Genomic DNA, 67,020 nt, shown 5'->3' with positions numbered 1-67,020 from the left:
TTTTGGTATTGACTGGAAAAAAGAAATTGTGCCTTTGCATTTTATGTTGTGATGAGCCAAGCACTTGGACCAGACTTTTTGGGTAGCCCTACATCATGAGGAACCTTATACCTTGGGTATTTCCTCTATTTTGCAGCAAGCAAGACATCCTGACACAGTCTCCTGAAAGGCATCCATCAGGTATCCCCTTTGGACACTGCCACAGAGCCTTTCAAGATGTCCTTGGACTACCAACCCCACCATGAAATCCGAGGGATGAAGCATGGAGGTCCCATCTCTGGGACATCTCAATGATTCCCCAACCCGGGATGCTAGCCTGATGTCTTGATGTGGGGCGGTTTGGATTTCCTCCTGCAAAAAGGTGTCTTTGTAGTCTAGATGAGACACATCTTTTGATGTGCTTGAGATCTTGAGGCAATGTCTGGTGTGTAGTGTCACTGCAAACATAATGTGTTTCTCCAGGGTGAAAAATGCAGAACATGGTTGGACCTGAGGAAGTTTGGGAACATTCCATAGCTACTTAAGGAACGTAGTTCCCAGTCTGTTTTTGTAAAAATGAAATTTAGATACACACCACATACGTGTGACATTCTCTCACATACAGACACCCTTCCCAATTGATCCCAGATGGTCTCTCAGAGTCTTGATGATCTGAGGTCTGGATGATCTATGCCACCACCAATACAAGGCTGAAGGAAGGGTACGTACCATACCCATACAGGTGAGGGACTCTGAACTTGCTGATTCTCAATAACAAATGGATCACAGCTTCACAAGAGGATTGAAAGTTTTTTGGAGACCCCCAAGTCGGATGTTATCATGCTCGGTTCTGGGTGTGAGTTTAGTGAGACACGCTACCAGGCAGGTGCTTGGTACAGTTGATTTCAGAAAGCTTGGTACTTTTTGTCTGCCAAGCTCGAGCAGATTGGTGTGGATCGCTTCCAAGCTTTGTGAAATCAACTGAGAATAAAAAAAGTCCAGGTGTACATACACCGCCGTGGCCTCCCGCAAGCTTCCGGTCAAATAGTGCTCTTAATCTGGGTGGCGCTGGGGTTTTGAATGGGTTTGGTGTCTCACTGTGTCAAATCATTTGTCATGGTGTGTGACACTGCAAAAATAATGTATTTTTCCAAGGTGAAAAATGATTGACCAAGGTGAAAAATGATTGACATTAATGCACAAAATGATTAATAATGCAGAATTAATGCAGAATTAATGCATTTTTAATCATTTTGTGAAATAAATGTAATCATTTTTCACCTGGGAAAAATACATTATATTTGCAGTGTGACACTTCCTTAGGAATGTTCCTAAGGACAACGCAGCAACAATTACTGTACTGGTATCGGTACAGTACAGTATAGTACCTATTTTCTACAGTACAGTATCTAGTAGTACAGTACCTAGGAAGTCATTACTGTACTCCAGGGCCCAAAATCCAGTATTGTTTTCTTAGGTACTGTACTCGGTACAGTATCTCCCTCACATGTACTGTACTGGTACCAAAATGGTGGGTACCTACAATACCGGTACTATACTGCTATAGTACCGGTATTGCCAACCTTATCCCTTTATATTTTCCATCCGTTTTCCTCATTACACCACCCTCTACGCCAGGAGGCAACCAATCAATGAAGATATCGCCAGATCGGTAAGTCATCCATCCCTCTAGTCTTGATTCTGCTCATTTGATCTAATTTCCCACTTCGTATTACACCTTGCTTCCCTAATCAATGGATGTAATTTTGGCAGGAGTGGTCTAGGCCTGGGTCTATGGAAACATGTCGCCATATTGGTGGCCACCGGGCTATGTCTCATCAGATATTCCAGGTACCTTCTCAGTACCTGGACAGTACTATGCAGTACCTTCCCTAGGTACGGTATAGTACAGTATATCTTTGAAGTCCCACAATACCGATACAGTACAGTATCTAGGTGTGGAAAACGGTACCCTACTCAGACCAATTTTTGGTAGTACCTAGGTTTTGAATACTGTACTGTGTACAGTATTGTATTCCCAGTACTGTACTGAGTAGTGTTTTGACGGGTATCGTAAAGTAAGGTACTGTACTAGTATTCTCAATACTATACCAGTACAGTACCTGTTGCTGCGTTGCTAAGGAGTCTTAAGGAACCTTTTTTTTGGGAACGTTCCCAAACTTCTGCGAGTCTGACCATGCCCTCGAAAAATGATTGCATTTAATTTACAAATGATTAAAAGTGCATTAAATCTGCATTAAATCTGCATTATATATTAATCATTTTGTGCATCAAGTTCAATCACTTTTCACCTTGGAGAAACATATTATATTTGCAGTGTGTAAAGCTCAAAAACACAAAAATGGTTTTGGTCAGATGAATTCATGGGTACATTCCAGGGTCCTAGAAGAATCAGTGTGAAATCAACTTACAGTCAAATGAAAAAAGGTTGAAAGCAATATCCACAATGTATGGGTTGGTGGTCTGTGCCAGCAGCATATGTAGGCAGTCACTTATTTCCAAAATATGTGTGTCCATAGACACAGAATTCTGGCATTGTCTGAGACAGGAGTGTCAAATGTTCCACCATTATTGTCATTGTTCACCCAACCCAATTGAATACTCACCGTCCACTCATCAATGATCCACCCCTCCAACTACCCAATTATCCTCCAAAACTGTTCTTGATTCCTCAGTATGGGTGTCCCCCCCTACTTGGAGGCCCTCAATATCTAGCTGTCTGTATATCTCTTCACAGGAACAATCTTCATACAATCAACCCAAACCTGTGATTATCATTTCTATCCAGTACAGTTTGTTGTTGATAGTACCCTTGGCATTGAAAAAATAGTGTTCTTGTCAATCCTCAGAATTACAATTCTTGTGGTCACCCGCACGCATGTCTTGTTGCACCAGAATCTTGCCATCCTCTGGCAACATCATCTTTAGAATGTGATCAATTTCAAGCAAACTATATATAATTTTTGTCCATCAATATCCTAATTGCAAATTGAAATGTTTTTCCCATCCAGCAATGTCCCAATTGTTAGTCAGAATTCTTTTTCCATCTACCAACATCCTAATCATAACTTGAAATGTTTTCTCTGTCCATCAAGATCCCAATTTTTGGTTGATTTTCTTCCAACCACCAATATCTTAATCATAACTCAAGATGTTTTTTCCATCCCCCAATATCCTATTTGCAGCTCAAATTAGTTTTTCTGTCTACTGGTACCTTAATTGTAACTCCAATCAATTTTCCCATACACAGATACCTTGATTGCAACTCAAATTGGTTCTTCTGTCAACCAATACCTTAATTGCAACTCAATTTAGTTTCACTGCCAGCATCAAAGAGGTTACCAGATGGGAACATCGTCCTAGAGAACAGATTCCCTTATTTTTGCTGTCAAACTGCTTTCATTAATATTTCCCAAGTAGCCATTGTGATATATGTGGTTTAATTTTTTGCAATGCTTGTCACAATATGAACAATATTACAGAATGTATTACTAAGGCCCCGTTTGGGAGCGGTGACAAAGTGTAATGTACTGCAAAAGTGTACTGCATTTTTGGCCCCAATAATGCAGTAGAGATGAAAACCCGCACTTGTAGTGTGGTACAGTTATAATCTCTGTTTTTGGTCATAATCGTTTGGCAATTCAACACCACTCGCGCTGATTTTCTCCTGACTGTGGTATGTATGTATGTATACCCACAAAACCTCTGACATCGTTTGTTCTCGATCCACACTCAAACAGACTTAACAATCTTTCATCATTAATTCACTTGCTCGGTCATCGTAACTCATCAAAAGTTGTGAACCTCATCACCAATCAACTGGAACTTTTCTCTCGTCAAGGAATCATCTTGATCATCTTTTTCATATTGTTAGCGAATTTGAAAAGATACATATCCTTTGATATTCATGAGATTGATTGAAGGAGAAACAAGGTTATCAAAGCGAGTGACAGAATTTGAGAAGCGACGAGATTGATTGAGGGAACGGTGGATTGAAGGAAGAAGTGATAAAGGTACAGTGCGATGAGGTCGATTGACAAACTAATATTGAACTCGTGGTTGTCTTCATCTTGAAGTGTGAAGGTGTTGAAGATGGGTTGATAGTGAGTTTTGTAATCGAACGGATGGAAGGAGCCAATGAATTACAAAGGGAAGGGGAAGAGATCAAATTTGACGAAGTCCCCTTTCACCGTGCGGATTTATTTTTCATAAACAGCTTTTTGTCAATTATCGCAATACCACAGTATTGTCAGATTATTGTCTAAATACTGTGGTACAATACTGCAGCAAAATAAGGTACCAAACGTGGTAAGATCATACCACTGTGGTATTGATGCAATTACGAAAATACCGCGGTAAAATAACCGCTCCCAAACGGGGCCTAATACATGTGATTTGCTTATCCAGATGAGCAGATAACTGAGCGGACCTGTATGTACCTAAGAGCTAAGGATGTACCCAGGTGTTTGCACATGGACAGCACTATTTGGCGCCCGGTTTAAAGAACCCGACACCCGGTTTTCTTTGGGGCTTTACCCGCGGATTCCGCGCACACCCGGACCCGACTAAGCCATATTTTGCCGCAGCCGCAGTCTTTTCCGGGCGCAACGCTCTCCAACAGCCCGATTTTCACAAACCGGGCTGTGAAACCATAAAAACGGGCTGCTGAAGTCAACCCGATTTCCTGAAACCGAGCTGTGAGCTCTCGATCGACCCAATACAAATTGTTGCCTGACCTCGCCTGACGCTCACCTTCATCTCGAAGTTGACAAGTACCATCCCAATCTCGACAAGCCTCAAACCACCCAATACACCACATCTGAAAATGGTAAGTTCTTGTTGTCATTTTTCCTCATCTCTTCTCTATCAATGAAACAAGTGCTGACCGTTCAATACCCATCAATCTATGCCCAATCGTTCCACTCTTGGGCGATTGTTTTTCTTGCATCTGGCAACCAAATCCTCATACATCTTCTTGTGATGGATCCAAATTATCAGAGTCTCTCACTTTATGAAGCTATATCAACGTGTGTATAGGGTCAGAAAGATTGTGGAACGTTTAGTACGACTCAGACTATGCAATCAAATCAATGAAAATTAGCCCGAATGATTAGCCAAAGAATGAAGCCATTTGGTGGGGCTTTTTGACAAGTGCACTTCGAGATTCATTATCTTGGGACTCAAAGTGTAAACCTGTTTGCATAAAAATTGAGACATTGATATAAAGATGGCAAAAAGAGAAACAAAAGTTGAGGCAGCCCGGTTTCAACCCAGACCGGGCTGCAAAGACGTACAGCCCGGCCTACTATCCGAAAACCGGGCTTCGGGCTTTTGAAACCGGGCGCCAAATAGTGCTCTCCTTTGCACATATGTAGCATGTACTTCATGGCTCAGATGTACTGTGCATGATGATTTGATGACCCACTCTACTCCCAATCCTGTTCTGAGCCTAGGGATTGTTCCCAACAAGGAACACATCAGGGATTGGGCAACAAAGTTGATCAACCGGCTTGTCAAGTTAAAAATCCTGCCAAAGCTCTCCAAGCACGATAATGTCACAGATTTTGCCAACCCCTTGCAAGTTTGTTGTGATTTCCTCCCAACATAAAACCTGTTGTAAAGACCAAGCACATGAAAGGTGGCATTAGTACATCTTCTGCTGTGGTCTCTTCAGGAAAGTTCTGGTTTTTATGTGGAAATGACCTGCAAGGATTTCAGATTGTAGGGAGTTTGCACAACTCAAGCAATTCACTACCCAACAGTTCTCAGCTTCTTTTCAAAATAATACTAACATTGTGGTGTTTTTGGTCTTTTAAACTGCCAAGGGATCAATTGTTATTAACTATCTGTCCAGTTTGACTGAATCACAACTGTCCTTTTTTGGGCCTGCAGTTTGCCCAAACCTTATTTACTGCTGTCAATTCTGGGTGTGAAGCTTTCAAAGAAAAATGTCAATTTCCAAAACCAACCTCAGTGCATTACCACCAATTCTATGTATGATGAGAGAAAACATCAAGAATTTGACATTTTACCTTACAGACCCAAGCCTCTGGGTCTTATAAGAGCATCTCCAATGGTCCTGAATCACAAAAAGGCATACAGGCATGTCTGAAAACATACAGTAAGTTGTATGTTTTCATCAAAATGGTTTCCCTCCACTACACACATGATGCAGGGACTCCCAAGGTCGTGCTCCTGCCAAAACCACCAAAAGCACACAATATTGACCTTTTGAAGGTTGAATGATTTCTCATTGACTATCCACTTGATATGTAATTTCTTTTGGTTATTGTATTTATCATTAGACAAACATGGTATCATTGTGTCCAAAACCTGCCAAATACTATGTGTTGCATCTTGTGTGAGACCCTCTCATATATGAAGGTGCTGACATGTGATATCTGGTATTCCTCAAAACAAAATTCACACACATGGCCAGATGTGAGAAAGCTTCCTACTGTTGGATGGTCATTTTTTGACCTGACCCTGTAAACATACAATACACCTTATGTATGGTTATGTTTACAAGGTGCTGTTGGAGATGCTCTAACTTGACATATTCACATGGACATCTTGCATTTTTCCAATTTTTGTTGGCTGGATGAAACAAACCAAAATTGAAAAATGCAAGACTGATTTTAATGTCAATAACAACATTTTTGACTTCATATTCAACCAATACAGCATTGATGAAGTCCTCCTGACATTTTTGTTTCCTATCAGACTCAACATTGATACCACTTGTCCAGGGTTTAAACCAATTGGGCACACGGGAATCCAGTGTGCATGCCATGGGTGGCAGCCACAAGTTTTCTCTCCCACAGCTAGCCACTGACAGGCTGTGAAAGCCTCTTGATTGAGGCTGTTTTACCTGGTGTTGGTGGCACAGCTCTTAGGAGATCTATGAAGGCTTTAAGAATTTCTTCCAGTTGTTTGGGTTCTGTTGATGATACTTGTATGAGCTGTAAACCTTCAAGTTCCAGACACAAGAAACAAGAGGCAATTTTCCTGTGGAAAACCCTATTGTATTTAACACAATCTCTTGTTTCCTATGAAGTCTAATTAGGAGACTCAGTTTCAAGAAAGGTTTCAGACTGGTGTTGTTTTTCAATTCCCAAGACTTATTTAGTGTTTGGATGTTAAAACCCCAAGTTTGGATGTAAAACCAAAACCTAAATGGATACATTTTGTCACAATCCATGTAATACTTTACCTTTTGAATTGATGATATGATAGTTGTTTTGATGGGTAGTTTTGATGTGTGATATGAGAGAGATGATGATGATGATGATGATGAGAATGAAAGCTAATTATGTAGTGAAGAGCTAGTAATGGCATGAAGAGTGAATCAGTTGAAGTTGAACTGTAGTTAATAGAGCTGACATAATCCAATTTCCCAACTGAATTTTAAACTTTCAACTGATTTTCTTTAACTTGTTTGTTCCTTGCTTAACTGAACTTCACTTTCAAACTTATCACTTTCTTAAAACCAAACCAAACCATACCAAACCATCCAATCAACTTCAACATCAAATCAAATTCATCATGAGTTCATCCTGGAAACTTGGAAAAAGTAAGCACTTTCAATTTATCTATCCTGTCTACTCTTCTCACTTTTATCCTTGGAGATATCCATATCAAACCTTTTCAAAGTGTTTATGGATGGAAGATTGAGTATCAAATGATCTTCAATTCACCCGATCACTTATCAACTCACTCAACAGTCAAGAGAGAGAAAGAGATGATTCTTTGGGCTCGTAATCTCGCGCCTTTCTTCGATTTGAATTTCTTTCTTCTCATACAATTCATTTCGATTTCTATCTTGAACCCGAATGATCATCTGTCAATTTCTCAATACAATTTAAATTTTCTACTTTTCCACCTTTGATTTCTTATTATACAAACCTGACCTTCTTCCTATCTTGGCTGTTGTGATACTTTAGAAATCAAAGATGTAGCTACTTCTCATCGACAAGCCCCAAGTTCCGGATCAGGTTCAATCACCCCATCCTCACCAGCCGGTTCGATCCAAACCCATCGACAATCAACTCCAACGTCTCATACTCAAGTACAACAACAAGGTAATGGGACCTTGACGATTCGAATCATTGAAGCTAAAGGTCTTTCTGTACCAGCTGGAATCACCATTCCGGAAGAAATCCAAAGAGCTATCCATCAAAACCCTCATGTAGGAAGTCTTACAGTAGGAAGTTTGACTAATGGTTCAGTCAAACGAAGTAATAGAGATAGTGTACAACGTAAACAGAGTTGGTGGTTACCTTGTAAGTCTTCTTTTTTTGCTTTGACGTCATCCATCGAATCTTGATTGGGTTTTCCTTCACTCACCTTTTTTTTTCGTTCTCGATTTTGTTTAGATCTCGTCTTGGGTTTTGATAAGAATGAAGTTTTGGTAGAAGCGTTGGGTGGAACGATTGATTGTCCAGTTTGGATGTATAAAGCTGATTTCGATGTATCAAGAACTTCGGAGATCACTTTATCTTCCTACTTACGTACTGCACCTAACTTGAGTCAAAAGAGTGAAATGGGTGATGATATCTTTTTAGGAGGACTTTCTTTCTTACCCACCTTTGATCAGGTAAAGCACCTTGAATCTCTTTTCCTCTTTGACCCATCCCAACTGATTTTAATGTTTTCTTCGGCTTTAGTCTGTTTCTGATAGATGGTATAGTGCAACATCAGGATCAGGCGGATCAGCCAGTCAATTCCATTTACAAGTAGCTTTCAAACCTTCACAAAACATACCACTTACGATCGATTCATTTGAATTATTACAAGTGATTGGAAAAGGATCGTTTGGAAAAGTGATGCAAGTTCGAAAAAAAGATACCGGTCGGATCTATGCGATGAAAACCATTCGAAAGGCTCATATCGTCTCACGTTCTGAAGTGACTCATACTTTGGCTGAACGAACGGTTTTGGGTCAGGTTAATAATCCGTTTATCGTTCCGCTTAAGTTTAGCTTTCAGAATGCTGAAAAACTTTATTTGGTTTTGTCGTGAGTTTGTCTTCTTGTCTTTTATTATTCAGATGAAGTGGGATGACTGATTTGAAACTTTTTGGGCTATAGATGTATTAATGGGGGTGAACTCTTTCATCATTTACAAAAAGAAGGAAGGTTTAGTGAAGAACGTGCTCGGCTTTATGCGGCTGAACTTTTATGTGCATTAGAACATTTACATGCCTATGATGTGATTTACCGGTACGGTTTTTCTTCTTCTTTTGAGCCAAGTGTTGAATAGAATCTTAATTTGGATTTTTTTTTTCATTTTCTTTTTGGAAATCAGTGATTTGAAACCTGAGAATATCTTACTTGATTATACGGGTCATATCGCTTTATGTGATTTCGGTTTATGTAAATTAAACATGAGTGAATCTGAAAAAACCAACAGTTGAGTGCCATTCATTGATCTCTCATCGCCCTCAGCCAACAAAAACTGATGGAAGGATTTCCATATGAAAGCTTTTTGTGGTACGCCGGAGTATCTTTCACCTGAGTTGTTACTTGGGAATGGGTACTCTAAAACGGTGGATTGGTGGACTCTTGGGGTTTTGATCTATGAGATGTTATCGGGTTTACCACCGTGAGTGGATCGGGCTGTATGTTTATCTGATCGATTTACGTTTCTGATCCATTGATTTCTCTAGCTACTATGATGAAAACGTCAATGGTACGTCCAACACATTCTCCTCGTTTTGCTAACCCGTCTCTGTAACTTGGAAAATCTAACCCTCAACCGTTTGTGGGGTTCACAGAAATGTATCGAAAGATTTTATCAAACCCATTAAAGTTTGGAGACGAGATCAAATCAGAAGCAAGATCATTACTGAGCGGATTATTAACCCGAAACCCGGCTCAAAGGTTAGGTAACAATGGAGCCGAAGAAATTAAGAAGCATGGGTTCTTTGCTAAGATTGATTGGAAAAGATTGGTCTTGAAACAGTATACGCCTTCGTTTAAACCTAGTGTGGAAAGTGCGATTGATACTAGTAATTTTGATAGTGAATTCACTAGGTTTGTGGAAAGACATCTGCGGGGGTTTTTTGGGTTTTGGTTTGAGGTGGGGTTGAAGACTGATTGGTTCTTTTTGGGTTTTTTAGTGAGGCTCCTATGGATTCTGTGGTTGAAGATTCACATCTTAGTGAAACTGTTCAACAACAATTTATGTTAGTGTTTCATTTGATTTTCTTTTTTGAAGAACTTGAGGTTTTGATTCTTGGTTTTTTTCTGATCTTTTTTTATACATAGTGGGTTTACTTATAATCCGACTGGTGAATTTATGGGTGAAAGTGTAAGATGAAAGAAGAAGGGTTTTTTTCATTTGGAATTTTTGCAAAAAGGAAAAAAACCATTATCTTTTTGTTTTTTTTTGCATTTTGGAAGAAGTTGTTTATTTATAAGAAGAAATATTTAAATATGTTTATTAAATCATGGAGAAAAAGAGAAAAACAAACGTGTATCTTTCTTTTTTTTTGTTTTTCGCATATGAATTCTTTTTTTTTCGTTGATATATTTTTCTTTTTATAGCGTTTTAGTTAAGATTTTTTATAATAGAATTTCCTTTTTTTCAGGTTGATTTTTTATTTTATTTTCCTTTTTTGTTATGTTTTTTTTATTATGGATGGATGGATAGATGGATGGATATGTTTGAATTGTGAAATTAGTTTTCTTTATGGTATGCGGTTATATATGGGGTGTTTTTTTGGGAAATACATGGGATAGGTATTTATTACATTTTTATATTATTGAATCATTCAAAGGAATCGAAGTGGTTTGTAATCTAAAGTTGGATTACTTTTTGATCATGTAATATTTGTGTTTGAGTATGAGGAGAAAACATGACAGAGTTTTTCTGGGTTATTTTGGAACTGGAAGCCTGGTGGACAAGGTTGAAGAGTACTAAGGGCACGTTCACTTGAGCAATTTCTGGTGAGAAATCATATTCTGCAAAATTTAAAGTGTCTATTTGGTGGTGTATGTTTCATTTTTGCATTAAAAATTTTACAGAATGTGATTTCTGGTCAGAAGTTCCTTAAGTGAACGTGCCCTAAGAGATGATCAGTTATTCTGTGTTCATCTTGATCAAGACAGCTAAAAAAAACCTGAAAGAACTTTTACCAAGTCTTACTGGGATAGAGTTATGTATAGTTGAGCTATATCAAAGCTTCGGTGGCTTGAGAAGAGAACTTGGGGTGTTGACATTGACAAATAATATTTTGATAGAAGCATCATCATGATTATATGCACATGGCAGAATCAATGACATGTTATAATAGCACATTGAGTCTTGATATATACTTGATTGAACACATCACAATGATTTCACATCATCTCAGGTCTCATGACCCTGGTGATCAAATGAGAAAAGCTTTGATAAATTTCATTCAAAGAAGAAATGGGCTTCGTACTACTACAATGTATTACTTTAATATAAATGTACATAAGTAAACATTTTGGATAACAAAAGAAGATTATTTACAAAATGGATCAAACTCAAAGTCAATCAAGTCAAAAGAAAAAAAAAATGCCTCCTTAAACCATCTTTAACCAGAAAGACAGTTGTTAGATTAGTTTTAAAAAATCAACCCCATATTGTTTGACTAGTGGTAGTATGAACTGAAATGTGTCGAGCTTTCTTGGATTGTGATGAGGTGATAGATGGTTTTTGAGCTGGTGCCAATGGTTTATCAGACCACTGGATCGGATTAAATTCGATTTTGAATTCAGATGATTGGGATGGAGCCAAGGGAAGCTTTTTCTCAAGAGTCCAAGCTATAGTGAAGAAGAAAGAAAAGAAAGAAGATTGATGAATTGAGTTTTGAAAAGGTTTAGTTTCGTAAAAAGAAAAAAACTTACTAATTGTGATGATCAGGGAAGGAATCAAGATCAACTTGAAGAAAATGTAGGCACCTAGTACTGATGAGTCTCCAGGTAAGGTTTCACGGTGTGGAGCTTTAGTTGAGATGAGTGCTAGTATGAATGATAAGATAAAGTTTAACAATGAAGTTTCAAACAAAATCAAACCGGCATTTGTTAACCACTTGCTTCTAGCGGATTTAAAGATGAGCAAAACATGTTAAGGTGAGAAGAAGAAAGAATCAGTTTAGTTGATAGTGTAAGACTTGGTTCTATTTCTAGAAATATATTGGTTTCTTTTTAGGACGATGAGTGCTGACCTTTCACCTATGAGATGAGTACCACTTCCATCAAACTTGAACCGATAAAGACATGTCATTCCACAAACCCATGCATTGACCAACAAGGCAGAAAATAACCAAGTCACTCTAAAAAAGTCATCATAAACAGCTATTGAAGAGAAATTAACTCTTCTTCCAGCTGCCCTTTTAGCCATCCGTTCGTTTTGTTTGACAACTTTGATTTATCAATTCAAAAGTTTCATTTCAAGTGATTTTTGGTCAATCTTTCAAAAGCTTTTGGATGTTCGGAAGCCGAAAGATATGAGTTGAGTTTTTTACTTACCATTGATGATGGTAAGAGCAAATCCAGCTAAAAAGCTAATCAAACTAAGTCCACCACCAAGACTTGCAGTCACTTTACTTTTAGTTCGCTTGTAGATGAATTGTAAGAAAGTAAAATTAACTGATAATTGTGCACACCTATTAAAATAATAGTGAGGATTAGATTACATTCAGATGGATGCTTATATAAGGTTTATAAGTGAGGCAAAAATATCTTACGCAATGAAGAATGGTAGGGGTATTTCTGATAGACGCTTTGACATTGGACTCAATTCTAGAAAAAGTAAAATAGACAAAATCATAAAAACCGTAAGTCTTATGGTTTGACCCAATTATATATGGTCTTTCAAGATGAAGATCTCAAATTGGATACGAACCCGGTCCAATCCTCTTAGCAGTAGTAACTGCAGCACAATTATGAAGAGTCATCAAGATTAATGAAACGCCACCGAGAAAGGCGACTGAGTAAATTTTGAAAATCGTGACGATGCTTCTTTCACTTGAACAATCATGAGCTTTATCCCAACATACTCCCATAGCTATTGCACTATATATATTTAGGGATAGTTTGTCAGTAAGATTATCGATAGCTTGGATTTTTTGGACTCACGTTAGGGGGACTGCAAGCCCAAAGGCTACGTCCAAAGTTGACATTTGATTCTTTTTTGGTGAAGTTTTAAGATCAGGTGAATTTGAAGATAATGAAAGATGCCGAAATCCAGTGTTATTCTTCTTCACGAGTGTTTGAAGGAGATATGATTCGCTATTCGGTGTTATTGATGTAGAGAAGAGATCCGAGTTAACTTTTCAACGATTGAAGCACGTCTGATAGTGTGAGTGAACTGTGCTAAAAACCACAAATTGCTTCACTTAAGCTCTCTTTCACAAGAAACGGGAGCACAAAGAGAGAAGAAATCTGTTGATAGGGAAGTCATATAGGTAACGTGCTATGCATCAGGAAACCGACGGCTTTTGAAGTTGCTTTGTGACCGACGTAATACATGATACCCTCAACTTCATTTTTTGGCCTTCGTTCACACTTCATGACGGAACACTTGTTCAACACACTCTTGTTGAGCAGACACCCATTTTTTTGGAAGACTTCGAGGGCGCTTTCCTGGTTTATTAAGACCACATCACGTAGGATTGCACGCCGGACTCCAAATCAACCTGACTAGAACGGCATGGAAACCAGGTCGATTGAATGGTCTGGACTCGAACGTTAACCAAGTTTACTCAAAATTCAAGACAAAGGGAATCCATTGCATTCCAATCGCCTCACTCAAAGGCACTGCACGAACCTACGCGAACTCGTGATACACACATGTCAGTTTTAGGCGCCAAGAAAACGAGTCATCATCCGGAATGGCCTTCTTAGATATTTAAGCGCACTCCATTATGACATTAAATGCTAACTATTCTGATAAGAAAGATGTGAAAGCAGAATTATAAGAATTATATGTGGTATGCACTCATGTTCAATGGAAGTACAATTGAGGATATTGAAAAATCCCTTCAAGGAGCAGAGGTTAGACAGCTGCAATGTGCTTTGGAGGCGGTCCTTGCATTTGGAACCACATATCAAAAATCGATTTATCTCATATTTAGTGTGATTCTGAACCACAAAATCATGAACATCATCATTATGTCATCAACATCGCAGAAAACAGTGTACAAGAAGTGAAGCAAAGATATCTCTATTTGATAAGAAAAGCAAGAGTAAAAGTATCAAGAAGTTTGCGAGCTCGCGTGACATAGAATACTTGGTCCAGGATCTACCACCATCCTTGCGGGCGCGGTGAGTGACTGCGTTCGAAGGAAACCGAGCAGCCATTTTGAATAGTTGACCATCCGGACTACAAGAAGAAGAAAGTAAATAAGTTGCTGGTTGAGAAGTCTAGCGACGATAATCATTGACTCACGTATCCATGTCTGACGCAATTCTTAAGTAAAGCGTGGGCACCTCCCCGTCCGTTCATATCATTATAAAGCTCACTGGCCGAACTGTATATGTACGCACAACCATATGTCAGCGTCAAATCCAGGGGAAAGATCGCATATATGAACCGTAGCAAAGGATGGAGGTCCTTACACGGCAAATTGATAATCACCACTACACGTGACGGATGCCTAATATTTAGACGCTTTGCATCAGCAATCAATCAAAGACACGCTGCATTTAAAAACCGACCTTGCAATCCCCATGACGAGAGGTTTTCAAACGATTTGAGCTACTGATCCATTGGCTGGATCCGACCCAAGAATAATCAATAAGTCCATTGAATGCACTGTAAAGATAGATCAAGGATACATCAAAAAACCTGCATTCCTACATACCCATCTCTATAAAACCAAATGAATTACCCACTGTTGGCAGTCATCAACGGTAAGCTCATCATATGTACCAGAGCAGTAATTTCTGGAGTGCCAGTTGGAAGGTTTAGGATTCCAGAATGGTGGGTCGGATGGATGGTATGGTGGGTAGATTGGTTGGCTTGGAGGATACCAGTTAGTCGGTGGGCTTGGGAGGACCGGTAATACAACGGGGTGAGAGTGTTCTGGATGTTCTGTCTTCCACTGCCTTTCGAGCTTTTCTTGTTCTTTCTTACGCTGGCGATCGTGTTTCTCTTGTTCTTTCATACGCTGGCGATCATGTTTCTCTTGTTCTTTGATTCGCTTGGCTTCGTGCTCAAGTTCTTCGGCTTCGTGCTTGAGGTGTTCTGCTTGGTGTTTGAGTTCATTTGATTTCTCTTTCTTTGCTTCGTGCTTAAGTTGTTCGGCTTCGTGTTTGAGATGTTCTGCTTTGTGTTTGAGTTCATCTGATTTCTCTTTCTTTAATTCAATCACATGGCTTTGGTCGGACTTGGAACGTTTGGAAATGTGATCGGTCTCTTTGTCCGAGAGGCATGCTGCTTGCTGAAGATGCAACACTGCCAAAATGGCAATCAGGACACTCAACTTGGAAGATAGAAGCATGTTTAGATGGATAGTTTGGTTAAGAAGTTGGTCGAGATAACAGTATTCTTGGATTTAGATAGGACGTAAAACTGAAGAACAGAGAAAAGATGTTGAGCTCTAGCTTTGCGTAAAAATCAAGTCGTACTGAAGTAATGGGGGTTGAAGAATTGACCGTGATTCTGATGATTTCCTCTGTTTTTATACTCCGATTTGGGTTCAACTGCGAGGTTTGCAATCGGTTCAACATCAGACCACATTCACACGCCGGACGTGGCCGCGTCAGAAGCTTACCTGACCATGTTCGCCTTCAAATTGACACCAAGCTCGTGACTGCTTGTAAAGCCTGCCAATGTGACGGCCCATAGACCAAGATGCTTTAAATAGAAAACCTCGAGGTAAGAATTCTCGACAGTAGCAATACATCATCTCATATGGAATTTGTCTTTAAATTATTAGATGTTTGATCGATTTCTCGTACAAGGCTGAAAGAAACCAAAAAAGCTCGCTCGAAAGTGAGAGCTCACAGAAAATTCTACGTAGACACGCGTTCGCTCATCGCGTCCTAGGTTTTCAATGGGTTCTGATCTTGCAATCTGTCGGCGTTAGTGAATCTCGCCGTGTAAAAGGTTGGGCTATGTGCTGTCAAAGTTTTGTGCTTCGACTACAACCCAGAAATCACAATGTGTTGGAATAATTGGTCAAATCATTTGAAAAGTCGAAAAATTCGTGAACATTGTCATCATTAGGTTTCACAACATCCACTTCAGAGAAGAGGCTATCATATAAAGATGTCCATCGTAAACATAAAGGAGACATATGCATGCAAGTTCAACAAACAAGTTATCCAAAACTCTCTCAGACTCTACTCATTAAAACAAACAAAAACCCGAGAGGAAGTAAACAAAAACAATTGCATGCTCGCATGGCAACAAGGGATAATTTGCTCAGGATCTAAAAGGATTGAAGTCGCTGCCAGTTTTGCGAGGAGCTAGGTTCAAAGGCAACCGAGCAGGCATTTTCAATAACCGCCCAAGCGGACTGCAAGAAGCAAAATATACGTGAATTTCATATCCATCCAGCAAGTACAAATATGAACTTACCTGTCCTCTTGAAACGCAACGGTTAAGTAGCGCAAAGGCACCACCTTGTTGATTCGTATCATAATAGAGGACACCGGCGTCACTGTATATGGAGATACAGATGCATATCAGCAAGACGTCGCAAAGAACTGTATGGCCATAGAAAAGAGTGGGAGGCCTGACACAGAAATGGGACGATTATCACAGGAGACTGTCGCCTAGGATATCAAAGCTATGCGTAAGCAAACGAACCAAATCATGATGTGTTTCAAATACAAACCTTGCAGGTCCCAAAACGAGAGGTTTTCAGAGTATTTGGACTGCTGATCCATTGACCTCCAGGGAAAGACTGATCAATAAGTCCCTTGAAAGCACTAAAATCGTATCCAGATAATCACTACACATCAGCAAGACTGCTTCCCCGAAATCAATCTCTAAACAATATCAGAGAGTACTCACTTTTGACAGTCATTATAGTCAAGTCCATTGTATTGACCCGAGCAACGTAATTTGGATTGCCAACTGGGCGATGCAGTTCGGGGTGGCGGCGCAGGTGGAAAGATAGGTTGTGTGGATATAGGTGGATAGTATCCCCCTTGAGTAGGAGGAGCGTACGGGGGGTACTGGTACTGGGGGTTGGGGAGGCATGCCGCTTGTTGGAGGTACAAGACTGCCAAAATGGCAATCATGGAAAGGAGCTTGGAAAACATGAGTTGGCTAATCTGTAGCTTTGGTATTGAGAACAAGAAGTTGGAGGAGAACAGAGAAGGTTTGTAATGATATAGGCAAAGAGCAGTGAAGTTGTTTTGTTCGTATATGATCGTATAAGAGATGAACTTTTAGTGGAAGTTTGTGAGTGATGGTGCAAAGAAATGCTGATAAGCTCTTTATAGCTTTGATTGGTGCAGAGAACACGCATAAAAAAGAAAAATGGTGCACCGCATTGTGATTGGAATGCTGAAAAAAGAACAAATGATCTCACATCATTCATTCATCCTTCATACACGGTTTAAAAAGATTTGGTTAATGAGACTGTCTAGTGTTGGCGTCAATTATGATTTGAACATCACCTGTACTTTCTTCGATGTCTCAATCGGCATGAAATCCACTGTTTCTGATCAAATGGCATAACTAAATACCGGGATGATCCCGCTATAATTAGGATGCTGATGTTGTACTCACTGATCCAATGTTCATTCTCAACATCAACCCGTCACGAGGTCTACCTGAGAGCAAATTCAGAGTTATCTTCTACATTGCCATTTATCTCTGATCTCATTTGAATAACAGGTCAAAGCGAACCCAGAACACGTATACGGTATATGTATGTAGGGCACTGCCTCAACAGTCTCCTCCTTCAGATCACACAAGGCAATAACGTGTTGGAATACTTATGTCGATAACAATATAGCGACCACGCTGTATCATTCTCATTTATCTCTGATGCCATTTGAATAACAGGTCAAAGCGAACTCAGAACACGTATATGGGCACTGCCTCAAAGTCTTTTCCTTCAGATCACACAAGGCGATACCCATGTTAAGATACTTATGTCGATAATATGCTAACCACGCTATATTCCTTAGATTGTTAATCTTATGATGTGCTTTCTATTTATGTATCTCTCATCTATCAAGTGATCTTTTCTACTCAACAGATCCTCATGATCCTTTTTCTTGTCACATGCATATTACATGATGACTCTTGTATATAACTTGCCTAGAGCCACATCAGGAAAGGGTTCTTTGTTCCACCTTTCCGTTTCCTAACTTGTGTGCTCTAGTGTCAAGGGCGAGTCTGTAGACAAGAGATGAGATGCTTAAGAAGTACAGATGATGTTTTTGAAAAACATATAATTCAATAGATCATAACGAAATTCTTGCACACAAAAAGAAAACAAAAACATGAGAAAGAGAAGTTTATATCGAACATGTTTTTGGCTAAACATTCAATGAGCAAAGAGATGAGTTCCAGTCACATGAAATGAAATGTTAGCTCAACTCATCCACAGAGATCCTAAGGATGATGCTGAGAACAACAAGTGTGAGTGATGTGCTGAGTATTGTAATTTGTTTAGGGTACAGACATCATAGTGAAACATTGATATTTAAGATGATTTCCGAAATCCTTATTGTAAAGCTTATAAAAAGATTATTTCCAATGATAATGGAATTCTCCAATACCATGATGAAAAATGATCAAAACTAGGAATCAAAATGGTATGCTTCCCATTGGTCCAAATCACAAATGGTGACATAGTCATATCACACTCATCAATCCCTTGTTTTCAGAAAAAAGATTTTCTCTCAAGATCTAAATCGAAGATTATTTCAAAATAACGATTCCAATTTCTTTGCATGCTAAAACTTCAAACCTATTCAATCTTCTCCTTCTCTAATCCAATCTTCTCTAATCCAATCCAATCCAATCCAATCAAAGATCATAACTAAAAAATTGTACATTCGACTTCCAAATACAAAAAAAAACAATTCCTAAATCCCAAAGAAGACCACAAAAACTAAATCTTTACAAACCTCTCCACATAATGCTTCAACTATAAAAACCAAAAACCAAAAACCAAAAAAAAATCGAAAAACAAAACCAAAAAAAAAAGTCGAAAAAGAAAAAAAAAGGAAAAAAAGGGAAAAAATCAAAAGTTAATATTGTTTTGTTTTACTTGATGACTCAAAACCATCTTGCTCAACAAGTTCCATAAAAAACAAATCCTTTCCCATAAACCAACATACCTCCAATGCGAATTTTTTTTAGGAAAGAATTCATGTTCTTTTAATCCATTGATCTCTTTGGCTTTATCTAATGCTAAAAGTGAAAAATGACCCCTTGAAAAAAGAAAATAAAACCAAAAGATTGGATTCAGAAGAAATCTTACAAAAAGTTTATCAAAAATCTTGTTAATAAAAGAATGCTTACCCTACTACTGGTCTATTAATAAATTCGATTCTCCAAGTAGAAGTATTCGATCTTCCAGGAAATTGAGCAGTTTGAGTTTCATACAAACTAAAATCCCCCCCCCCAAAAAAAAGAAATCAACAAACTCCAATTTCATAACAAGAAAGAAAACAAAAAAAACTTACTCAGGAAATCCTGCATTCACAATATTAGCCTTTAAATACTTAACCAAACAATCCACAAACAAATCTCGATCTTTAACACTCGTAGCAGCTCCAGCCGCAAACATTTCCCAATCAGTCTTAGCCCACTAAAAATCCCCCCCAAAAAAATCCAAAAAAAAAATCAAATCGTCCCAGTCATCAGTCAACATAAATTTCAAAAGAAATGGAAAACAGGACAAAATTCAGACTCAACTGTGTGTCTAGAATCGAGTGGTACACCATATTCGTTTGCTACTAAAGGGTAAAAACTAGACTGCATTTCATAAATAGTTTGAGGTACGAGTCTCAAGTTCAACAACCGATCCTACCCCAAACCAGACCAAAACCAAAACCAAAACCATCAATCCATCAATCCCTCAAACCAAAAAAACATGACTCATTCAAAACCAAGAAAATCAAACTTACTGCAAACAAATTATAAAGAGTACCCCAAGAATTCTCATCCTGATACGCAAGTTTAGTATGACTCCTATCCCTAGCCACCGAAAAATCAATCCATTTCCCCACATAATCCTCTGCGATTTCCCTCAACCGATTTCCTTCTTGGCCATCCCCAATCTGAACCGATATTTCAGACATAGCACCGATTCCAATGATAGCTTTTAAAGCCAAATCAGTTTGATTAGCCAACTTGCCTGCAAAATCGTCTGTTGAAAGTTGACTGGCTGGAATTAATCCGTCACTGATTAAGAAGGAGGTCCATTGGCTTAAGATCTTGTGATGTTTTTGAAGCCATTCTGTGTCTTTTGTTAATTGATGATATGCCTAGTACGGTTTTATCATCAATGAAAGATGTCAGATTCGTACATTGGGGTGGTTCGGTTCGAGGGTGTCACTTACTAAGGTCATGATGAGGAAGTTTCCGGCTTCTTCAACTGGCATCGCTTCATCATTACCATCATTATGAGCAGTAGCATCTGATTCACAACCATTACATTGAGTTAATTAGATTCAAGCGATCACTTTGGAATAGGTCTACTAACTCGGGTACCTTCCAAGATCGTGAACAGTCCTGATGAGACCCAAGAAAGAGGTCAGAAAATAATCGATCTTGTGAATAATGGGTTTGAAGCGTACCATTTGTTTGGGTACAAACCACTCTCGCTATACTCAAAGAGAGGTTCGAGCAAGTATTTTAATAATACAGGATCGTAATAGGTCAAGATAGGAAATTGAGCTACAAGAGTCAAGATGAATGGAATTAGCTACTAATTTGCAACAAATAGCGAGATCTTGTGAGACGTACGAAAGATAACATCAACAGTCTAAATATCAAGCAAATCAAAACCAAAACCAAAAAGTAAGTTTTCAGTCAACACAACCATGACCAAAAAATCAAATCAATCTTCACTTACACTCATATCCCCATTACTAGAAATCTCCTTTGAAAAGATTTTCACATCCTTCTGATCGACTTCACCCGTGAGATTATTTCTTCCAAGTGTAATCTCAATAGCCCCAAGACCTTGACGAAAACTAAGCGACACGATCGCCGCATAATTCTCACCCGAAGTTTTGATCGCATCATTATAAACTTTGGTATCTAAACTAACTGAATCTTTAAAAGCCTTTTCGAAATCATGATACACAAATTCGAGTAATTCATCGGTTTGTTTAAATATACTTGTCCAGTAAGCTGATCTAGGTTTAGGATCGAGAATGTATGATACATAAGGATCTCGAACGTGTCCGATCGTAAAGACTAATGGAGAGTTTCCTGCTAGTAGCTTGGTTGCAAATCCAAAAGAAGGTGTTCGATCTTCAATCTTACGAAACTCTTTGTCTTGAGTTGAGTCTAGGTTTCCATTCTTTGAAAAATGTGTTCGAAGTGTAGGACCGAAACCAGAAGCGGTAGTGAGATCGGAAGTCTGATGAAAACAAAAAGTCAACTCGATTATAGTTTCAAATAAGAAAGAATGATCGAAAAAAGACTCACAGAAGCAGTCGAATAGATTGCTTCACCCCATTCAGCATACTCATATTCTTCACTAAACACTAAAGGATTCAATCTCGAAACATGAAAAGAACTCAAAGATTTAGATTGGTTTAAAGACCAAGTCACATTAGCCTGATGATCACCAGAAGCCCAATCCGCTTGAATATCAGTATAAACCTCAATCGAAGAATCCGAAGTTGTTGAAGAAGTAAGTTGAATCGAAAGATAAGTAAAAGGTAAACTTTGACGTAAAAGATCACCAGGAGGACCAGGAGGACTCAAGAAGTCTACCAAAAAGGTTAGATCTCCTGCTTGGAATTCAAACATCGAACGTGTAGATGTATAATTAAATGAGAGTTGGGTGGCCGTTTTGAATTGATCGGTTGGGTTGATTGATTCGTTTGGGTTTCCTAAGAATTGATAGGTGGTCCCATTGATTCGGATCAAACCTGTCCATCCTAACCTATAAGCATTTGGGTTTTGAGGGAATTGGATCGGCCAGAATTGAGCCCATCGACCGGTAAGATAACCTCCATTGCCACCTTCAGCACCAGTTGCTAACCAAGCTGAGAGATCTGGAATGGAAAAGTGTAGAGATTAGTTTGTTTTTAGTGAGAATGGATGGTGATGAGAGTGACTGACAAGGTGATCGAACGGCTAAAGGGATTGCAGGAGGTAAGAGTGGATTGAAAGTTGAAAGATGATTGTTATTGTGATTGTTAGTAGAAGTGGGTGCTGAGATTGGAATCTGATTAAAGAGAAAAGAAAAGCAAAAAGAATCAGATGATGATGATGATGATGGTCATTGATTTATGGTGAGCCATTCACTTAACTTGATTTGAATGATGATGAGTCAAGTTTAAACCTTCGATGGCAGAGACTGAGATGATGATGATTAAAAGAATTGAACACATTGAGATGGGTAAGAAGAGTTTCTTTAACTTTTGCTTGAATGTCATTTCTTTACTCAATGAAAACTATAACAAAATCAAAATCAAATACAAATCAGTCTGAGTCTATGAACCTTTGAAGAGGTTTAAAAGCTTTGGATGAATTTCTTGACCGAGTATTTACACAAAAGAAACTCTTGACTAACTTTTTCTTTTAAGTTGATTCGCTTGGACACTTGATTCGTAAATCTCGGCGTTTTTAAGTTCATATGTATGATTTGATTTGGTAGCAGTCGATCAAGCCAAGCTTGCTGCTTAAGGGTTCTTTAATTTTCAAGATCAACAAATCTCATGCGTAAGGAAACACCAAAAGGGATAGATTCAATCAAATACACCATCTAGTTCATCCCAAGGCGATCCATCTTTCATTCAACAAGACCCCCTCTAAAACATCTCACATGCAGTATTCGTGGGAAGCATCAGTGGGGAAAAAAATTTTAAAACAAAAACTCGATTCAATTCACATTCGATTCGGCAAATCATCTCAACGCAGTGAAGGCTCAGCATATTGCTTCGTCCTTGTGAAAAACCCTTGGCGTTACGGGTCACATAGAAATTGATCTCAGCATGATCGTATGTTAGGATTTCTGCAATGATGGTAAAACCAAAACAAGATTCGGATCGAAATGAGTACAACCTTTGATCACCCGGGTTTGAACTTCTTTTGTTCAGATGTGGGAATTATCTAGCTCTGCGGCATTAAAGAAAAAGAAGCAGACTCGCACCCTCGACAAGAGGATTTATAGAACTTAACACATCGTCTTCGTGATCGATCACGAATTCGAAACTCTTGATCAGGTACACTTCATATTTTTCTTTGACTCTTCATCTAGCTTCTATCTACTGATCACTAGCATATTCATCTAGAGATGGTCATAGATCTTAACAAAAGTTTCAGCCTTAACCAAAACCTTGATCAAGTTCACAGTAGGCTATAAGTGTGGGGGCTTTGTGTTTCTCCTAATTGTGAGTTTGATCTTGATCTTTAGCCTTGCACGGAAACGTTACCCAATCATACGGTTCAGAAATCATTAACACAGTATCTTCTTACACACTTGCAGCTCTTGGAACATTCAGTGTTTCACCTACAAAAACTTCTCGGAAGGCTTCACGCAAGATTTGAAGTTGCTTAAGATGTGCAATATGTGGTGGATTTGATCTTCAAATGATGTATGGATTGAGGTTTTAAGAATTGAAAAGGTTCTTGTGGCTACCAACAAAAATGCATGGAGTTTACCTGCTTAAAATCCTCCTATACAATCTTCTTGGTGGATGATTTGCAAAAATGCCTTTTCAGTCCTTCAGCAAGACTATATTTATGACATTGTTTTGTTTTGCATAAGGCAAGTTAAGTTAAGCATGATGTTCAAGTACATCTCGCTAATAATCCAATCCCTACAGCACGTCGTCAAATCCAAATCAATGTAAACAAGCAGTCCAGACTGCCATACCATAGCATGCAATAGCATGCAATAGGATCATTCAAGAAGGTGCAAGTCAGGTGTTGTTTTGAATAATTTGAATTTGGATTAGAAAGAACCCAAACTTTTGCGCACTCAAGTGCCCTGCTCTCAAAATGAACAGACTGAAATTCAACAAAACAAATCTATCCAGTTGAATGAGGTATGCAGCCCATTTCCAAAGCTTTTGTACCCTCCTGTGTATGTGCGGTGTTACAAAGAGAGCCATATCCAGAGTAAGGTGAGATCACAGCAGGTAACCTTATAGAGCATTCTAAGAAATAGACTCATATCATCACCTTAGAGGGATTGAGAGAGTTACAACACATACAATAGTTGGCATAACACTGACCAGCACTAGTTCTTGAACCTGAAAATCCAATCACAATCTCAAAACTGGTTGGTCAGATACACATTAAGAGGGGATCAAGGTGTGCAAGAGGACACTTGTGGGGAGAACTGATCTCCTACATTAGTGCTCAGTCAGAAGCCTTTGTCAAGATCCCTGCAACAAAACAGGGTTGGGTTGGCAAAATGCAACCACTGCAAATATCTTCTTTCTGGGTTGTCTGGTTATAACCTTTTTCAAAAAGGATGGCACCTCTGACCCAAGCACAAAACAATATTATTGATGTGATTGCCGTGTGCAGCAGCCACAGTTAGGGCTGGATGATATGGCATCCCAAATCCCCCCCTGTCAGTGTTGTGGCAATGGCATGTGATATTACCACAGCACCACCAGCAACCCCATATTGCACTTTTCTTATCTACTTTCTGTCATTCTAACATTTGATCATCCATCACAAGCCCTTTGAATAATGTAGACCCATTACTCTTCAATCCAAAAAAACCAGTCAATTCTGTTGTCTCCTAACCCATCCAATTCTAAAAATATCTTTCTAGTATTTTTTCTTTTCCTATATTTCATCTTTATTCATCACAATTCTTGCTGATTCACCTGTTTTAACATAAGAAGAAGTTTAATACGATCAACACCAAGCCATGATCAACACCAAGCAGTAAGGACAAGGATGATAGTATACATTACCAGCATTGATATATTATTTTGGTTGTTAATTTTATGTTCCCAGTAAGATGACAAAATCTGGTTTCACACAAATCATGATTGCTCCCATTGCAGCATTTACCTGAAAATTTTCAGGACTGGGTTGTAGAGGTGCAGGCTGAAGAAGCAAATTGTACTCCAAGATCCATTCTCCAATGCCAATGGCCCAATTGATACTGATGACACAATTTTATTGCTGCTAAGCTACCTGGACTGATGAGCTCACCACACTTGCTTAAACTATAATTTGACACAGTGAGGAGGCTTATGTATGGTAGCTGAATGCTGCATTGAATGTAACTGTTTCTGAGTATTTTTCTTGACTGCTGAAACCTACATATGAGAGAAGGAAGGTGTTTTTCAACAGCTTTGTTGGTTTCTGGACACGTAGCCTAAACTTCACTGTGTATAGAAATGGCATATAGTGAGCTTCAGTCACAGGAAGACTTCTCTTTTGATGTGCTTTCATTACTTCAAACATCAATATGATGTACATACTCCAAGGACCCACACAGACTTTATATGGTTGATTCACTGTACCTCAAGACACTGCCACATCTTGTCACTGACAAAGACTGATATTCTTTGTCAGATAATGATCTGATTGAATCCTGGTCTAACTATATAGATGTTAGTACCATGAATGCTTTAAGGCTTCATTACCCATACTCATATCTTTCAAATGGCCAATTTGTTCTAAACATACTGTGTGTGTCACACATCCAGACTAAACAGCAAGATAAGACTTGAGGTTCAGCTTCTTTAATGTTGACTGATAATAATTTTTGTTGCTCTCTTTGTCCATATAAAGTAAATTCCAAAACAAGCTTGTAGACAAAAATAACCAGAAAATCAAAATAAATAAAACTTGGAAATAAAACAACCAAACATCAATACAACTCTTCATGATCTTACATTCTTGATGTTTAGCTCAATAATTTTTAGCTCAATGATTGCAAGGCATACAAATACACAACCGATACAAATTTCAAAGAAACAAAGAAAAAGTAGTCTTGAGATGAACCAAGCTCTCAATGTGAATGATGGCTATGGTGCCATACCTCAACACTACATCCACCTGCCACAAAGACTTTACCAATCTAATCTCAAAAAAAATACTAATCAGAACACCAGCTCTAGGCTATATAAGTTTGAATAGGTTTACTTACCTGGTCATTAACCAAACAAGTTGATGCTAAATTTTTATATCCTCCACTCTTGTTAGCATCCACATCAGCCAAAAGACGTCCAGCAGATCTATTTATCATAATATACCCCTACCCCAGTCAGTATCAAATGCACAAAATCTGTTTGTAGTGAGACGCATCACACGACTTACACTGTGATTGGATGACCCCCGCAGCGGACTTCAATCTATGAACCATATAGGATGAGTAAGCAAACCTATAAATGCGTAAAATGAATAAAAAGTAACCTACAGCACAGTTTCCATAGGTTTGTTTAACAGACACGTCTTGGGTTCTTAACATTCCATCTTTGAATCCCAAGTTATAGAAAGCACTAAAACCAAAAATAAAATCAACATGAGATAGTCATTTGAAGGTAGAGTAAAAAGACATGAAGGTTTTACTCACCGGTTACAGTCTTTGTAACTTGGAATAAGTACTGGTCTTGATGGTCTTTTACATTCAGGAGCAGGAGGTTGATAGCTTTGGATCACTGTTGTTTCAAACTTGATTGATATTTCTAATTCCCAAGTCACAGATTTGATGATTTGTTCTCCTAACATACGAGAGATAAAACAGTCAATTGATATGTTCATAAAGTTATCTCCTGAAAATTAGGCCAACCTGATACATTTCTTGCCATCTCTGACAAAAGGCATAGAGTCATGAAAAGTCTGAAGAGAGTTTTGAAGATAGACATCTTGAATGTCAGAAGAAAGCAAGATAGTTATAATGATATATATGGATATCGGATGATATAAAAAGTGAAATGCTAGATAAATGTTTCTGATAAGATTTAATGATGAAAGAAAGCACAACAAGAAGACCAAAAAGTGAGCGTATTTATAGCCATCATCCTTTCAAAGTCTCTAGGTTTTTCGGCTCAGCCTCAAGGACCTCTTCATGTTGTGATCATTCGGAGTTTTTACCCCCACTCTTCCCCGCACTCAAAGGTAACCAAGTTCCACATGTAATCGAAGAAAGATGTGCGATCCTCTATCCTGCTCAAAGAATGTGATGTCTGGACACAAATTCTTTCATTCCTTATGAGGGACTTCAAGGAGGGTCCGCATAATTCAGGCTGTGCTGAGCAACGAGTATCGTCGATGCGCGGTCGAAGGATCGCCCAAGACTGTAGGCAACGCTCAATAACCTCCTCGAGCCTGAGCAAGGATGACTTCGAAAGAAAACTTTGCTAAGCCCCACAATCTGATCGGATTCGAAGGAAGGAGTGGGAGTGGGATCTTTGTATCCAACAACCAACAACAAACAACAACCTCAAGCTGTGCTGAATATGCAAAAGATCACTAATCAACTTATTTCATCACCACTTCACCCTCACTTCAATCACCTCGAGCTCCACATTTCCTCGATGAATAAATCGTATCTAACCGGACCAAATCCTAAGGCTATGATTCCTAATCCTACAATTTCATTCTCAATTGAATGTTGCACTCAACTTGTGCTCGCCCCATAAATCCCAAGCTGTGCTAAGCAATTGACTATCACTTGATAATTCTCTATCACAATATCCAACATCACCTTGAAGTTGTACCACTCGAGAAGCTCTCCGAGTTCCACCATTTCTCCAAAGGACAAAAACGATAAGTTTCCTAGTCGAGCTTCCTGGCAGCGAAGGGGGGGGCGACAAGCGGACTCAAGGTCTTGCCAGATGATGATCTCAGGACATGCTCTAAGGTAGTCATTAGATCCCACGAGACATGGGGGGCATGGTAGAGTCAAAGCAAATTTTCTTTCACTTTCAAAAGGATTTTCTTTCACTTTCACTTGATCAAATTATTCAAACAGGTCCTTCGAGTTTTGAAAATATCATTTCTTGTTAAATTTTTCAAAAAGAAAAAAACCTTACCTTCAAATTGTTTACTTTAAAACTTATCATATGATCAATTTCTATGGAAAAACTCAATGTAATATTCTTGAATAAAAAAAAAGAAAAAAATACCAAAGTTCATTCATCAAGCTAAACAAAAAAAATCTAGTACAAAAAAACGTTTATATCAATTACAAAACAAATCTCATTCATAAAGATTTTCATTCATCTTTTTTTAAAATCTGATAATTTTCAATTACTTATAAAGATCAAAAGAAAACAAAAAAACATACGACTCTTTAAATCAAACTAGATCTTTAAAACCTTTCAAAAACCTTTCAAATCTTTAATAAACCCTTCATGATCGATTTTCAAGTAATCACCGTAGGTTTCTCACGTCCAGTAAATTCCTTCAACTTAGACAACTCCAAAGCGACCTCAATCAAAGGTTTCAAACCTTTCTGAGTATCTTCTTGATACTCATCTTGATGTTGACTATACTTCTCTACATAAATTCGAATCGTAGCACCTGAACTACCTGTTCCACTAAGTCGATAAACAATTCGAGATCCATCTTGAAATTTAATAAACAAACCTTGATTCTTAGAAACACTACCGTCAATCGGATCTTGATAACTAAAGTTGGAGGCTTCTTTAACTTTAAATGAAGTCGAACTAGTCGTAGATTTAAGTTCAGATCCCATAAAACTAGCTTCTGAAAATGCCTTTTCAAGATGGTTCATCATCTTTTGAGCTCCTTCTGTTTCGACTTCTTCATAATCATATCGTGAGAAAAAACTACGTCCATACTTTTGATAATGATCTAAGAGAACTCCATTGATACCATTCTTGATACCTTTCTTATCAGCCGCAGCTAAAATTGAGAGCCAAGCTACTACTGCCCAGATCCCATCTTTTTCTCTAATATGATCCGATCCAGTCCCAAAAGATTCTTCACCACAAATAGACAATCTCTTGGCATCCATCTTAGTGAACCCACGAGAACAAAAGAAAGACATCAATAATCGAAATCGAGCAGCAGATCATCTTGATTTGCAATTATGAAAGAAGAACCCACCAAATTTCCAAAGAATTTCCAACCAGTGGGAACCTCAAAGACTTCTAATCCCTTAGCTTTAGCGACCAAATCAATTGCTCCACTAGTAGGCATACTTCTAGCCAACCCTTTAATTCCATCCTTAAAATAAGGAATAGCCTCTTGAGCCCAATCTGCAATAATAGCCACACTATCACTAGGCGTCACAAATGCATCTTTACCATAAATCATATTCCGATCGCCATCCCCATCAGAAGCCGCACCAAACCCGATATTTTCTTTATCAACTCTTGCGACTAAATCATGAGCATACGTTAGATTCGGATCAGGATGACCTCCACCGAAATCAGGACTCGGTTCACAATTTTGAATCGATTGAGATGAAAGACCAAGTGTGTCTACAAAGATGGCTTTACCATAAGGACCGGTGACACCATGCATCGCATCGAATAAGACTTTGAGAGGTGCTGGATCGGAATGAAGATATGATTTGATCAAACCGAAATCAAAAATCGATTTAAGTAAGTCAAGGTAATCGGTCACTGAATCTACAATCTCTACAGTCATGGATCCAATCTTTTGAATTCCAATGGTTTGAAGATCTGCCTATCAAAGTGTAATAAAAGTATCAGTTAGATGAAATTACAGGTTTGATCTTATGAGAAGAAAAGAAACCAAAGACACACATCAGGTAATTCAATCATCTTATACTCTTTAATGGACTTAGTGATCTCAAAGATCTTATCAGTCACACTCTCAGGAGCAGGACCACCATTCGCGACATTAAACTTAATTCCAAAATCAGCATTCGGTCCACCCGGATTATGACTAGCAGTCAAAAGGATGCCTCCATGAGCGTTTCGAATGCGAATCAAATGACTTGCAGCCGGTGTGGAAAGGATTCCAGATTGACCAATGATCAATTTCGAAACTTGGTTTCCTGCTGATAATTTGATAATCTTTTGAATACATTCTGGTGAATAATATCTTCCATCTCCTCCTACTACTATGGTAGATGATTTCACTCCGGGTGATGGCATCGCATCAAATGTTGCTTGGATAAAGTTTTCGGTATAATTCTCTTGTTCGAAAACTTTGACTCTATTTGATTAATTCAGAAAAGAAGATCATCAATATTGGATGGAAACTGATTTGGATATTGATTTATTGATTACCTTTTTCTTAAACCAGAAGTACCTAAAGGCCATTCATGAAGAAAGAAGTTAGAATAACGATTTGTATCAATCAAAGTGGGATGAATCCATACCTGGTTTTTGATCATTAAATGATTTAGTTTGAATGGTTTGAATTGACATGATGATAATGAAAGTCTTAGATTTCAAATATCTTTAATCAGAGTCTTGGATTGGTTTGGAAGAAGTAAAGAAGAGGAAGTGAGTGAGTCTGAATGAAGTTAAAGAGTTGAAGAAATGGTCAAAGGGTTATTTAAAACTCAATCGAACAAATGACGTCAGATCATCTTTCTATAAGCATACTCAATCTCTTTCAACTTGCAATTAATTCTTATAAACACAATCATTACATACATACATAATTACATTCACATTTATGTATTTAAGCTGATTGAATATTTCCTCAATATCTCGCTGACATTCGCTAACTAATTGATTGATAGTCACAAACCAGACCATAACCGCAAGCTTTCTGTAAACTATTCAAAATCAATTTAGATCTTACTATTAGAAACACATTGAAACTTATATATACATCCATAATAAAACATAATACAAAACAAAACCCAAATCTCAATGCATAAAATAATAATGAAATGATATTAATGATGATGTAATCTTACAACAAAGCCTAAACTTTTCAACAAAGAAAATCCGAAAGATCATAATGTTTTTAAAAATTCAAACCAAACCAAAAAACCCTCAAGTCTTACCCAATAACCTAGTCGTAGTCCAACCACTCGCACTACCTTCTCCATCTAACCCTCTCTTAGCCCACCATTTCTTCACACCTGTTGATCCTTCAACACAATCTTCAATAGCTTCTTCAATATCAAAAAACGTATAATAAACCGGAATCCCACTCTTTCTCCACCATTCCAAAACCTCAATCCGTCCATGTTTAGTAGCACCAATCAAGACATCTTTATCATACACTAATTCCAATAACGAATCTCGCCACCAATTCAACACTTTCAAATTCCCATGACACGATGCATGATAGAGTGAGATCCTACTATACTTTCCTCTACCGATCCCTAGTCCAGATCGACTCCACCAATCCAATCCATGGGTTTCAGAAGCCATCGAAGCAAAATCCAAAACGTTTCCAATCTTTAATTCTAAACCTGAATTCTTCCACCATTCAAGTACATTGGTTTGTGATTGTTTGGTAGCCGAATTCAATGAAGCTTCAGAATACACCAAATTATAACCCGATCCTTTCCACCATTCTAAAACTGATACATGTCCGTTTCTAGAAGCTTCATCGATCGGTACCTCATTCAAATGTCTCGGTAATTTAAATTCGCCTGATCTTGCCCATTCTAAAACATCTACTCTACCAAATCCAGATGCCACTTCAGGTAAAAGGTAATCACAGATCCGATGTAACAAAGCAGGTTCGACACTCAGAAAATAATCTAAAATGTTCAGATATCCAAATCGGATCATCACTCTTGCTCCCCATTGTGAAAAGATGGTATGTGATGCTTCTTCATAGGCTCGTTTGACAATCGATAATCTACCGGTTAAGATGGCTCGATCTAATGGTGTGGCTGATTCTTTCCACGGTGGTGTTTCTGATAAATCATGTGTGATTCCCAAGGTTTGGGCTAATTCATAATCCCCTAGTTTATTAATGATAATAGTCAAGATCTCAGGCGGTAATCTAGCAAGGGTTGAGGTCGGATCACAATAGCAAGGGATCTGTTGTAGGGATGTGTTCTGGATCAAAAAACAGAATGGTCTGAATGAGCGGCATGACAGTGTATAAGCTTAGGGATTGACTACATGACTCACCTCAGATGAACCTGTAAGTGTATGTGGTAGGGCACGTTTGAGAGTAGGATGTGATAGGATCGATTTGGCATACGAATGGTATCTTTGATTTGCACATGAGTCAACCAAATGAGGATGAGCGGCTAGGATAAAAGGTGCAATGAGGATATCTGGTAAACTGATCGTCTGACCAGAGAAGTATGGTCCGATGCACTTGATGGGGTACAATAAGAAAGATCAGTCAGGTATTCGCAAGAACACGGTTAAGAGACAGAGCTTACTGCATCAGCATAAGTATCGAGAGTATGAGCAAGGGTAAGGGTATCAGAACGAGTCTGATGATCAACTCTTTTAGAACGAAGTGATCTACAAAGAACAAATTCATAAGAGAATAAGCATGAGTATTTAAGCTGTGATTGAATTGAAGAGTGAATGACCAACTTGAGAAAGAGAGGTACGATGAATTGACGAATATAATCGGACCAAAGCCTTTGACGAGATCTTTGAATGAGATCAAGTGAAAGTAAATTAGGTGAATGATCAGGAAAAGCTAAAAGATTAAACCGTCACGTGAATCAGTATCAGTAAGATCATGAATCCTAAAGCTGAGATGTGATTGACTAACCTTCTTCGATGAATTGAATCAAATTAACCGAACCACCATTGACGATTTGATGATGATAGATTAAGAAAGGTAAATATTCGGTTGGATTGGTGGCAGATGAATCTGATGCTTTTTGAGAATCACTTGCTTCCTGTGTGTATTTGAAATGACTAGAAACATAAGTAAATGTGATGATGATGATAGTTTGATGGTATGATGGTATGATATGACTAACTTGATATTGATATTGAATTTGTTTGAGTTCTAAAGCGAATAGAGTACGTTGAGAGAATGGAGAGGCTACGAAGGATGAGTTAGTTCTTTACTTGTTTGCTGATAGGAAATGTAGTACTGACTTTGATCACCTACTAGGATTAAGTTAGTCATCATCATCGAACTCTTCTCTTGATTGAATTCAAATCTTTCAAAAGTTGTCCTTGAAGAGTGATATCATTGAATGCAGCTGGACCGAGTACCGAGCCAGTCCGAGTGAGTCCGAGTCCATATGTGATATATGCTTATAGACTATGGTTTTTACTAGATCCTTCTCGAACTTAGCATATCTACACCATAGAATGATCGAGAAGCTCATCAAAAATTCAATCCAACCAGCTCAACCAGTCAACAGCTTGGTCAACTTCTTCTTCACGTCTCACCACTCACCATCATATCATCATCAGCAATCTAATCTAAACTTATCTTCATCTTCATAGCATCAAAATGACATCAGTAGTTGGTATCGATCTAGGAAACGAAAAATCTAAAGTCGGTTTAGCAAGAAATCGTGGAATTGATATCATTTGTAATGAAGTTAGTAATCGAACCACTCCGTAAGTTGTCTTCTTTTCTTCACTTTTCTTCATTCACCAAAAAGATGTTAGCTTAAATCTAATTCTCACTTTCTCTCTCTCTCTACATAGATCTCTAGTAGCGTTTGGTGCAAGGAATCGATCCATTGGTGAATCGGCTAAAACTCAAGAAACTTCCAATTTTAAAAATACCATTGGTTCTTTAAAACGTTTGATCGGTAGAACTTCTCAAGATCCCGATGTTACTCAAATCGAATCCAAGTTTTTAAATTCAACTTTGATCGATTTGAATGGTACTTTGGGTGTCAAGGTAAGCTGACTAATCAATCCTATGACTTTCATCTTCTCATTCATATCCCTTTTTTAAATTCATCATCTCATTTCAAACACCTTTTGTACTCATTCAATCAGGTTGATTATTTGGGCCAAGACGAAACTTTCACCATCACTCAACTTTATGCTGCTTATCTTGGCAAACTAAGAGATATTGCTCAAGCTGAATTGAAAAACACAGTCAATGATGTGGTGATCGCAGTTCCAGGATGGTACACTGATATCCAACGAAGAGCAGTCCTAGATGCCGCTGAAATCGCAAACTTACATCCACTTCGACTCATCAATGAACTTACTGCCACTGCTCTTGGTTACGGAATCACGAAGACCGATCTACCTCCTCTTGAAGAAACGCCTCGTTATGTTGCTTTTGTTGATATTGGTCACTCTCAATATCAAGTTGCTATTGTAGCTTTCAACAAAGCTACTCTCACTGTTAAAGGTTTTGCTTACGATCATCATTTCGGTGGTCGAAACTTGGATTACGCTCTCCTTCAACATTTTGCTACTGAGTTTAAAGAAAAATACAAGATTGATGTATTGAGTAACAAGAAGGCCGTCTTCAGATTGGCTGCAGCCGTTGAGAAGTTGAAATGTGTGTTATCTGCAAATGCTCAAGCTCCATTGAATGTAGAATCGATCATGAATGATATCGATGCAAGTTCATCCATGACACGTGAAACTTTGGAAGAATTGATTGCACCTTTATTAGAGAAAACTACTCAACCACTCGAAAGGGCTCTTGCTCAAGCTGGAATTCCAAAAGATGCGATCGAGACCGTCGAATTGGTTGGAGGATCGACTCGAGTACCTGCTTTGAAATCTCGAATTCAAGAGTTCTTTGGTAAACCACTCAGCTTCACTTGTAATCAAGATGAAGCAGTTGCACGTGGTGCTACATTAGCTTGTGCTGGTCTTTCACCTATCTTCAAGGTTCGAGAATTCTCTGTTAACGATATTGCTAATTACTCGATTCGGACCGAATGGCAACCTACACCAGATGATCAACAAACTTCGCTTGATACCTTTACACCCGAATCTCTAGTCCCATCTGGTAAACTACTCAGCTTCCACCGATCAGAGCCATTTGAATTAGTGGTATCTTACTCTGAACCAAGTCAATTGCCCGGTGGTATCAATCCTATCATTGGTCGTTATGTGATCAACCAAGTCTCTCCTAGTGCGAAAGGTGGTCCAACTTTGGTGAAAGTCAAAGCTAAACTTAATGCTAGTGGTCTGACTGTCTTTGAAGGAGCTACTGCTCATGAAGAAGTCGCAGGAGAAGAAGAAAAGGAAGAAGAGGGTGGCAAGAAGAAGATGACGAAGAAAGAATTGACCTCTACTTTCTTGACTTCTTCTCTCAGTAAAGAAATCTTGGACAGCTTCTTGGCAAAGGAAGGTGAAATGTATGCTGGTGATAAGTTAGTGGCTGAGACTGAAGATCGTAAGAACGCTTTAGAAGAATATGTTTGTGAGTATACTTTCACTCTTTCATCTCTATTCGGTTTATTTATTCAAGTTGATTGGTTCTTGATTGTTTTTATTCAGATGATACCCGTGAGAAACTCGATGGAGCTTGGGCTTCGTATGTTTCTTCAGAAGTTAAAGAGAAACTCAAGGTAGCTTTACAATCAGCTGAAGATTGGTTATACACAGAAGAAGGAGAAGATGCAAGTAAATCACAATACGTGACTCGTCTAGCCGAATTAACCGATATTGGAGATCCCATCAAGTTTCGTCAAAGAGAAGCAGAAGATCGACCTAGAGCCGAAAGAGCACTTAGAGAATCGATTGGAGATTATATGCAACGAATCCAATCGGGTGATGCTAAATATTCACATTTGACTGAAAGTGATCTTCAAACTGTTGTAGAGAAATGTGCAAGTGCTGAGAAATGGATTGGTGATAGTATTGCTAAACAAGCTGAGAAGTCTAAGGATGAGATTCCAGCTGTGACTTCGAATGATATTTGGAAACGAAAGGAAAGTTTAGTGTATGATTGCGTAAGTAGTGGTCTTCCAAAAAAAATGATGTCTTTCTGTTTCGAGTTTGATTGAATTCTGAGCATTTCTTTGGGGGTTTTGGGTTTTCTTTTAGATGTCTATTTTTAATAAACCGGCACCTAAAGCTTCAGTACCTACACCTCAAACCCATGAAAAGTCTGAAGAAAGCACTGAACCGGTCACAGAAGAAGGTAAAGTAGTAGAAGAAGTAGATGGAACTAATGTAACAGAAGGATCAGGTGAAGCTAATGGAACTGGATCAATGGATGTGGATTAAAATTGAAAACCCTCTTTGTTTTGTTTCACTATTTTTTTTTCTTTTTTTCAATGATTGTCTGTTTTTTTTTCTATTATTTTAGTAAGGAGGGATTTTTCACCATCAAAAAAGAAGAAGAGAAGAATATGAAGAATGAATGAATGAAGAAAAGAAAAGATTAAAATGAATTTTTGGAAACTTTTGTTTTTAAGTATATATATATATATCATAGAGATTTTATATGAATCAAACACAATATATATCTATATATATCCCAAGAAAAAAAACTATCTTTACTTCTTTTTTCCACAAGAAAAAGGTTCTCTTTTTTGGTTTCTTTGGCGGAAATATATTGAAGCATGATACCATTTTTATATAATTGATTTTTTTCCCCTTCAAGTTGAGAGATTGGGAGATTGGGAGAGATGAAAGGGAGATGGAGATTGAGGTTCATTTCATTTGATCAATCATAAGTTGAAATCGAGCTTTGGAAATGAAGATGATAAGGTTAGGACTCGCATCTCTTAGACTCGGACATGATTTTCTTAGGTATCGTTTGATCTTTGAGAAAAGGTGGGGCTCGACTCCGAGGTGGGTTCGTTTTGATTGATCCGATCTTGAGACTGATGAAATGTTCATCAAGTGATACCATATCCTTAGGCTTAAAGCACTGAGCACAGCCTGGGGTCGAGTATATATTAATTGCGGCCCCCACTTGAGCGACCAACTGTGGGTAGAAGTTGAGAGCGTTATTGGGAATGAAAAGAACACTTCTGAGAATCATGTTCATAAGAAAGAAAAGAACCGACTCCTTACTTCGGTCAGATTGTGGGGTTTGGCAAAGTTTTGGAGCTCGAGGATTTCTTCAAGCGAGGCTCACAGTACATACTATCCAGTTGCTCAGCACAGCCTACATAAAGGTTTAACGGACCTTCAATAAAAGCCCGTACATATGAGGGATGAAAGGATTATGGTTTTTTTGTATTGCTTGAAGTGAGTCTTGAGCCGAAAGCTATCAGGCACTTTGATTCCTTGAAGTCGTGCTCCGCTCTGGTAAAAAGTCCTTGTGATCTAGCTCTTTGAGTAGGATACCACATCTTTCTTCGATTGCATGCGGAGCTTGGTTAGCTTAGAGTGCGGGGAAGAGTGGGGGTAAGAACTCCGAATGATCACAACATCAAGAGGTCCTTGAGGCTGAGCTGAAAAACCTAGATGGGAATTGAATCCTGATGGCTATAAATACGCTCACTTTTTGGTCTGCTTGTTGTGATTTCTTTCTTCATTAAATCTTATCAGAAACATTTATCTAGCATTCGACTTTTTATATCATCCGATATCCATACAATAGGGGGTTTCAAGTTGCAGATTTTTACGTATTTTTATGCTACAACAACTTGCCCGTTGTTGTAAAATATGCGTAAAATTTTTAAAGCGGGACACCTTTTTAGGTGTCCCGAATTAAAAATACGTTGGTTTTATGGAGAATTTTTTTTACGGACAACTTGTCCGAATTTATAAATTTTACGCAAAAAACAAACGAACTTGAAACCCCCTAATATCATCATAACTATCTTGCTTTAAAGCTTTGGTATTCAAGATGTTTATCTTCAAAACTCTCTTCAGACTTTTGGCTCTATGCCTTTTGTCAAAGATGGCAAGGAATGTATCAGGTTAGTCAAATCTTCAGGAGGAAATACTTTTGAGGACATAGCAGCCATTGACTGTTTTATCTCGCGTATCACAGGAGAAACACACAAATCTGTGACTTGGGAATTAGAAATCACAATCAGATTTGAAACAACAGTGATCCAGAGCTATCGACCTCCTGCTCCGAAATGTAAAAGACCATCAAGACCAGTACTTATTCCAAGTTACAAAGACTGTAACCGGTAAGTAAACCTTCAGATTTTTTTACTCTACCTTCAAATGTCTATGTCATGTTGATTTGTTGTTTTGGTTTTAGTGCTTTTTACAACTTGGGATTCAAAGATGGAATGTTAAGAACCCAAGACGTGTCTGTTAAACAAACCTATGGAAACTGTGCTGTAGGTCACTTTGATTTCATTTCACACAATTATAGTGCTTACTCATCCTATATGGTTCATAGATTGAAGTCCGCTGCGGGGGTCATCCAATCACAGTGTAAGTCGTGTGATGTGTCTCACTACAAACATCTTTTGTGATTTTCATACTCACTGGGGTATATTATGATAAATAGATCTGCTGGACGTCTTTTGGCTGATGTGGATGTTAACAAGAGTGGAGGATATAAAAATCTAGCATCAACTTGTTTAGCTGATAACAAGGTAAATAAATCCAATCAAACTTATATAGCCTAGATCCGTTGTTCTGATTAAGATTTTTTTGTGACTCGATGATTTTAGATTGGTAAGGTCTTTGTGGCAGGTGGTTGTAGTGTTGAGGTGTGGCACCATAGCCACCACAATTGAGAGCTTTGTTCATCTCAATTCTACTGTTTCTTTTTTCTTTGAAATTTGTATTGGTTTTGTATTTCATTACTTACTATTATTGAGCTAACTATCAAGAATGTAAGATCATGAAGAGTTGTATTCCTCTTTGGTTTTGTATTTGTTGCGTATTGTGCTCATCATTGGTTGCTTGTTTTCGTGTGTATCTTATATGGACAATGAGATATGTTTATCACACAATTTATGAGTGAAAAGGTCTTTGTGGCAGATGGATGTAGGATTGCAGTGTGGCACCGCCATTTGGTTTGAGATCTTCATCCTCCAATGTACTTTTTGTTATTTCTTAGTACTTCAGTTATGTACATTCCATATCCAATATATCACAAATCTTGATCTATCCATCAAGATTGACTGTGACAGTTAAATTTTTCATTTCTATTTCTTAGTTTTGTATTCCAGTTGGTTATCCTTACTTCTGCTGAATTTGTTTTTTTTCTTCAGAACTTTTTGTGTATGAAACCATGAGACTCAGAGTCATAAGAATAATGACCAGTCAAAGAAGAAATTGAACTTGAATATCAAGTTCTTATCCATGTGTTGCAGTCCAGTACCACAGAAAAATGCGGTATTGAAACAAATATAGAATTCAAATACCATGTATGGTGTGTTTTGTCCATGGTTTCATATATACAGCCCCCAGCCACTGATCACTGACAGACCAGAGCCTACCACCAACTTCAAGGGAATTTCAAGCAAATTTCAGAATGATGTCAAGAAGATTGCATAATGTTTTCAATAAAGTTTCAAAGAAAATTCATCTGGACATCAGATCCAGCACACATAGTGTGAAATACCAGAGTTAAAGCTCTAGTGTATATCAAACTATTGATTTTTTTCAGAATGGCATCACAAACATGGTCCAAAATAATTTGCTGATCATTGATTTATTCAAAGAGTGTCAGCACAAGCTTGGATTATCCATGCCAACAAAAGATTTTTTTTGGTGGATCCTAACAGCAATCTCTATACCCTGGTACAGAGCTTTAGTGTGGAGACATTGCAATTTGATATGTCCTCACACTACACCAAATCAATAATTTACCATGGAGTTTAGAAAAGTCAAGATGTAGGAAATTCTCAGCAATGCATGAGAGGTAGGAAAAAATTGAAAAAAATTATGGTTGAATCAGTCTGTGATTTCCCATCATTTTGCATATTTTTTCATATTTTTACCTTGAGTTTTGAAGTCGTTCCATAGAAAAATGATTTTGGGGTGTATTTGGCCAGAAACTCAAATTTTGTCCAAAACTACCCAGGCTTGGGCAGAAACTTTTCAACACTCACAAATACAACTATTTTCTTTTTATCAATTTGGCAGTTGCACATTATGAAACCCACATACTGGATCTACAGTTTCCATTTGGATGCTAAAACCCTTGCAGAACAGATTTATAAGCTTTTCTAGCTTTGCTGTTGGGGACGGTGATTGCTGTACCTTCTTCATTTTTGGACACACACCACTCATTCTAATGTGTATCTGGTAAATTAAACATGTAGCTTTCAGAATGGACAGACATTCCAGATGTTGTCACAAAATTGACAACTTTATTGGTATCACAAGATTAATGCCTCCATGACTGCCAGTTTGGGACATAAACTGAGTTTCTGACCTGATATACACTGCTGCTGTAAAAATCTGTAAAAATATGCAAAATTATGGGCACACACAGGGGAATGCAACCCTTATTTTTCCACATTTTTTTGACCCCTTCCACCTTGTGTATAATTTTCTATGTCTTATTAATTTTCTAAACTCAGCGGTAAATTTGCAATCTGGCGTAGTGTCATAAACTTTGATTTTGACATGAGCACTGCATTTCACAGGGACCTTGTCTATCCAGATAGACAGATTCAAAATCTGCAGCAGAACCTGATTATACTACCACTGTGATTTGACAATTTCATTTCCACTAAAAATATTTGATTTGTAAATTAATTACTCAGTCTCCAAAGAATCCCCCAAGCAAACTGACAAGTCTTGCAGTCTTTACAAAGTCTTGGTAAACCTTGCAACAGAGACAAGATGTCTTGTATCTGTAAGCTTGCCAATGTTCAAACATGTACTGAATGTCTCTGTATACAAGGCCCTGTACATATCAAATAAGCTTGATGTGGCACATTTCATGCAGACTGTCACATGGGGATCCTGTTTATACAATTCTACTTGTGTAATGAGTGGAAAAAACTTTCATTTTTTTTCTTCTCAAATATCTCTGACAATGTTTTATTTTTAGAATACAATGACTGAGAAAGGTCCAGAAGAATTCAAAAATATTTTATATCTTCAGCCAATCTGTTCCAGTGAACCAGGTTTATGCCCATACACACATGCCCCATACACACATGCAAGATTTCTTGCAGATACTAAGGGTACCATGCACACTTTGATATGGAGCTTTGCTGCTAAGATATTGCAACCCTAAATTTCTTCCAATCAAAAAATCAATTGTTATAACAGCTCAAAAAGATCTCCCAAGAAGGCTCACAATCTTTATATGTAGTGTGGTTTTGTCAGCTATGAGGAATTTAGTCGCACTAAAATTCCCAAATAGCTAAACTACTTAACCTTAACAATACCCACAATAATTATAATTACAAAAGTCTATAAAAATATATATATTATCACATCTCAACACTCGAGTTTCAAGAGTGAACAATTACGTCATATTACAATTTTTTGAAACACTGGCCAGGATCCAATACCAATTGAACCCTGACCAGGCTAACTCAACCTCACAACCACCAGGCTGGCTAAACACTACATCAACCAACCTGGAAGCTCACAACAAAAACGATTTCAGGAAAAATCAAGAACCCTTAATTTTACCAAACCAGCTTAGGCAAATTAGAAGATCACTATGCCACGTTAGAAAACTAGCTGCTATATAATCCATAGATTTCTCCTAAGAAAGAAGAGGACCACCGAAAAACATAACTACAAAATTTTTACTTGAATTACTACAAGCTCTTATTTGATAAACAAAACTTGTTTTACTTTTAACAGAAACCAAGCCGCATTAAACTTAAATTTTAGACGATAGCTTTTTAAAGACTTACTACTTTGAAAAACTAGCTCTCTGTCTCACTTTTAATCGTTCCATTTCTTTTGTTTCTTAAAAGAAAACTCCAGTTACGTAGATCTTTAGAACTATAGCTTCATTCAATTACTTGATTTTCACCCTATCGCTAGAGGACAAAGGAGTTAAATCTCTACCTATTAGGATCTTATTAGTAAGACCTAGTGGAAGGCGTTTAGTTGATTTATATCTCTAAATAGCAACCCTTTTCGGATTCCAAAACTCCACAAGGAGTTGTCCAAGTAAGTGAGTTTACACCTCATTTAAAATACTTTTCCTGATCGATTAGAACAACTACTAATCAACTTTTGTTCAATCAATAGAACTTTTATTTGGCTAGAACTTATAGTAGCCCAACTGCTACCACAAAGCCAGTGCGTATTCATCTCAATATCTCAGAACTTGTCTTTCAAGTCACTTTTCATCTTGAGCTCATCCTTTTAGTCTCTACTTGGAACCTCAAGATGACACCCAAGGGTCAAGTTTACTTTCTGTGACTACTTCATGAGGGGTTTAGAATAGGCACGGCTGAAGTAGCTCATGGCACTTGATATTTGATACCTAGCACAATACTCAAGAACTTGATGGTCATTGTTTTTGTGTTATCATTTTGTCAGAAGCCACATTTTGGCCGTTTTGCTCCCAATAAGATTTTGTATGGTATCACAAGCAATCAGGATTCTGTTGAAATTTCTTTGAAATTTGGTTGAAATCTTTTCAAAACTTATCTGCAATATTTCTGAATTTGCTTTGAAAACTTCTTGAAGTTGTGGTAGCCCCGACCTGCCAGTGACTAGTAGCTGGTGGCTGTGATACTACATTATGTGGTGAGTCACCTTGACCACAAAGTTCAGTATTTGGTAAATTCTATAGGCACACTGCTAAATCCCAATCCATCCTCACCACTATCATCATCATGATTATCATGACCATGATGATCAGGATCCTAATTGATTGAATGCAGATGGTCTGATTGACCATTGAAGTTCAACAATGAAACAAACAACTTAATGGCCATCTCAAATTACTATAAATCTCAGTACCATTGACTAAGACTACAAATTAGGATGAGCATTGAGCAAAGACTTGTTGTTGAAGTTGGGGTGCAAGCAGGGGAAGTAGATTGTCTTCACGGTGAACATCATGGTGTTGAGGAGCATGAATATCAGACTGACATAGCCCCATCGTTATAGCACTATGTTACAGCTTATAACCTGACCTCAACCACACAGAAAACAAAAAACATGACCAATGAAATGTCATGGACAAAGCCCTGGCTGAGCAGCTTTGTGCAAGACCTGACAGAAATTGATCTTTGTGAGTTTCTTTATTTGTTAAATGTGACCTTACACACTGACTCACTTGTTTGTCTTGTAAGAGGAATAAGCCATAAACTTTCACCTGTAGAAAGTCCAATCTCAAATCAAATTTCCTTGTTCTTGTATACATAGTATACAGCAATGAATCAAGTCTTTGTGTTGCTCACCCTACTAGTACCATACAACTGCAAGCTATTTCCACATGAAATTCATGAAAGCAACCTTTAAGTTTCAGTGTTGTACATCATAATTTTTCATACTGTTAGTATAAATAAATGCTACTAAACAGTGCCTTATTTGAATCTTTTGGTTTGGTTTGGAGTACATACTGGTTAGGATAGACATAAAAAATCAAAGATAAAGATGTATGTAGTAAATTTCAAAGCTTAAAAAAAGTGGAAGAAGAATGTAACAAACAAGTTGAGTAAGGATAGATCAATGAATGTTAGGGCAAAGCATAATCATATTTAGCAGTTTTGGATAAAGCAGTTCAACTGAAAATTGATATGGATTCAATGAAGCTAATGATTTCTGTGTTTCAAGACACTGGGATCTTTGATCAAAAGTATCCAAAGTGAATCTTGAGAAGAATATGGCAAAATGATACATGGTCATTTGGTTGAGGGATTTGTGGGACTCTTTATGAGTTTTTAGTTTGATGAGGATATCATGATAGAATGTAGAAGGAATGAAAACTTTACAAAATTGCAAGTTGATGTCATACCCACTTACCACAGCACTGCAGGAGTCATTACCAGAAAACAAGTTCATCCGCAGGGGTTAATTACTCCAAAGGAGTCTCAAATCATAGATGGGATCATTAGTGTTGTGATAGAGCTTGCATTGCACACTCAATATATAACACATATGGAGCTTTTGCCATGCAAAAAGGAAATGCTTTGTTTCAAAATGCGCTTGATTTCATTCTTAGATGTGAGACAAGTATACGAAATGGTTCGGTGATATTGTCATGATTTTTGATGTCATACCACAATCTAATTACAAAGGATGGGCATAAAGGTCCTTTCATCTTCAACTTTTTATATGAAAAAGAAAACAATTTCATCATTTTTTAAAAAAATAGAAACCCATTCCACCAAATCAAAATACGTTCCTTATCTTGGGTCGAGAAACAAAATAAACGGTCATTCATGTTTTGATAGAGAGAAATGAATTGAAATAACAAAGCACAATATGCTGAAACAAACTGGAAACTGCTGTGATTCTCCTCGTACATGTTTTGACTCCCCTTTAGGTTAATAACTCTCAAGCAAAGGGATTGACCTGGAGAAAGAAAGAAAAATAAGTCAGTCTTCAAGATGGATGGTCAGATCGAAAGATTGGCGTCTTACAGCGAAAATTTTCAAGACCGGTGGACTCTTTGATGTGTCAGCTGTGACGATCACGGGGACAGTCATCAATTCTTTGATAGTCTGAACACAATGGGTAACACCAGGAGCGGCTTCAATCTTCTCAACTCCCTCCCAAGTCAATTTTTTCTTTTCGACACTTTTCATCCTTTGAGCGCTCCTCTGTTCACGTTCACTTATACCACCTGGGCCCGATACTGAGCCACGAGGATGTTGCACTACATCATCATCGTCATCATCGAATAATGCACTCTCGGCTTGAATGGCTTGCGAGGAAGCCTCCATCAGCTTCGCATGTCGTTCGGCGTGGTGTCGTACTGAATGTATGTGAGCATCATTGGAGTGCTCGGACAGATATGAGACGACATCCACTCCCTGCTTCCAATACAATTTCAAGGTGTTGGTATGTTCATCGTGGACATGATTCTGTAATGGACGAAAGTCAGTTCATTGCTCTCAAAGGAATAAGTCTAAAGAAACTTACATCGATCGGCATCTGATCGACATGTACTCTCTTCTCAATCGCGAAGTCAGGTACAGCCACATCGAAAGCCTCGTTCAAGACCCCAAGCACGGTCGCCTCTCTCACCACCGGTCCATATTTGGCCGTCAAATCAGCGATCAAGAGACAAAGGAAAAGGTGCTGAGATTGTTCTTCGGCCAATCGTGCTGCAGATCGTTTCACATTGCAATGTTGCGCGCTCTTAGAAACGGTATCAGGGTCCATGCTGAACTTGACATCACAGGCACTCAAGAGTACGGCCTCTAGTTGACGGTGGACCATGATATCAGCAAAGCGCCGGATAGGGCTGAGGAAGTGGGAAAAAAGCAATCAGTAACTATGTTAGGTCTTTTAAGAATAATCTTGCCTACTCACGATGTGAAATGAGTGTACAAAGGAATGTTCAAGGCATAATGAGACCATTTAGCAATATCCAAAGCGCCGGCACAAAAATACTTGGCCTTCACCATGGCTTTGGTGGCCAATAATTGCATCACAAAGTGCGGTGCCCTACCCACCACCTCAATGGCTTCGAAAGACTTCATCAACGAACCCGCACTGGATGTGTCGACATCGAATCCCGACTTCTTGGCCTTCTTCACAAAAGCTTCTAAACGACGATCGATTGGTGCTTCGTGACGTCTCAAGAAGGCTTGTTCAGGTAATCCGGCGGCGACTTTCTTGGCAACGGCGATGTTGGCCAATAGCATGAATTCTTCGACTAACTGGTTGGCTTCAGTACTGATCGAAATTTGGCAGTCATCTGGCAAGCCGCCTTCATCGAGTTTAAAGTTCAACTTGATGCTATCGATCCTCAAAGTACCCTCCTCGAATCTTCTTTTGCGAAGCTGACGAGAGAGTTGGCCCAACATGCGTACAGATTCATAAATCTGAGCGACCTGGACACCATTCTTTTCAATCTTGAGTTCAGGTGCTGCGTTTTGGTCAGAAAGCATAGTTTGGGCTTGGCTGTAGTGCAGCTTAGCAGCTGAACAGATGACTGATTTGCCAAACCAGGTGTCGATGATTTTCGCGTCAGAGGTAAGCTTGAATACAACACTGAAGGTGAGTTTATCTTGACCGGGATTTAGCGAGCAGAGTTGTTCGGATAATGATGGTGGAAGCATCGGCACAGCACGTTGGACAAGATAGACAGTGGTAGCCCGCTTACGAGCCTCGCGGTCCAGAGCGGTGTTTGGTTTGACGAAGTGAGTGACATCGGCTATATGCACACCGACATCAAACGTCCCATCTTCATTCTTGGTCACATGTAAGGCGTCGTCGAGATCTTTAGCGGTCTCGGGGTCAATGGTGAAGACAGTTTGTGACCTGAAGTCTCGTCTAACTTCGTATTCGCGATCTGGGATAGTCCATGGCACAGGCGGCAGACATCTCACAACGTTTTCCGAAAACTCTTCAGAGGAAAAGTTACAGTCTTTGAGAAGCGCATTTGTTTCCACTTCAATGTCACCAATCGGACCCAACTCTTCGACGAGCGTACCGAAAGGATGAAGAGAAGTAATAGGCCAGCGCTTGATTCCCGCGATAAAAAGAGTAGACGCATACTTGTTGGGATCCGCTAAGAAGTCGGCTGGAGCTTGATCGACCGGGATGGCGATCAAAGGTACCCTCTTATCGGTCGGTCGGTGCCAAACAATTTTAGGACGTTGCTCCTCACGTTGTCCACCACGAAGATCAACTCCTTCTCGCTCACGTCGTTCAGCTTCTTGCTTCTCTTTGGTCGCAGCCGAAGATGGTCGAAGCAAACCAAGAGTCCCACTGAAGAGCTGTCCTGGCATTCTTTCCACCACAGCAACAATGTGACCAGCAAAGTTTGGACGTTGCTCATCATTGACTTCCTCCTCCTCAAAGAGCATCAATCCTTGACCTTCAACTTCGACATCATCTCTTTTCTTGTCTTCACGTCGAGTGTTTTGTTGAATACGAGGGTCGAAGGCCTGGTTTTCTTCTTTCTTGCGCTTCTTCTCTTCCTTCTCCTTCTTCGTACCCCAAACTTCATCAACATCGAGCAGCTCGACCGCGACCACGTCACCTTCTAGAGCACGGTTACGATCTTTGGATCCGCAGATGTAGATATCTGAATCCAGGGCATCGGTGGCCACGTAGGCGTCGGATCTGTTACGCTTGTTGACACGCAGGACTCCAATAACCAATTTTGCTGCAGCCAAAAGAGGCGGAATAGAGGCTTGAGGTAGGTAAGGCGCAAACAAAGATTTACGCATTTGCTGATTCCCTTGACCAAAGTTGGTTTGACCAGGGCCGAGGTTCATCGGATTTTGGAATCCAAACGAGGGAACACGGGTGTGGCCGGATGCTGCTCGGAACTGGGCCAACTGTTGAAGTTGAAGTTGTGCTTGGCTGAGATCGGTCGATTGCCCACCGAGATCTGAGCGTAGGATAGAAGAACCATGAGTCAGAAAGAAGTAGCTCTGCGATCGAAGGGTGATTGTCACTTACCCATGTTGAAGCCTCCCATGGTGGAGATGCTATTAGCTTTACTGTGTCCACGGCGGTGTCCTCCAGCCGCAGCGCCTCCAGCATTGTTGGGGAAGCCTGCCCCATAACCGAAGTCAAGCTCGTTACTCGGAGCACCGGAGCCGAAGGAGTTAAAGCCGGTGTTGGCAGATACATTAGGAAATTGAAAGTTGGGTGTCGGGAAACCGAGTTGTTGGTTTCCATTGTTGCCAGCGCCCATCGAGCTGACCTGAACACTGTGACGACGACCGTGTCCTTTTGGATTACCTGAGGCAAGACCATTGCCGATGGAATGAGCCAAGCTGCTGGTGTTAGATGGCGGCGGGAGATTGGCGGTGTCCATTCCGAATCGACCCATTCCACCGAGTCCGACATTATTACCCATACCACCTCCGGCAGCAGTGCCAACTTGGACACTCTGGCCACGTCGATGGGCAGGCTGAGCGCGCATCGAAGGGACTGGTCCGCTTTGAAGATCGCCGAAGCGGTTCATGAGCGACTCTTGCTGCTGGCGAAGTAGCTCGAGTTGTTGTTGGATCTGAAGAGACTCGGATAAAGGAGACATGACATCCAGATTGCCGAAACGAGGTGGTGCGTTATGTTGGGCTTGAGCTTGAGTAGCTTGCAAGGCAGCCTGCATTTGAGCAACTTGTAGAGCTTGCTGTTGTACAGTAGCTTGGAGATCGGTGAGACCTCCAAGAGGATTGGGACCAACGCCAAAGCCATTCAGAAAGTTGAGCTGTTGCTGTTGCTGTTGAGCGAGCTGCTGTATGAACTGATTATTCGACGCCCCACCTTGCATCGAGAATAGGCGTGGGTTGAGACCGGCTACTCCAGCAAGGGCTGACATCTCATCAGGCATATCATTCATAAATCCACCTGGGAAGCTATTAGCCCCGTTAGGTACCTGAGCATTGAACCTTTCAGTATTGAAGTGAAGCTGATCGGGAGTCGGGGTGATCAATACTTCGGCATCGACATCGCTCTAAGTGATTGATCGGAGTGAGATTGGAATGGGAGAGGTGAAGGGTACGAAAAAAGGAAAACGCGCAACGTACGATCGAGCTAAGAGCGCCAGGTTGGAATCCACCGGCATTGGGATTCAAAGTACTCTTGGAAGAAGGTGGACCAGACTTGTCGTTTTTCCGTTGACCGCCACCTTGGAAGCGAGATTTTGGAGCGTGCATACTACCAGACAAGGAGTCCTGATGGTTATTGGAACCAGTGGAGCCTACAGAATACAGAACAACAATAGGTCAGCATATCACGACATTTCGAAGGGACAGGAACAAAGGTCAAGTACCAGCATCAGAAGTCCGTCGAGGCGGATTAGAGTCAGATGGTCTACGCTGTCCAGAGGCAGCACCCCCGCGTTGAGCACTTCCGCGGCGGGGTTGTTGCGCACGGTTCGCATTTGGTTGATCGGTGAGGTCGTCAGCACTAGGCCTGCGAGTAGCACCGGTTGGATTGGTAGTGTTCGACTTTTTGTTATTATCGGTTCGACTTTGCGGGCGAGAGTTAGGACGGCTGCCGTTACTGGTGTTAGAATTGGTTTTACGGCCCAAACGATTAGATTGAGCGCCTGAAGCATTGTTTGATTGATCGGTGTGATCGGCCATGATGGGTTTTTTGAAACTAGGAGTTTAGAGTTGCTGGTTTGAGCTGAGACGAGTCAGAGGTGATCTGAGTGGAGTGATGAAACGTGGAATGGAGTGATCGAATGAAACGAAGGACTGGATAAGGTGATATCCAGCTAGAGATGAATAAACCTAAAAATGATTACCATCAAAAACGATCGATAGTCAAATCAAAAGTCAGTGAGATTGAATTAGAAAAACCAAGTTGTAAATCAAGAATGAAGGTTTGATAAGAAAAGAGAAAAGGCAGACCAGTGATAGGATAAGAGTTGATGGTGAAAGAGAAGGTCAGGATGGAGGATGGATGGAGGATGACGTATTCGATTGAAATTGAAATTTAGTCAAAATCAAAAGGTTAAAAATTCAAACTTAATTTCTAGGTGATTTCTCTTAAACAAATCTGGAGTATGTTAAGGTCTTATAAAACTTTTGAGGGCCAAGGACGGCTGGATAAATGTGAAAAAAGGCTGATCGAGGTTGATTTGAAATTTATGCGAAAATTTAAAATATTGGTAAGCCCTCTAGCAAGACGAAATGTTTATGTATATTCAATTGGTGAGATTTGGTCAAGTGGATGGTCATCCGTCCGAGGATAATTCTAATCGTGTGGGTACGTCTGGGTTCACCTCAAAGAAAATCTTATACTCAACAAAGTCCCACGCTCGCTCCTCGCGAGTAGAAAGATGAAGGGAAGCTATCAAGGAAAAATCAAATCAAAATGAGGCCGTCAAATGGTGCAATTTACTCTGCACTGCCAGCTCAGAGTTTCGATTGTGGCTCTGCCATCGATCACTCCGTCATATTTAGCAGGCAGCCACTTCTTCTGATCGTACAGATTCATATGGAGTGAATTCAACCGTTGCACAAGTATTCATATGACAACTCGGCTTTCAATCGAGTCCAACAAGCGATGCGGTGTGTGATGGTGTTGTGTGTGTGTGGCTGATCATCTTACTGAGGCATGAGGCTATTTGTGCAATACAAATCATCCTTCTTGCCTATTCTAGTCATACCATCAGCATTCGAGCTATACGAGCCAAGCCTTGATTTGCTTTGGCAAGTAAACCCAAAAAGGTGATCACCGTAACAACCGTTTAGACTTTTAGAGGTCATTCGGGGGTGAATCAAATAGCCCTGGCACAGTTGGCACGCCCGACTCACCCCATAGCGTACAAACGCAACTTTCCCCACATCCAGACATGGGAGAAAAGGATACACATGACCAAAGAAAGACTGCAAAGGAAAGAAAACAGCTCTAGGAAAGATTTATAAATGATGAGCCAACACTTACGAGCTTTCTGGTGTGTCAATGTTTGAAATGTTGATTGATTGAATCTGATTGAATCCAATGTAGCCTGACAGAGAGCGTAGCAACTTCAGCATCCGAGTTTCAAAAACCATATTTAGAAGTTGGAACTGTACTTTAAAAAGAAAACTTTGACACAGATATTCGATAGTAAGAATTGAGGAAAGTAGATTGGCCAAGTGGGAATGTTTAAAGGTCTCTTTTGTAAGAAGGGTGATTTTGCTTTCAGGAGCGCTCAGTTGATTATATAAGGTACAATAGAAGATAAGTGGGCAGTAGTGCAGTACTTGCGGATAACGGACACTATGAGGAACGCAAGAAGAGAATTAGTCGTATCCACACTAATTCCAGTAATCGTGGATCTGATTTGGATGGAGAGTAAGAAGATGAGACGAGGCAACAACTTTCGTCAAATCTATAACAGTCTGGCTGGTAAGTGATCTGATGATGAGGCCGATTACACGACGATAAGAAGAAGATGGTGTTCGAGTGCTTAAGCAGTTGTGAAGTTTGCAAAAAAAAAGTGAATGATGTCTGTCAAAGAAGAGTGTGATGGGCAATTCGCGTTCAAGTTCTTCAGCCTGAACATTACCTTCATATTTAAGAACACCAACCCTTCTCGTTTCTCCCTCCTTGATCTCACTAAATCCCTCGACCTTATTCTCCGATTCCCGAATCAGATCGTGACCACACATGTCATTGAAGTCGGTCTCCAAACCCTAGCTGTGAGTCATGTTGACTTTTGACCGGAGCTTTGCAACTCATTTCATCCATGACTATATCTCCCGGTGACAGTCGCCACTAACGTCGATCACGAATTGAGTCTCGGACGGCGATCATCCATTGTCTCGGTCGTGGTCATGATTGGGCACTATGGTTCTCAACAGCGTTTGCCAGGTTGCGAGGTCAGCACTGGCAAGCAGAAACCGCTTGCTCCTTGTCCACACGTTCTTATGCCAAGCTTTGACCTGCGCGTATTGTGCATTTAGTAAAACACAAAAGAGGAGCTACAATGATAATCTCGCGTCCTCTTCGGTGTAACGTGTGCATCAAACCTCGAACATCAGTAGATATGAGTCGGCTGGCGCGGGACTCAATTTCAAATCCTGCAGCACATGCCGCAAGATTTTCATCGCCACTGGCGCATATCATTACCGAGCAGAAAGTACAAAGCTGATGATGATTGAGTGAGTTGATGCTGGGTCACATTGTTAATCCACCATACTGGCATTCCCTTTCCTTGAAAGAGAAACTTTTGAGAGATGTCTGTTTTGTGATGATGTTGTGTTTGTGGTATTGCTTTCCCCTAGTTGTGGGCATGTTTGATTAGTTCACTTCCGCATTCCTGCATTTAGCTTGAGGATCAGAATTGTGATAATGAAAGTCATCAAATTCCTGCTCGGGATCTTTTTCTTGAACCCTGCTATACTTGATTGGTACTTCTTCAAAAGTTTCCCCGGCTTGTTAAAACAAATTTGTACAAAATTCTTTGACTCGAATACACCCAAGCATGGACATCTTTTGGATTTGTGGTAGCTACAACTTTGTCATATCACGCATCAAGTCGGTGTAAACTTAAACAAGCTTCGAGCACACTTTTTTGTAAGATTTTGATACAGCAAAGTCTTCAACGAAAATAATCTGGCTCTTTGCTCGACAACTTCCCTCTTACTATGGTCTTAGAACGTGAGTATTCTCTCTTTTAGCTGAGACTGACACACCAGTAAGTAATGTTATGAAAGTCTTCCCGGCCTGCTCAAGTGGACATCGAAAAGTCCCAAAGATAAGGAAGACTGAGTCAGATGCGGACATTGAATGTGTCTTTTCCCTCAAAACTTATCTTTTCGAGAGTTTGAAAGTTGTTTTGATCAGGAAGCGGATGATTTATTTTGCACAACCACTTTTTGCCCCTCCAAAATTTGAATCCGTGGGGAGCAGAGATGATTTGTAACCCCAGTTGGATTTCCTTATCTTCAGGACTTCAGAATCACACTAGAAAGACATCGCACAGACTGGCCAGTAGCCTTGTTTCGGATCATACACATGTTACAATTTTAACAAAGTGCACTGGTGACCGAAGCTCGGACCCCATAGTTGCCGCCCAGGCTTCAGAGCCGCTTATTATTTTTGAGTACAAGTTTCAACAACGGCAGGATCATGCTTGCTTGTAGGGCCATATGACTAGGGAGAGATCTTGAATGATAATGCAAGTCACCGGATGTCAACATTCGGGGCAGATGGCCTATATATGGAACACAGGTTGCAAGAACTTCCTTTTAGCGAGAGCAAATCATAAGAATTGTCGAGGACGGAGTATCTCCATTATGGATCTGGTCACAATGACTACTGTTGAACCATAGACACTGCATGTGGTGTTGCGGTATGCTAATGACACCAGTCTAACTACCTATAAAGGAGGATGACTCCGAACCCACGTTGTGGAATGTTCGAAGAATTTTAATAATCTTGCACCATAATTCTGAGCGATCGAAATTTTACTTCAAGACGTTACAAACTTCTCGATTCATTTACTAAATACTCAATCAAGTTCAGCTGGCTACTGCTCTATCATCCTTACTGAAAATATTGTAACTCTTTGTAACAGAGTATACACCGATTTTTCTTCTTGCACAACACTTCCCTCCATCACATCAGACATCTACTGTCCAATTAATCTCTCTTTTTTCAAAGCCAAGTTTTGACCCTACTTGCGCAGTTTATCAGTTCACACCATAAATTCTGTCACCTATCATTGTCCCATCTCGACATTTCTTCACCATGAAATCATTGCTCTCGCGGAAGTTGATTGGCTTTGCTTTGATGCTTTCCATGGGCTCGGTCAAGACCCAGGACAGCTTCCTCACACTCATAGCGGGAACATATACATGTGATCATGGTTACACTATAGCCACGGTGGATGGCTTGACTGGTAAGCACTCATTGAGCTCTGATGTGTTCGATTCAATCATTGCCCTAGCTCCTTCTGTGCGACCCTAACTCTGAAAAATGTACGTAGGATGTCGCGTGGGTAATCCACAGGCTTCAACTGGGGAAGACTATTACGGCTGTAGACCTGATTCCTGTACAACGGAGAATTCGAAGGCTGATAAGAGTCAATCTTGTAAGTTGATATGATCTTTCGCCTCGTCACTCCATACACACCATGAAATCGACACATCGAATTGATTTGTGAATTCTTCAATAGCCTTCGCAAACCATTTTTTTATGGTAGATTGTGCACTGATTCTCCCCGACGGATCATTGGATCCTACTGGTCAGCGCATTGGGAGTGCTGCAGAACCATTGTTTCCATACGACACCAGATTGATGCCACCAAAGGAACAGGGCAAGCCAAGCGATACATGGCGTGGGTTTCTACGATTGCAACACTTTATCTTTCGTTGAAGAAGGCTGATCAGCGCATTCCTGTTTGTTGATCTATCTCAGTACTTAAACAAATCATCTTGACCGCAGGCCAACCTGGTCAGATATCAACACGAAAAATGGAATATGTGTGTCCTGTCCTGGGCGACAATGCCAAAAATGGGATCGTCAGTGAGTCAGGATTTTGTCTAATACACAGTCTGCTTTAAAGCGCTAATGACCGTTGAAAAATCAATCAAAATCTGAACGCACTTTCAAAGCGTGTACCATGTGTGGTTTTCGCGGGGTCTCTAGTTTTAATTGAAGTGACTCCTTTTGGAGCGCTAGACTAAACGTGTAGTTGTGAACCTTACCCAGCAGTACCAATGACGCGCCTAGTTTTTAGATTTCGGGCCTTTGATGTTACAAAATTTACCCAGTGGTAGCATTCCAAAACCAAGGTTTCCTCATGGGTGTAATATATCTTGTAAAACTTAGAATAAAGACAATAATTGTAATAACATGTAATTAATACTGTTGCCTTCAATGATTGCTTTATATTGGTCTGGGGTTGAATCTTTGAGATTTAATGCACAAAGGACATCATACTCGGATGAAGGACTTACAAGGGAGTATTGGAGATTCTTCAAGATCTGCATGGTCTGTAACGGACCAGATCATTGTCCAAGATCACAAATTCTTGAATGCTTGCCTTGTGCACATCTTCAACACCAGTCACTGATGATTGCAGCTATTGACAGATATAAAGATAGTTTGAAACCAGGATATCCTTGTAATATACGTGTGATGCTTTTTTTACCAGCCTCATCGACAAAAATCATTGGCTCGGTTGTTTACCCTTGGTACAAATTGCCTGAACCCAATTCCTACTTTTCTATTACATACAGGAAACAGGTTTAAGAGCAAAATATCTATTTTGTCTCAAAGATTTGAGAGTTTATTTCGAGGAACCTTTTTTATCATTGTTTCCTCTCATAATTCCTTCTTCACTATAAGCGACGATCATCTTAATGTGGTCAAGGTACAGCAAACTGCTTTAATTTGAATCAGGAATCTCCATTACCATTGAAGTTATTTCACTCAATTTTCACTGATTCAGAAGTTATACCTTCATGATCTACAAGTTATTTCCTATCAATTTCAATTACTCATATCCGATTGTTACTCTTAAGAAATCCTTACATTCATTAGATCTCTTGGACTTGCCTCGAACATGCTGAGATCCAAGTTGCATTGGCCTTCCCAATCAAGATACACTAAAGCTTGTTCAAAATTCCTCACACATCAAACTATTTGTGGTACTCACACGGTTGAGACATGTCATGTCGAAGATCTGCTCACTAGAGGACACTTTTTGTGTCACTACTTATAAAATTGTTTTGATGAGCTGTCTCCTGGTCTTAGAAATTCGCGGTTTTTGAAACCAGTTCACTAATTTAAAGTACTTAACACATATGCGTGGTACTGTTTTAATATCCTACGCTCTAATGCAAAGGAACCAATGAAAATAAGTCATACCTCACAATCGACACAGTGATTGCTGACAAATGATTGTGGATGTAGAGCTCGACGCGCATCTAGCATTCTTCCAGCAATCTCATCATCCTTACTAACGTCCATCATGTTTCGGGACTTGCATACCAAAAGAGTGGTGATGAATCAATCATCTGATTTCGAAAGTTCACTGATTTCTTCTTTCGATAGACCGTCCAATCGACGTAGTAAATACTCAACCTAAGAAAAAAGACAAGAAAACAGTAAGTGTCATTCATCTCATATGATGAACAGCTTAAGGATGCACGAGTAGTAACACGTACCTCTACATGTCGGGTAAGTGGTATCACCCACTCACGGTACATCTTTACCACCACTTCTACATTCACTTTGTTTGCCTCACGATAATCGATTGGCTTTCCAGCCGGATCTACTTCTTGACCATACATCCTTGCCTTCACTTCGAGTCGACGAATCAATGCATCTTCCACATGTTGTACGGTGATCAATTTTTCAAGCTCAGTTGTGTTGGAAGATAAAATATGATGAACGAATCTTGAAGGGTGATCTCGAAATTTTCGCTCGGCAACAAATTTTCCTGTAAGAGTTCAGAGTTTGACGTATTGGAGTTATGAATCAGGAAACCCATTCTAGAAGATATGAACGAAACATAAATCGAACTAGGTTGATGGAATTTGCTCAAAAATCGTGACTGACCATAATGTATACGTCTTGAGACTGCTTGCAAAACTTCGACATCTCGAACAGCTGAACTTCCATAATGACCATCATCAGATGGACGACCTTCTTTATTTGTCAAAGGTTTTACAATCTGATCAATATAAAATCCTTTGATTTGATCATTAATATTGACAGTATTAGGATATAAAAAATCTGGTTGATCTAGTTTAGGTAAGATTGATCCAGGTAATTCTTTAATTGATGTAAATGGATATTCATCTGGAGACTCATATCGTCTAACTTTTGCTAATTTGTAAAATTCATGGAACGTGAGGGAAATTGATGAGTATGAAGAAGCAAAACAAAAACAATCAAATGGGTTTTACTGCTTACCATGTATAGTCTCAGTTTGACGCAATATCCAACCTAGAAATGAAGTTTCTTTATCGGCATGTAATTCAATAAACTTATCAGAGTTTTCATAAATGACTTGATTATGAGCAAATTGAGCTCTTTCAATTAAAACTAAGAACCGTATGATTTTTCAAAACATTTTAAGAAAGAGGATTCCATATCATTCAGTTATCTTTTTCTACCGAGATCTATTGCTTTTGGATTTCACTCACGAAAGATGATTGTATCTTCAAGTCTCATTAATGTTTGTCGAATGTTATCGAGATTGGTTGGATCATTTCTTGAGGATAATGGCGCTTCGGCTTGCATCTTTTGATAGATACTGACGGGAACTTGACTTGAATGTTGATAATCTGGTTGGCTTGTTCTTGGTTTGCCTCTTGCCTGAATTGGCAGATTGGAAGATATGATCGATGTCTTCTTTTTAGAATTTCCTCTCAAACTCAGCCTACATACAATTTCACTCTCTATAAGTCTAAAACACGACATCTGTAATGTAGCTTTATATCCGATCAGCATATTTTCTTTGCAAATCAAAACTTTTCCTCATCGGGCTTCAAGATATCATTCACCTTGCAATCTCAGTTTTGTATATAATCCAATCTCAATATCAAGATTCATAAAACCTTCAAATGATGTGAGTCATGAATTTTAGCCAATCTCTTGATCAGTCAACTCGAAACTCATTGAAAATATTCTTTAACCTTATCACACGAAGCTATCTCTTAGATTATGGAGCAGGAAATGTACGCTCCTTAGCAAATTCAATTCAAAGCCTTGGTTTCGAATACAAATGGGTTACTTCACCAGATGATATCACAAAAGCGACGGTATGAAACCAATCATGATTAAACTTTAAATTATAATGATCACTTACCATTCGATCTTTGGGTTTTTCGTGACGGCTCAGAAACTGATTTTCCCAGGTGTGGGCGCCTTTGGTCCAGCAATGAAAGCGCTTCGTGCAAAAGGTTTCGCAGAACCTTTGAAACAGTATATTGCTTCTGGAAAACCTTATATGGGTATTTGCATTGGAATGCAGGTATGGAGAATTTGAACCCATCCACTTTTATATTCTTCATTCTTTGGATTCGACTTTTTTTGGTCTCCCTATTCAGTTTGCATACCGAGTCCGAGATGGATTTTGATTGACATACTTCACTTGACCCCATTCTTCACGTCGCGTTTGGTTTAGGCTCTCTGTCTCTCATCTGCTGAAAACCCTGATGTTCCCGGTCTTGGAGTTATTCCAGCTAACGTTAGCATGTTTTCATCTGCCACCAAAGCTGTACCACATATCGGATGGAACAGTGCTATTTCAATCTCACCTCAATCAAATCACTCTCATCAATCAACCACACTGGATTCAGCTGTTTACTTTGTACATTCATATCGAGTTTCTTACACAACCGAATTAGATGCTTGGGCAAATACTCTAACACGTTATGGTGATGAAGTATTTGTGAGTAGCTTTCGACGTGGTAATATCTTTGCTACCCAATTTCACCCGGAAAAATCTGGAGCTGTGGGTCTTGAGATCTTACGACAATGGTTATCAGAACCGAGTACGCCTCAAGTATTGGAAGTCGGTTTGGAATCTCGAACAACTATCGATCCTGAAGCTCTCACTGCTCAAACTGGTCTCATGAAACGTATTATCGCTTGTCTGGATGTACGAGCAAATGACGATGGTGACTTGGTGGTCACTAAGGGTGATCAGTACGACGTTCGGGAGTCAACCACAAACCCAACTTCAAATGGAATAACAACGAATTCGAAAGGAGAAGTGCGTAATTTGGGTAAACCTGTTGAGCTTGCTCGTCGATACTATGTTGAAGGTGCCGATGAGATTACATTCCTCAACATCACATCCTTTCGAGCTTGTCCACTTCATGATCAACCTATGCTCAGTGTCTTACAGAAAGCTGCAGAGACGGTCTTTGTTCCATTCTGTGTTGGAGGTGGAATAAGGGACACGTTCGATCCTGATGGTACCAAGCGAACTGCTCTTGAAGTGGCTACTGAATACTTTAGAGCTGGTGCTGATAAAGTTAGTATTGGAGGAGATGCTGTTTTGGCTGTTGAGAAACTTTTGGCTGGCGAATCGATTGGAGAAACATCTATCGAAGCTATCTCGAAAGTCTATGGAAGTCAAGCTGTAGTGGTTTCTATTGATCCTAAACGCATTTACGTTTCTCGACCTGAAGAGGTCCCGATTGAACATCAGTCTAGCGTGGTTGATCTGACAGCTCCATTATCACCTACGGATTCGACTAATGGTGATTGCATCGAGGTTCCGACCGGTTTAGGGCCTAACGGCGAGAAGTTCTGTTGGTATCAATGTACCGTCAAGGGTGGAAGAGAACTACGACCGGTAGATGTCGTACAACTTGCAACGGGTGTGATGGCCTTAGGAGCGGGTGAAATCCTTTTGAATTCGATTGATCAAGATGGATGTAAAGCAGGATTTGATCTTCGACTGATTCGACTTGTGAAACAACATGTATCTATACCGGTGATTGCAAGCTCAGGTGCAGGAAGAGTTGAACATTTTCAACAAGTTTTCAACGTTACAGGAGCTGAAGCAGGTTTAGCAGCTGGGATCTTTCATCGTAATGAAGTGAGCTTGTCTAGTGTTAAAGAACATCTTAGTAAATCAAACACTTTGGTAAGATCAACTAGCTTGATCATACCAAGTTGATAGATCTTATCTTTTGAGTAAGTATACCCAGTTTTAATGCAAGTTGCTAGAATAAGTATATAGAAATCTCAATGTAAAAATAATCATTCACTTTTTTTTCATCTTGCATAAATATTGGTTGCCATTTTGATTTTTAAAAATGATATTACTCTCCTATCTTCTGGAAAGAGACAACAAGCAGGTATTGGGTAATACACTTTCCTATCAAGAGAGGTCCAAAGGGATCCTTTGGTGCGCCTCTGTATCCAGGCTCCCGATGGTAGAATGCCAATGCAGACTTGTGAGGCTACGTCTCACCTGGTGTTGGAGAGCTTGTATTCCTACCTCCATTGTTGTTCATGTATGATCATTGGCTTCAACTACTTGAATCTTTTGAGATGAATATTGAATTCCTCTGGCATATTACTAACAATCTACTTTACATTTGTTCACATATCTTTGGTGGTTATCAAGCTTCATCTTTCTTTCAATGTCTTGCGTGTTCATTGACTAAACATCTCTACATACATTTTTGAAACTCAGGTCAAGTATGATGGTTTTGTTTGATTTCATTAATGTGACTATCATGACACCATTATAATTTCATAACCATTTGGTTTGATCAAAGTTCTCATTAATGTGGTTAGGATGATGAAAAAAGCAGACTCACAATCTGAATCCTTCAAAAGATCACACTTTGAATGAGATATCAAACCTCTCCCTTCTTCCAAAAAGGCAAGAATTCAGAGTAGCTAATCTTGCGTCTGGTGTTAAGAAATGGGAAACATATGCAAACATTCACTTGCAATTCATCATTAAATAAAAGGCTCAACCATGCATCATAACTCAATGGACTTGAATATGAAATGTAGTTTTTCCTCAGGAAAGAAGATTGGGCCTGAAGAGGCCTCATGATTCATGAAGCACTGAATTACATACACACCAGTAGTAGTACACTTGTAATTTAAAAGGTGACGCTGAATGACAGGTCATGTGACATACAGATAACTAGGTGACATCTGATCCAGCGAGTATTCATGAAATGGATTGACTTTGAAGTTTCGATCTACTCTGAATTAGAAAACGACTTCAGACCTGATCAACAACAAATCCACATCGACTTTCAAAACCCACCATCAATCTCAAGTCTTCCAAGAATTTCATTCAAAATGTTAGTCATGCATCGATCGATTTGAATTTCTTAAATCGAATCACAAACACTTAATCTTTTTCACTTTTTCTCATCTCATCTTCTTGAATCTTTAGGTCTTCCGAACTTTGCCCTGTCTATGCGCCTTTCTTTGGAGCCATGGTGATCTTACACTTTTTGTTTCCTTTCCAAAGATTTTCACATTCGATGACTGATTGAAGAGTTTCTGAATCCTAGGGATGCACTGCCGCCATCGTTTTCACGTGTATTGGTGCATCATATGGTACTTCGAAATCTGGTGTAGGTATTAGTGCTATGGGTGTTCTTCGGCCTGATCTGGTAAGCTTTTAGATCTGCAGTTCGTGCTTGTTGATTGAGATTCTGATGGGTTGATGTGATTGGTTTGATGGTAGATGATGAAATGTATCGTGCCTGTTGTTATGGCTGGTATTATTGCTGTAAGTCTCTTTGTGATGATGCTTAGCATGATCATTATCGATGAGTTGACTTGACTAACTGACGACTTTTCTCATGATGCTAATCCATCCAGATCTGTAAGTTTGTTTTTTCGTCGTTTTTTCTGATATCCTTTTGGTTTCTAATCTGATCTGTTTGGATTCGGTTTCAGATGGACTGGTGGTCTCGGTCTTGATCTCTGGATCACTTCAATCTCCCATGCCACTCTACCAAGGATTTGTTCAATTAGGAGCAGGTTTGTCGGTCGGATTGGCTGGTCTTTCAGCTGGCTTCGCTATTGGAATTGTGGGTGATGCTGGTGTAAGAGGTACAGCTCAACAACCACGATTATTTGTGGGGTAAGAATCATGAACCCTAAATCTTGTGGTTTGACTTTTTTTTCTCATTGAAAACTTCTTTTGGTGCTTTTCTTTTAGAATGGTTTTGGTTTTGATTTTTGCTGAAGTCTTGGGTCTCTATGGGCTTATTGTGGCTCTGATTCTAAACACTCGTGGATCCCAACATCCTCCAGTAAGTCTTTTAAATCTCATCATCATCATCTCCTCGAAAGATACTGATCTGTTCATTCATTTTCCAAAGTGCTGAGCTCTACAATCACACGAGTCGAGTTTTCATCATCCTCGTTCTCGAATCTTTTTAGATTATTAAAATGCGAATAGATTGAGAGTATTAAATGGAACAAGCTTCTTGAAAGTCAATTTGATGGGTTTCATTTTTTATTTGATAAAGTTTGGGGGATATGATTCTACCATCCAAGAAGCTTTTGTGTGAGCTATACGCAGATGATCGATTCTTTTTGTTTTGTTTTGTTTTGTTTTGCTATCTTTTTTTCTCTCTCTATCTCCATTTCTCTAACTAAACTATGCCAACTTGAACGCGCTATTTTCTCATGAAGACTTTTGGTTATGATTTATCTGCTCGAGGATGAAGGTCTCCTTCCATAGACAGATTGTCTAGTGATAGAATTCACTCAAGAGTGTTAATTAAAGATCTATGAAGTCCTCTTTTAATTTAGCATCTATTGAACAGTCAAAGACTAGTAAACCAAGGTGGCGACAAACTGAGATTGCTCTACTAAGCGTAATGTCAATATCATCTCCAACTTTAAGACAGTTGAAGTGTACAATTGGTAATTCATTGGAAGTGATATTCTTTATAAAATCAATCTGGTTTATTTACCAATTTAAGTTTAACACCAAATCCCATTTTTGATAGACTTGTTTAAATGAATTGCTCAACTTTATAGATTCAATTGGGTTCTTCTATGTATGGATGATTTAAGTTTTGATGAATTTCTAGAGAATATGAGATAGTTTGAAAAGGTAATCTTGAATGAAGAACATGAGGAGGTAGATTCTCAGAAAGAAGTTGTTCATCTTAAGGGGAATCAATTATCAGATGAATGAACAAGTTAATCAAACTGAGAAAGAGTTGGATGATCAAGTACAGAGTGTCAGAGAGAGAGAATGACGGGTTTAAGTATAATCGGTTTCGAATTTAACTCTTCACTTTGTACACAAAACCATCTTGATAACTTCAAGTCATCATCGATCCTTATCTACTTCTTCTTTTCAAACTTCCACAAAAATGTCATTTAAAACTCAAGTTGAATGGCAAGAAGGACCCAATCAAACTTCATTTTATACAAAACGATGGTCTCCTTCAAATCAAATCACTACAATTGCTAAACTAATCTTTATTCATGGGTATGTTAATACTAAAAACTATGATCTTCAATTGAACACCAAATCACAAAAACTCATTTATCTATCAATGATTCTCTTGTCATTAGATTTATGGAACATATTTCTAGGTATGATCATGTTTATAGTAGATATGCAGAAGCTGGAATCGAAGTCTTTGCATTCGATCAACGTGTATGTCTTTTCCACCCCCAACTCAATTCCATTCAATCTTTCAAAACCTGATACATCTTGGTCTTTACTTTTTGAAAACATAAGGGGTTTGGTGAAACTGCTGCTAAAACTAAGACTCAAGGACAAACTTCTTGGCCTGAAGCTTTAAGAGATGTGGATTATTTTATTGAAAAAGAAGCTAGATTGGTTTCTACCAAAGTTTTTCTTATGGGTCATAGTATGGTAAGGTTTCTTTGATCATCTGAAAAAAAAACCTATCACCAAAGTGATTTATTTAAGACTGATGACGTTTTGATCTTCTGGAACGGTTGGATTGGTATTATAATAAGGGAGGAGGTTTGACTTATGCTTATTTTACTAGAGACGTTCCTTTGCCTTCTAGTGCTTTGATTACTGGTGGAACGATCTTGTCGAGTCCTTTGATACAACAAGCTCCTGGTGTTGCTGCTCCGGGAATGTTTGTTCGGATCGGTAGCTTTGTGGGAGCTGTTTTACCTAAGTTGACTTTAAAGGTTTGTACACATTCACTCACTTTAGCATCTTACAATACCTTTTTGTTGATGTTGATTGGGGTTCGACTTCTTTGGGATTTTGGTACTGATTAGGTCGGAGTGGCATCAAAGGTAAGTGAACGGAATCGTTCGAAACTAGATGATGATCAACAAGTTTGACTACTTTTCTCACACTTTTGATTATGTGATCGATTGGTAGGATATATGTAGAGACCCAGTGATCCAAGAAGAATATGCAAACGATCCACTCTGTGCACCAATAGGTACCGTAAGTTGACCCATTCAAGTTGATGGATCATTCTTCGGTAGTAGTCTTACGGATGGTTTCGGTTCAGTTTAAAGGGATTGCCGATATGATTCTTGGTGGTCAAGGGTTACTTGATCATGATTATGTTAGGTTTCCTGAATCCTTGCCGATCTTGGCTGTTCATGGTACAGGTGATAAAGTAAGAAAGTTCTGGTCTTTTTGGTTAACTAAAATCAAATCAAATCAATCTTTTTTTGGATCTCAGAATTGATGGGTGGTTTTTGGATTGGTTTGGATTGTAGGTTACTTCCTGTAAAGCTACTGAAGAGTTAATGGAGAAAACAAATGCAAAAGACAAAACTTTCAAGGTAAGTTTTTCCTTTTTTTATTAAAACTTTGTATCATTAATTTTGATGATTTTAATCTTTTTTTTTGTTTTTTTTTCTTGCCTTGTAGACTTTTGAAGGGTATTATCATGAGATGCATAATGAACCTGGAAATGATAAGATTATTTTCATGGATTATATTATTGATTGGATTAAATCACATGTTTGATTTTGTTCTGTTTTCTGGCATGGTTCTTTTGGTTTGTTGTTTTTGATAGGTTTGAATTGAGAGAAAGTAATAGGTTCTTCCTATATATATATACGTGTGTGTGTAGTAGTCTTTTATCATATTTTGACTGGTTTGATTTTTTTTCAAGTACAGGCAATGTAATTTGTATCCAGCAATGATTGTGGTTTTGAATGTTTTTGGTTGTTGAATAAACAAAATGTTGAGGTTTTCATCAAAAGGATTGATTTTTTTTTGAGATATTTGGAAGTTGGAACAGATGCAGAGCTTGGGAAGCGGATTAGGTGAATATGTCATGATGATCAGAACTCCTTTGATAAATCTCTTGATCAAAGAATGATTAAGGTAAATTGAGTTAATATTTAAATGGTAAGGAAGAAATATCTTTGTGACATTGGTAAGATAGATGAAAGATGTTAATGGGATCTGTGGAATGGATCTTTGATATGATCATAGGAATCAACAATTTCAGCAGGTTACCTTATTTACCTAATCTTTTCAACAGATAGATTTCTGAGGCTCAGAGTGAGGCTTGAGACCCATTCATTTGGAGGCTGTGCAAACATTCAATGTTCGCTTTAACATTCAGTGGTACAGCCCGGTCCATGAGATTTTTAGCTTAGACCAAGAGGGCACATAGAGTGGAAAACCACAGGCGTTGGGAGTTGAAAATCAAAGCTTATCGACAAGGTTATTGTTCAGTCAGGAAGTCATGTTCAAAAGAGACATTGACTAAATTTCCACCAAGCAATTCCTACAGATTGCCTTATCAAGGGGATACATTCAAAAGGAAGAAGATGACTTCTTATCAGATATATACATGTGATTTGAGCAGATTACAATAAAGAATTTGATGAGTTAACTTGATTGAATGATTACAAAGAAAGAATCGGAAATTCATTTTTTAACATCCGTTTGATTATCATTGACGACTTCATCTGAAAGATCATAACCTGGAACTTCTTCTGAAGTTGAAGTTGTAGTTTTAGGTTGATTTGATTTCTTAAGTGGTTCAAAGACTGGATGACCGGCTTTTTCTTCTGCAATCCTTTTGGCTTCTGCATGAACATCTAAAACTTGTTTAGAGGTTTTTGTATAGAATTCTCGAACTTTTGAACCTTGGGATGAAGATAAAGCTTTTTCATAGTATTGACGTCCCATTGAAAAGAGTGAACCTAATTTATTGGTGGCACCTGTTTGGTTATTAACAGCTTGGGCTTTGGTGGTGACTTGTGCTGATGCTTGTGTTGATTTTTCTTGAATCTAATTTGATTTAATTGAATTACACAAAGGGTTAGAAATTTTAAGCTTCAGTATAGGTGTTTTGAAGAAAAATAAAGAGACGACTGACTTTAAACTTTGTGTCAATCTTTTTGAAATAGTCTAAAAACTTGTTGGAAATCCCATGTTGTTGATCCAGAGCAATAGCTTTAGCGATCGCTTGATCACCTAACACATATCTTCATAAGTATAAAAATTAAATAAATGTGAGAAATGTAAGCCTCAGGCTCAAGACAAGTAAAAAGAATCGAATTGAAGAAGTGATGTGACTGTACCCATGTGCAAGATATTCGGCTGCGATCGCTGAACGCGGTTTATCCTCTTGTTTAACTTCATCACCTTCAGCACTAACAGGTCGAACAGGGTTCGGACTGGAGTCTTCTGCACTAGTAGCCGACTCAGTACCAGTGACGGTGATGGTAGTCGAATCTAAAGTGCCACCATTGAGCATCAAGGAGGTTTTAGCAGCTGAAGCTTTTTCGAATACGATCGTGGCTGTCTTTTCATGACGAGTGATGGATTTGATCTTGCCACAAAATGAAAAGAATTGATCTACAAGTGAAAAGGTGATGAGAATGAGGATGAGCTTTGGATTGTATGATCGAAAGATAAGTTGATAAGAATCATTTACCTAGACTTTCTTCAGTGGTACTTGGACCCAGACCTGAGACTTGAATGGTACAATCGGATGAATCAGACATGTTTGATGATTGATTTGAGTAAGGTGAAGGAAGTGAATATGAAGATTATAAGAATGTGAAGATTAAAGTTGAAGTGATGGTTTTGGAAAGATTTCTTGATTTATAGTCAAATCCGGATCACTTCATGACACGTGAAATCGGTGACGACATCAAACTTACATTGGGGCGGTGTCATCTCAGAATAGCACCGCCTGCACCGCCACTTCACACTTAGAATTGCCTGCCAGCCTGTCAGTGTCGATCATCTTGATCATCTTCAGTAAGGGTACTCAAAGCAAAGTATGTAGCGCTACATACTTTTCGCTACATACTTTTTTTGGCGGGGACAAAGAAAAAAAATATACTTTTGGCCTCGCCTTCCCCGCCAAAAAAAGTATATAGCAAAAAGTATGTACACGTACATACTTACTTTGAGTACCCTTAGTGTTCACGAACAAATGCCCTCCGAAGAGTCGGATTCAAATGAAGTTCATCATATCTTACAAATCGTAAACCTTTCAGTGAATCATAACAAACACTTTCTTTCGGTTCTATGGCACAATTCTAATTCTTCAATCACTCAATCAACGCCTGAATCGATCCGCTGCAAAAAGCGCAGGCGGGGCGACAGCGGGGCGGTCCGCCCCGCTGTCGCTGCAAAAATTTCATGTATCGGGGCCTGGCGATCCGCCTGTGATACCCTCTCGTGGGCTGTCATGTAGTGGACTGCGTATGTAGCTGAGCGACTGCCAAGACCGCCCCGCGACACCGCCTCAAAGCGATATGCAGCGGTGACCCTAACACGATCAGATTAATCTTTTCATCTCGCCAACAACACACCTCGTGACCTGTTCGACAATCCGATTAGCTTTTGATTCGACTTATATTCCGATTAGGTTATTCCATCCGATCCATTCGATTCCAATCAATGACGCCATTGTAAACAACACCGGCCTGATACCATCTGATACGGCTGGATATTGAATATTTGGGTAAGTTCTTTTTAAAACTTCGATTGATATCAAACAAAATCAAATAGTAACCTTGCTGATTGCGTCGAATGCCCTTTAGATAACAATATCGGTGCGGCATTTTGGGGGTCTTGACCTACGTCACGAGATTTCTATGGCCTTTGTCGCCACCTCTGCCAGCTGGACGCCTATATAATCAGCTACGTGCCGTCTATGTTTTTCATTTTCCTCTTTCTCCTCAGGCCAATAATATGATAAACACTCGAATAT

At 39.1% G+C, this 67,020-nt stretch overlaps 17 protein-coding genes across 17 annotated transcripts; 7 read left to right on the top strand and 10 right to left on the bottom strand.

Annotated features, from left to right (window-relative positions):
* Window positions 1–7,545: 7,545 nt before the first annotated feature.
* Window positions 7,546–10,827, top strand: MELLADRAFT_115517 (uncharacterized protein; the record flags this gene model as incomplete). Its single annotated transcript, XM_007406642.1, has 11 exons — window positions 7,546–7,573; window positions 7,944–8,282; window positions 8,376–8,596; window positions 8,667–9,016; window positions 9,089–9,220; window positions 9,306–9,409; window positions 9,482–9,602; window positions 9,667–9,689; window positions 9,775–10,033; window positions 10,120–10,185; window positions 10,268–10,827. The coding sequence occupies 11 exons, from the start codon at window positions 7,546–7,548 to the stop codon at window positions 10,317–10,319; spliced, it is 1,695 nt and encodes a 564-aa protein (XP_007406704.1).
* Window positions 10,828–11,600: 773 nt separating this feature from the next.
* On the bottom strand, window positions 11,601–13,152 carry MELLADRAFT_103360 (uncharacterized protein; the record flags this gene model as incomplete). Its single annotated transcript, XM_007406272.1, has 7 exons — window positions 11,601–11,791; window positions 11,876–12,066; window positions 12,196–12,391; window positions 12,500–12,636; window positions 12,718–12,772; window positions 12,876–13,045; window positions 13,109–13,152. 7 exons carry the CDS (start codon window positions 13,150–13,152, stop codon window positions 11,601–11,603), a joined length of 984 nt encoding a protein of 327 aa, XP_007406334.1.
* Window positions 13,153–14,841: 1,689 nt separating this feature from the next.
* MELLADRAFT_60449 (uncharacterized protein) lies at window positions 14,842–15,474 on the bottom strand (the record flags this gene model as incomplete). Its single annotated transcript, XM_007406271.1, has 1 exon — window positions 14,842–15,474. The coding sequence occupies one exon, from the start codon at window positions 15,472–15,474 to the stop codon at window positions 14,842–14,844; it is 633 nt and encodes a 210-aa protein (XP_007406333.1).
* Window positions 15,475–16,131: 657 nt separating this feature from the next.
* MELLADRAFT_60448 (uncharacterized protein) lies at window positions 16,132–17,245 on the bottom strand (the record flags this gene model as incomplete). Its single annotated transcript, XM_007406270.1, has 4 exons — window positions 16,132–16,231; window positions 16,557–16,638; window positions 16,872–16,909; window positions 16,995–17,245. 4 exons carry the CDS (start codon window positions 17,243–17,245, stop codon window positions 16,132–16,134), a joined length of 471 nt encoding a protein of 156 aa, XP_007406332.1.
* Window positions 17,246–18,862: 1,617 nt separating this feature from the next.
* MELLADRAFT_47143 (uncharacterized protein) lies at window positions 18,863–22,570 on the bottom strand (the record flags this gene model as incomplete). The annotated part of the gene is made up of 14 exons (XM_007406269.1): window positions 18,863–19,089; window positions 19,241–19,375; window positions 19,467–19,553; window positions 19,631–19,755; window positions 19,863–19,973; window positions 20,075–20,434; window positions 20,510–20,586; window positions 20,653–20,681; window positions 20,747–20,846; window positions 20,916–20,934; window positions 21,025–21,537; window positions 21,606–22,180; window positions 22,248–22,353; window positions 22,439–22,570. The coding sequence occupies 14 exons, from the start codon at window positions 22,562–22,564 to the stop codon at window positions 19,086–19,088; spliced, it is 2,367 nt and encodes a 788-aa protein (XP_007406331.1).
* Window positions 22,571–26,112: 3,542 nt separating this feature from the next.
* On the bottom strand, window positions 26,113–26,968 carry MELLADRAFT_124155 (uncharacterized protein; the record flags this gene model as incomplete). The annotated part of the gene is made up of 6 exons (XM_007406268.1): window positions 26,113–26,181; window positions 26,251–26,338; window positions 26,421–26,455; window positions 26,521–26,602; window positions 26,677–26,824; window positions 26,893–26,968. 6 exons carry the CDS (start codon window positions 26,966–26,968, stop codon window positions 26,113–26,115), a joined length of 498 nt encoding a protein of 165 aa, XP_007406330.1.
* A 1,229-nt stretch (window positions 26,969–28,197) lies between these two features.
* On the bottom strand, window positions 28,198–30,555 carry MELLADRAFT_47141 (uncharacterized protein; the record flags this gene model as incomplete). The annotated part of the gene is made up of 5 exons (XM_007406267.1): window positions 28,198–29,085; window positions 29,178–29,762; window positions 29,843–30,257; window positions 30,332–30,353; window positions 30,424–30,555. 5 exons carry the CDS (start codon window positions 30,470–30,472, stop codon window positions 28,471–28,473), a joined length of 1,686 nt encoding a protein of 561 aa, XP_007406329.1.
* A 270-nt stretch (window positions 30,556–30,825) lies between these two features.
* MELLADRAFT_55113 (uncharacterized protein) lies at window positions 30,826–32,080 on the bottom strand (the record flags this gene model as incomplete). Its single annotated transcript, XM_007406266.1, has 2 exons — window positions 30,826–31,829; window positions 31,956–32,080. The coding sequence occupies one exon, from the start codon at window positions 31,799–31,801 to the stop codon at window positions 31,052–31,054; it is 750 nt and encodes a 249-aa protein (XP_007406328.1).
* A 1,263-nt stretch (window positions 32,081–33,343) lies between these two features.
* On the top strand, window positions 33,344–36,530 carry MELLADRAFT_74218 (uncharacterized protein; the record flags this gene model as incomplete). The annotated part of the gene is made up of 5 exons (XM_007406643.1): window positions 33,344–33,562; window positions 33,653–33,851; window positions 33,953–35,345; window positions 35,423–35,877; window positions 35,972–36,530. The coding sequence occupies 5 exons, from the start codon at window positions 33,453–33,455 to the stop codon at window positions 36,152–36,154; spliced, it is 2,340 nt and encodes a 779-aa protein (XP_007406705.1).
* A 1,200-nt stretch (window positions 36,531–37,730) lies between these two features.
* Window positions 37,731–38,583, top strand: MELLADRAFT_124156 (uncharacterized protein; the record flags this gene model as incomplete). The annotated part of the gene is made up of 6 exons (XM_007406644.1): window positions 37,731–37,803; window positions 37,878–38,022; window positions 38,097–38,178; window positions 38,241–38,275; window positions 38,352–38,439; window positions 38,518–38,583. The coding sequence occupies 6 exons, from the start codon at window positions 37,731–37,733 to the stop codon at window positions 38,581–38,583; spliced, it is 489 nt and encodes a 162-aa protein (XP_007406706.1).
* Window positions 38,584–43,962: 5,379 nt separating this feature from the next.
* MELLADRAFT_42233 (uncharacterized protein) lies at window positions 43,963–47,191 on the bottom strand (the record flags this gene model as incomplete). Its single annotated transcript, XM_007406265.1, has 4 exons — window positions 43,963–44,302; window positions 44,371–44,814; window positions 44,873–45,197; window positions 45,266–47,191. 4 exons carry the CDS (start codon window positions 47,179–47,181, stop codon window positions 44,285–44,287), a joined length of 2,703 nt encoding a protein of 900 aa, XP_007406327.1.
* A 5,916-nt stretch (window positions 47,192–53,107) lies between these two features.
* On the top strand, window positions 53,108–54,017 carry MELLADRAFT_124216 (uncharacterized protein; the record flags this gene model as incomplete). Its single annotated transcript, XM_007406645.1, has 5 exons — window positions 53,108–53,258; window positions 53,346–53,450; window positions 53,535–53,696; window positions 53,777–53,884; window positions 53,974–54,017. The coding sequence occupies 5 exons, from the start codon at window positions 53,108–53,110 to the stop codon at window positions 54,015–54,017; spliced, it is 570 nt and encodes a 189-aa protein (XP_007406707.1).
* A 1,077-nt stretch (window positions 54,018–55,094) lies between these two features.
* Window positions 55,095–56,679, bottom strand: MELLADRAFT_74217 (uncharacterized protein; the record flags this gene model as incomplete). The annotated part of the gene is made up of 5 exons (XM_007406264.1): window positions 55,095–55,447; window positions 55,531–55,805; window positions 55,925–56,194; window positions 56,282–56,413; window positions 56,515–56,679. The coding sequence occupies 5 exons, from the start codon at window positions 56,609–56,611 to the stop codon at window positions 55,373–55,375; spliced, it is 849 nt and encodes a 282-aa protein (XP_007406326.1).
* Window positions 56,680–56,874: 195 nt separating this feature from the next.
* On the top strand, window positions 56,875–59,167 carry MELLADRAFT_76906 (uncharacterized protein; the record flags this gene model as incomplete). The annotated part of the gene is made up of 4 exons (XM_007406646.1): window positions 56,875–56,939; window positions 57,021–57,132; window positions 57,213–57,344; window positions 57,498–59,167. 4 exons carry the CDS (start codon window positions 56,935–56,937, stop codon window positions 59,001–59,003), a joined length of 1,755 nt encoding a protein of 584 aa, XP_007406708.1.
* A 906-nt stretch (window positions 59,168–60,073) lies between these two features.
* Window positions 60,074–61,625, top strand: MELLADRAFT_123918 (vacuolar ATP synthase proteolipid subunit; the record flags this gene model as incomplete). The annotated part of the gene is made up of 7 exons (XM_007406647.1): window positions 60,074–60,153; window positions 60,249–60,294; window positions 60,370–60,471; window positions 60,546–60,590; window positions 60,739–60,947; window positions 61,026–61,119; window positions 61,189–61,625. Coding segments are annotated over 7 exons (504 nt in total).
* A 501-nt stretch (window positions 61,626–62,126) lies between these two features.
* Window positions 62,127–64,057, top strand: MELLADRAFT_76904 (acylglycerol lipase; the record flags this gene model as incomplete). The annotated part of the gene is made up of 9 exons (XM_007406648.1): window positions 62,127–62,315; window positions 62,402–62,486; window positions 62,571–62,708; window positions 62,816–62,998; window positions 63,092–63,109; window positions 63,198–63,266; window positions 63,334–63,444; window positions 63,548–63,613; window positions 63,702–64,057. 9 exons carry the CDS (start codon window positions 62,197–62,199, stop codon window positions 63,798–63,800), a joined length of 888 nt encoding a protein of 295 aa, XP_007406710.1.
* A 658-nt stretch (window positions 64,058–64,715) lies between these two features.
* On the bottom strand, window positions 64,716–65,800 carry MELLADRAFT_33922 (uncharacterized protein; the record flags this gene model as incomplete). Its single annotated transcript, XM_007406263.1, has 4 exons — window positions 64,716–65,074; window positions 65,163–65,278; window positions 65,375–65,651; window positions 65,731–65,800. The coding sequence occupies 4 exons, from the start codon at window positions 65,798–65,800 to the stop codon at window positions 64,716–64,718; spliced, it is 822 nt and encodes a 273-aa protein (XP_007406325.1).
* Between the last annotated feature and the right edge of the window lie 1,220 nt (window positions 65,801–67,020).

This window comes from Melampsora larici-populina, assembly GCF_000204055.1.
Source record: "Melampsora larici-populina 98AG31 unplaced genomic scaffold MELLAscaffold_6, whole genome shotgun sequence".
In the NCBI taxonomy this organism is placed as follows: domain Eukaryota; kingdom Fungi; phylum Basidiomycota; class Pucciniomycetes; order Pucciniales; family Melampsoraceae; genus Melampsora; species Melampsora laricis-populina.
Note: the sequence above shows the minus strand (reverse complement) of the source record. Positions and strands in the feature narration are given on the sequence as shown.